Source organism: Monodon monoceros, unplaced genomic scaffold, assembly GCF_005190385.1.
Source record: "Monodon monoceros isolate NGI ecotype Baffin Bay Population unplaced genomic scaffold, NGI_Narwhal_1 Super_Scaffold_22, whole genome shotgun sequence".
NCBI lineage: Eukaryota > Metazoa > Chordata > Mammalia > Artiodactyla > Monodontidae > Monodon > Monodon monoceros.
In genome coordinates this window covers 72340571-72412659 of record NW_021703779.1, presented here as the reverse complement: position 1 = coordinate 72412659, position 72089 = coordinate 72340571, and positions in this window count along the sequence as shown.

Below are 72089 nucleotides of genomic sequence, written 5' to 3'. Positions count from 1 at the left end.
ATGTCACAGATGAATGGATAAACAAAGTGTGGTATATATATATAAAATAGAAGGAAATTCCTATAGCTGTTATAATAAGGATAAATCTTGAAATCATTATAGGTGAAATAACCTCAACACGGTCAAATATTGTATGTGTCCAGTCATATGGGGTATTTAGAATAATCAAATTCACACAGACACAACATAGATTACAGGTTACCAGGGGCTAGGGAAGGGTGAAAGGGGACTTACTGTTTAATGGTACAGAATTTTAGTTGGGAAGATGAAAAAGTTATGGAGACGGATAATGGTGATGGTCATACAACAGTATGAATGCACTTAGTGCCACTGAATTATACTATTAAAATGATTAAAATGGTATCTTTTATGTTATGTATATTTTACCACAATAAAAAGCAAGAAGTAAAATTTTGAGGGCAAAAATATTTTTATTTTAAAAATTTAAATGATAGCTTGTGAGTTACCAGAAGATATGGTGAATTGATTCAGCTTGGGAAGTGGTATAAGACTGGTACAAGCTAGGAGATGTAGAGAGCAGGATGGAGGCAAGAGGCAAATGAGAGATGACCTAGGAACCTAGCCCTCCTATGGTGATTGAAGTACAGAAAGATGTAGGCAGCTCTAAGTAGTGAGGTGATCTGGGGGAGGGGTGATCTCCTTGCAAAGGCCTTACAATATCTGCTTTTTATTGAATCATGATAGTCCAATAAAGGCAATATAGAAAAAATTTTATCATCATGGAATTTCGCTTCTCACAAAACTAGATTTGAATCATGTTTCTGCTACTTACCATCTGTGCAGTACCTCGGGTAAAGTTTTGAAACTCAGTTTTTTCAACTATAAAATAACAACGATAAGACCTACCTGAAAGAATTGTATGGGTCCAAAAACAACTATGTAGCTAAAGTGCTTAATACATTATCAGCACTAGATAAAATTGTAATTTTGCTTTGATTGTTATTATAATTATTGTTGCATTCATCAACATTATCATGATCATCATACTTCTCTTTTACAGAAGAAATACAACACAATAGTGTAGAAGACCTCGGAATCTTGAAGGGAAGGAAAAGGGCATAGGAAAAATGTTGCTGGAGGTTAAACTAAATCCACTTCCCCATTTAGATTTCAGCTGGCTTAGCTCATGTAATTGATGGAGAAAGCATGTTCAGGAGAAGGTTTAGAGATATTAATGGAAGAAATATGAAAGTTGAAGGTTTGTGGTGCCATGCAATTGAAGACTCGTGTGAAAATAATTTTAAAAGTGTTTTTGTTTATTAATATAAATTTTAATGCATCTGAGTATTCTAAAATTTTTGATTGTATCATAAGAACTGAATTTTCACTATTGAAATCTATACATTTCAAGAAAGCAGAAAGACAAAAAATAAGAAAGACACATAATCCTAAAACCCAGAGATAACCACTATTTACATTTTGATGCATAGCCTTCTGGGTTTTTTCAACTCATATGTAAACCTTTTAATAAAAATAATATCCAACTTCATATTCTGATTTAAACTTGAATTTTTCACTTAATGCAAAATTTTGAACATTTTCTCATGTCAATAAATATAGGATTACATTATTACTTTTAAGGTATATAGTACTCCATTATATGAAAGTACCATAATTCATTTAACCTTCTCATTGTTGTACATTTAGTATATTTTCATTAACAAAGACAACTCTGTGCTGAACATCTTCTTAAGTAAATCTTTCTATCCATCCTGTTATTACCTTTATATAAATTGTTAGAGAAAGACTCCTGAATCAAAAGCTGTGCAGTATGTTATGGTCTATACATATGTTGAAATATATGTTAAATATTTTAAATGTATATATTCTTAGGTATAAACTACCATACATACTACAATGCAAGTGGTCTTAGAAGTATCAGTGAGTCCCGTTCACAATTGTAAATTACACTAATAAAGGCAACACACAATGAATGAGCTCAGTTATATGCAAAAATCACAAAAGAAGGAGTCTCTTTCAGGCCAAAAGGTAGAAGTGAGTACTAGATTGCAGCCTAATCAATGATATTGACTAGCCTAAAGATTCTGATGATAGAAGGGGAGTGGTCAATTCTGAAATAGCATTATTGGGAAAGATTATTATAGAGACACAATGCAGGAGAAAAAGTCCTGGCGAACTGACATCAATGTTTGCTCAACAGGTTGACCCCTCTTGTGACGATGGATGCATTACTCTCCCAGATGGATGACAGTAGCCATGAAAATCATCCAGCTCACTCTCCAGGTTTATTTAATCATCGTCTGATTATAATCTGATTACTATCCCATGTAAACTTTCCAATAGAGAAGAGAATGCACTGACTGAATCTGAGTATTCCAGCCCATGAAACAGTTATATTTTAAAAATAAATACTTAAATTGGTATTATGTTTTATATCTCAGATTTGGGGTATTTTTGTGAATTTGGGGAATATCAGCTATTCCCCAAGATCCTAATTATCTTCAAGGCAGAATCACTACTGAGCTTCTGGCCTTGCAAACCTGGACTGAGTAAAATCAACAAGTTACATATAAATACAGGCATCGTTTTTCCACCCCTTTACCCAAAATAATTTCTAAATCTTGGAAAGCCAAGGCAGACTGGGAGGAAATATGGCTTGGATTATCACCTATCTACTCTCCATCCACTGAGACGTATATTATTTTCTCTCATCCTTGGTTGTCAATCCTCACTGGTCATGCTGCTCTTTCCCTTGCTTCTTATGACAACATCTCTTTAGGTCTGGCTTTCCCTCAGATAACTTCTGCAGCCCTCTGGAATGTGCCAGGATTTGCTTTCTGCTTCTGTGTCACAGTAGGGTACAGACCAGGCTGTGAGACTCTCTACAGGTCTCTCTGACAAAATACATCACAGGCCATTTCCACTCTACTGCTTCTGTATCGTGTTAGGTGCAGGATAACTCTGCCAGTACATTATCTCATCTGTGCCAAGATGGGCTAGGTAGTTAGTTCTGCTCTATGCCTCCCATGTCATGCCTGAGGGAATTCTCCCTTGGAAAATGGCATGGGACTTAAATCACTCAAACCTATGTGGACATCTTATTATCCCTATTCCTTGGGACTTGGACCAGGGTTCAGGACAGAGGGCTTCTTCTCAGAAACCTACCAGTTTCTAACTCCCTTCTTCCCCTCTCTGAATCGCCTCTTCTGCCAGTCAAGGGACACCTTAACTCCTCTAAAATAGGACAAAATGGCTCTAACTTATCATGCAGTCTTCTGAAATTATTGTGTATGACATAAAATCCTATGCCCTTAGTTCTAGGCTTATAAAACCTCAAACCTTTTTATTTCAAACTATTTGTACCTGCCCTGAGTTTCAAAAGTCTATATTAAAACATAAAAGCCAATGGTTGCCTTTTTTTCCCTCTGGTTCTGTTGTAATAACGCTTTCTTGTTAGATCTATAATTCCAGAATTTTTCCAAATGAAGGACCTCGTATCCTGGAAAATGGCATTGGGTAGCATCTGAGAAGCTGAGTGTAGCACAGCTAAGAATAGAGGGAAATACTCTCTGTTTACCTCCAATATCGCCCCAGATCACTGAAAGCATTCCGTTTTTCATACAATACATGATGGCTTTGGTGACCTTTGTAGGACACCCTGATAATTCATTCACCTTGCACAATACTTTTTGTCCTCCCTTGTGTTTTATGTTGACCTCTCATTGATTGCACATTCCATAAGTGCCTTTCTATTGAGATAAAGATGGATAAACACCAGCCTCTTCCTATGGACCATGTGGACTTATTTGAAAGTTCTAGCACAGGAACACAACGATTTTGATACCTTTGATAGTTATCCTCTCTGGAAAAATCATACTCTTTGACTGAAAGCAACTTTGGGATCAGACAGGGCTGAGGGAGATAGGATTGATCTTACTGATCAATGGGATGATGAATGTAATAACAAACTTAACCTTCTATTCAAGCACAACGTCGCTAATAGAAAAAAATAGCTGAGATACAAACCCATTCACAGAGAGTCAATAATATCTTCTTCCTACTCAAAACAACAGGGCCCATCCTGGTATACATTTTTTCAGCTTTACTGAGGTATAAATGACAAATAAATTTGTAGTATATTTAAAGTGTACAATGTGATGATATATGTATAAATTGCAAAAGGATTCCCACAATGAAGTTAATTAACACAGTCATCATCTCACATAGTTATTATGGCTATTGTAAATAATGATGCAGTGAACATAGGGGTGCACATACCTTTGGAGTTAGTGTTTTCATTTTCTTTGCATAAATACCCAGAAGTGGAATTGCTGGATCATGTTATAATTCTATTCTTAATTTTTTGAGGAATCTCCATATTGTTTTCCATAATGACTGCACCAATTTACAGTTTCACCAACAGTGCACTATGGTTCCCTTTTCTCCACATCCTCTCCAAAATTTGTTATTTATTGTCTTTTTGAGAATAGCCTTTCTAACATGTGTGAAATGATATCTCACTCTGGTTTTTTTTGTGTGTGTGTGGGGGGGGGTTTTTGCGGTATGCGAGCCTCTCACTGTTGTGGCCTCTCCCGTTGTGGAGCACAGGCTCCGGACGTGCAGGCTCAGCTGCCATGGCTCACGGGCCCAGCCGCTCCGCGGCATGCGGGATCCTCCCGGACCAGGGCACGAACCCGTGTCCCCTGCATCGGCAGGCAGACTCCCAACCACTGCACCACCAGGGAAGCCCTCATTATGGTTTTGAATTGCATTTCCTTGATGAATAGTGAAGTTGAGAATCTTTTCATGTGTCTGTTGGCCATCTGTACATCTTCTTTGGAAAAAAATGTCTATTCAGGTCCTCTCCCCTTTTTTAAATCAAGTTGTTCATTTCTTTGATGTTGAGTTGTATGAGTTCTTTGTGTACTTTGGATATTAACCAATATTGGACATATAATTTGCAAATATCTTCTCCCATAGCGTAGGTTGTCTTTTCATTTTGTGGATGGTTTCCTTTGCTGTGCAGAAGCTTTTTAGTTTGATGTAGTCCCTCTTGTTTATTTTTGCTCTTGTTTCTCTTGCTTGAAGAGACAGTCCAGGAAGATACTGCCAAGACCAATGTCAAAGAGAATACTGCCTATGTTTTCTTCTAGGAGTTTTATGGTTTCAGGTCTTACATTCAAGTATTTATCTATTTTGAGTTGATTTTTATATATGGTGTGAGATAGTGCTCTAGTTTCAGCCATTTTGCATGTGGCTGTCCAGTTGTCCCAACATCACTTATTGAAAAGACTATCCTTTCTCCATTGTATGTTCATTGCTCCTTTGTCATAAATTAATTTTTCATATATGTGTAGTTTTATTTCTGGGCTCTCTATTCTATTCCACTGATCTGTGTGTTTGTTTTTCTGCCAATACCATACTTTTTTGATTACTATAACTTTGTAATATAATTTGAAATCAGGGAGCGTGATACCTCCAAGTTTGTTCTTTTGCTCAGAATTGCTTTAGCTATTCAGGGTCTTTTGTGGTTCAATATAAATTTTAGGATCCTCTGTTCTATTTCTCTGAAAAATGTCATTGGGATTTTGATAGGGATTGACTGCATTGAATCTGTAGGTTCCTTTATGTAATATGGACATTTTAACAATGTTAATTCTTCCAATCAATGAGCACAGAATATCTTTCCATTTCTTTGTGCCTTCTTCAATTTCTCTCATCAGTGTCATAGAGTTTTCAGAGTACAAGTCTTTCACCTCCTTAGTTAAATTTATTTCCAAATATTATTTTCTTTTTGTTGTGATTATAAATGGGATTGTTTTCTTAATTTCTCTTTCTGCTTGTTTGTTTTTAGTGTATAGAAATGCAATAGATTTTTGTATATTGATTTTTTACCCTAAAGATTTACTGTATTTTTAAATTTTTCTAATAGTTTTTTGATGAAGTCTTTAAAGTTTTTCCTATATAAAATCATGTCATCTGCAAATAGTGACAGTTTTACTTCTTTCTTTCCAATTTGGATTCCTTTTATTACTTTTTCTTGCCTAATTGCTCTGGCTAAGACTTCCAATCCTATGTTAAATAAGAGTGGTAAGAGTGGTCATCCTTGTTTTGTTCCTGATCTTAGATGGATAGCTTTCAGTTTTTCACCATTTTATATGTTAGCTGTGGGTTTGGCATATATGGCCTTTAGTATGTTGAGGCATGTTCCTTCTATATTCATTTTGTTGAGAGTTTTTTTTATCATAAATGAGTATTGAACCTTGTAAAATGTTTTTTCTGTGTCTATTGAGATGATCATATGATTTTTATCTTTCATTTTGTTAATGTGGTGTATCAAATTGATTGATTTGTGAATATTGAACCATCCTAATCTCTTTGCTAGTGATTGTTATATTCAGATTTTCTATTTCTTCATAATTCAGTCTTGCAAGGTTGTATGATTCTAAAATTTTCCAGTTTTTCTAGGTTGTCCAATTTGTTGGCATATAGCTGCTCATAATATTCTCTTATAATCCTTTGTGTTTCCATGGTATCCACTGTTATTTCTCCTCTTTTGTTTCTATGAGCAGCTTCTCTCTTTTCTTTCTGAGTCTAGCTAAAAGTTTGACAATTTTGTTTATCTTTTCAAAGAAGCAGCTCTTACTTTCATTGATCTTTTCTATTGCTTTTAGGTCTCTATTTCACTTACTTCTGCTCTGTTCTTTATTATAATTTCCTTCCTTTTACTGACTTTGGGCCTCATTTATTCTTCTTTTACTAGTTCTATTAGGTGTAAGGCTAGGTTGTTTACTTGAGATTTTTCTTGTTTCTTGAGTTAGACCTGTATTTCTATAAACTTCCCTCTTAGTATCACTTTTGCTGCAACCCATAGATTTTGGTATGTTATACTTTATTTTTATTTGTCTTCAGGTATTTTTAAATTTCTCTCTTGATTGACCCAATCATTGTTCAGAAGCATGTTGTTTAGTTTCCACATATTTGTGATTTTTTTCTACCTTTCTTCTTGTAGTTAATTTCTAGTTTCATACTATTGTGATCAGAAGAGATACTTGATATAATTTCAATCTTCTTAAATTCTAGGCTTGTTTTGTGTCCCAACAGATGGTCTATCCTTGAGAACGTTCCATGTGCTCTTGAGAAGAATGTGTATTCTGCTGCATTTGGATGGAACGTTTTGCATAAACCTACCAAAGTCCATCTAATTTAATGTTACATTGAAAGCTGCTGTTTCCTTGTTGACTTTCTATCTAGATGATCTATCCTTTGATGTAACTGGGGTGTTAAATTCTCCTACTATTATTGTGTTGCTTTCGATTTCCCTCTTTAGGTCTGTTATTAATTGCTTTATGTATGTTTGTGCTCCTATGTTAGGTGCATATGTATTAATAACTGTTATGTCTTCTCAATGAATTGTCCCCTTTACCATTGTATAATGTCCATCTTTGTCTCTTGTTACCTTTTTGGTTTGAAATCTATTTCGTCTGATATGAGTATGCCTATACCAACTTTATTTTCACTGCCATTTTATTAGAGTATCATTTTCTAATCCTTCACTTTGAGCCAGTGTTTTGTCTTTAGAGATGAGATGAGTTTCCTGGAGGTAGCATATAGTTGGGTCTTGTTTTTTTAATAAATCCAGCCACTCTGTGTTTTTTAATTGGTGAATTCAATCCATTTACATTTAGGGTGATAAATGAGGACTTAGTTCTGCCATTTTATCTTTTGTTTTCTGGTTGCTCTATATCTTCTTTATTCCTTTTTACTTTCATTTCTTTCTGCCATTTTAGTTTGGTGGTTTTCTATGATGTTTTTCTGTTTCCTCTTCTTTAATGTTTTTTGTCTCTGCTTTAGATTTATGCTATGTGGTTCCCATGAGGTTTATATAAAATGTCTCATAAATAAAATAGTCCTTTTCCTGTTGATAGGAAAAGGACTTATCTTAATTTCCTATACGAGTTTGGTCCTTTCTTCTTTGGTTGTGAGTTTCTTACCAAATTGAAGTAGCTATAGTTATTTTTACTGCTTTTTTTCTCTTTAACCTTTATGCTATAATTGTTTAAGAACCTATTCTGATATAGAATTGCAATTTTCTGATTCTTTCTATTTCTGTCTATTTGTAATCTTACTCAAAATTTTGTGTACTTTTGCTTTTTGATTCAGGTAAAAGAGCTCCTTTCAAGATTTACTGTGAACTAGGTCTAGTTTTGGTGAACTCCCTCAGCTTTTGTTTGTCTGTAAAATCCTTTATTTGTCTTTCATATCTGAATGATAACTTTGCTGGATATAATTTCTGCTGAGAAATCTGTTAATAGCCTAGTAGGGGGTCCTTTGTAGGTTACCATTATTTTTCTCCCTGGCTGCCTTTAAAATTCTTTCTTTGTCATTGACTTTTTTTTTAAACATCTTTATTGGAGTATAATTGCTTTACAATGGTGTGTTAGTTTCTGCTTTATAACAAAGTGAATCAGTTATACATATACATATATCCCCATATCTCTTCCCTCTTGCATCTCCTCCATCCCACCCACCCTATCCCACCCCTCTAGGTAGTCACAAAGCACCGAGCTGATCTCCCTGTGCTATGTGGCTGCTTCCCACGAGCTATCTATTTTACGATTGGTAGTGTATATATGTCCATGCCACTCTCTCACTTTGTCCCAGCTTACCCTTCCCTCTCCCCGTATTCTCAAGTCCATTCTCAAGTCCATTCTCTAGTCAGTCTGAGTCTTGCCCCTAGGTTCTTCAAGACCTTTTTTTTTTTTTTTTTAGATTCCATATATATGTGTTAGCATACAGTATTTGTTTTTCTCTTTCTGACTTACTTCACTCTGTATGTCATTGAATTTTGACAATGTTTTAATATGTGTCTTGCAGAAGGTCTTTTTGCATTGATGCAACTAGGTGTTTTCTTAGCTTCATGGACTTATATATTCAGCTTCTTCCCCAGGCTTGGGAAGTTCTCAGCTATTATTTCTGTCTTTAAATTTTTATTGGAGTATAGTTGCTTTACAATGTTGTGTTAGTTTCTACTGTACAGCAAAGTGAATAAGATATATCTATATATCTATATATCTATATCTATATCTATATCTATCTATCTATCTATATATATATATATATATCCTCTCTTTTCTGAATTCCTTCTCATTTAGGTCACCACAGAGCACTGAGTAGAGCTCCCTGCACTATACAGTAGGTTCTCATTAGTTATCTATGTTATACATAGTGTCAATAGTGAATATACGTCAATGTCAATCTCCCAGTTCATCCCACCTCCCTTTCCCCCTTGGTATCTATATGTTTGTTCTCTACGTCTGTGTTTCTATTTCTGCTTTGAAAGAAGATCATCTATACCATTTTTCTAAATTCCACATATATGCGTTAATATACGATATTTGTTTTTCTCTTTCTGACTTACTTCATTCTGTATGACAATCCCTAGGTCCATCCACATCTCTACAAATGACCCAATTTCGTTTTTTTATGGCTGAGTAGTATTCCATTGTATATATGTACCACACCTTCTTATCCATTCCTCTGTTGATGGACATTTATGTTGCTTCCATGTCCTGGCTATTAAATAGTTTAGCTATTATTTCTTTAAATAAGCTCTCTTCTCCCTTCTCCCTCTCTTCTCCTTCTATGATAACAATTACCCTAATGTTGCCCTTCCTAAAAGAGTCAGATAGCTCTCATAGAATTTCCTCATTTTAAAGATATCTTATTCCTCTTTCCTCTTCTACTTGTATCCTGCCTAGATTTCTACCTTTGAGCTCACTAATTCTCTCTTCCATATGGTCTGCTCTATTTCCAGTGCTTTCTAATGCCTTCTTCATCTCATTTGTTGAGATCTTCAGCTCCCAAATTTCTGTTTGGTTCTTTTTTAGAGTTTCAATCTCTTTGGTAAAGTCCTTCAGTTCATTATTTTTATTCCTGAGTTCATTGAACTGCATTTCTGAATTTTCTTGTAGTTCATTGAGCTTCTTCATAACAGCTATTTTGAATTCTCTATCATTTAGATTACAATATTCTGTGACTTTAAGTTTGGTTTCTGGAGAATTGCCAATTTCTTTTTGTGATACCATGTTACCATGGTTCTTCATGGTACTTGATGAGTTGTTCGTCTGCCAGTGCATTTGAAGTAGCAAGCACCTTTCTTTTTCAGGGAAAGCTTTTTTTTTTTTTTTTAATTTCATTCTAACAATTGAACAGATTCGTAATTAGAGATTTTTTCTTTTATATTCCAGTAGGTGGCACTATAGCACAAGTTTAGATTCTCTTACTTGAGCAGCCTCTGGTTATATTTGAGAATGGGCACTTTCCACCCTCCACCTCCTCTATTAGAGGTGTTGCCTTGTGTCCTTGATGTCACTGCTTGTGCCTCTGGGGATGGTGTCTTTCTGTAGCTGGTGTTGCTGTCATCACTGCTTGGGGCATCAGAATGGTGGGACGACATCTGGGGTCTCCTGGCTCTACTGCTGCAAGAGTAGGGAGTGGGGGAGGAGCCAGGTCACAGTGTCTCTTCTGCAACCAGTGTTGTCAGGTTCGTAGGTGCCACTATGGCAGGCAGTGGTGGGGGTGGTGCTGGCTGGAGTTATGAGTACCTCTGTGGTTGGAGGGACAAGATTGCAGACCCTGCTGCTGTCTGGTTCCCTGTCTGGTTCCAGAGCCACAGGCTCTGCTACAGCCAGGAAGCCAGAGTCATGTGCACTACCTCTCCTGATGCTACAGTGTTCTCTGGGGCTGTGGGCTCAGCCACCATGGCTGAGGGTGCAGGGCTGCTGGCACCACCTACTTTGTTCCCCCGGTTCTGGCTCCTCTTTGTGTTCCAGTCCACCTGCCTTTAGATGAAGAGATGAGTGGAATTCTTCAGTGCCCTGGTGTTGGGCTGAGGCACCTTTGTTGAGTTATAGATGTTTTACTGGTTGTAGATTGAAGGAGAGAAACAAAGGGAGACTCTCATGCCACTATGATGCTGATGTCACTCTGAAGCTTGCCTGATTTATTCTTGATATGTCCCTGTTGTTGAGGATGTGCCAAGACCAGTGTTCCAAGAGAAGGAATCTCATTTAGCACTTAGTTTCAGACTGATTGGATGCCAGATATTCAGGCAGCAGCTCTTCAAGTACACAGATACATATAGTCCTGTGGGGCCTCAATTGTATCCCTGTTGGCCTCCAGACCAGGAGATCTGGAGGTGTCCCCTGGGTGATAGTTGCAAAACACTGGGGCTACAAATGAGTGTAAAAGCCCTTTCTGGGGAGTTTTGTTGAGCTGAAGTGAGGGCAAGGGGGTGTGCAAGGATGGTGTCTCCTTGCTTGCCCCCTTAGCCTCTAGATGTGTGGGAAACCTGAAGTCTGTCCCCGAAGGTGCAGCTCCCGAATAGGTAAATAGGCCTTTTTCACTAGAAGACAGGGGCTATATTTCAGTCTGCTGTTTGTGCAGTACCCTGGTGGGGCTGCGGGTGACCTGTCAAGAACTGACTTTCATTTGTTACAGTCCCGTGGAGTTCTGGAATGATAGACCCCTGGCCACCAGTGACAGACAATCAAGGGATGTCCTCTGTGTGGACTGCATACCCCCACTGTCTTTAGGTAGGCAGCTGGAGAGGGTAGAAATGGGGCTTGTTCTCTTGTTTCAGGAAGACAGCAGGAAAATGACTTGACTGTGTGCCTCTGGGCTTCAGCAATGCAGCATGAGAGTGCCTTGTCTGTGCACGTGCATCAGCTTTAGGTCTGGAGTGGGAGACTGCTGAGACTGCTCTTGCTCTCCAATCCCAGTCAAGGAGGACGGGAGAGGTGAGTTGGCTTTAGGCTGAGAGAGGGATAAGACTGCTCATACTTGCCAGGCCCAGCCAGGGACTGAGGGAGTGCTGCGTTCGCTGAAGCTCTTCAGCTTCAGCACTGCGGTGGGATGGTGCCACAATTGCTCATCTCCAGTGAGCTCACACACCTATGCCAGCAGGTTATGTGGAGAGCACAACAATGGAATCTGCCAGCACCTCCATCTCTGGGGAGCATTTCAACCATCAATCACCAGTCCAGCTGATGCTTTCAGATCCATAAATGACTCTCCCTCACGAAAAGTCTCTTCACATAAAGCATTTTCCAAAATGCTATCATTTCACTGGATCTATTTTTAGTTTTTTAAGGAACCTCCATATTGTTCTCCATAGTGGCTCTATCACGTTACATTCCCACCAACAGTGCAAGAGGGTACCCTTTTCTCCACACCCTCTCCAGCATTTATTTTTTGTAGATATTTTGATGATGGCCATTCTGACCGGTGTGAGGGGATACCTCATTGTAGTTTTGATTTGCAATACTCTAATGATTAGTGATGTTGAGCATCCTTTCATGTGTTTGTTGGCAATCTGTATATCCTCTTTGGAGAAATGTCTATTTAGCTCTTCTGCCCATTTTTATATTAGGGTTTTTTTTTTTATGTTGAGCTGCATGAACTGCTTGTATATTTTGGAGATTAATCCTTTGTCAGTTGCTTCATTTGCAAATATTTTCTCCCATTCTGAGGGTTGGCTTTTGGTCTTGTTTATGGTTTCCTTTGCTGTGCAAAAGCTTTTATGTTTCATTAGGTCCCATTTGTTTGTTTTTGGTTTTATTTCCATTTCTCTGGGAGGTGGGTCAAAAAAGGACCTTGCTGTGATTTATGTCACAGAGTGTTCTGCCTATGTTTTCCACTGAGAGTTTTATAGTGCCTGGTCTTATATTTAGGTATTTAATCCATTTTGAGTTTATTTTTGTGTATGGTGTTACGGAGTGTTCTAATTTTATTCTTTTACAAGAAGCTTTCCAGTTTTCCCAACACCAGTTATTGAATAGGCTGTCTTTTCTCAATTGTATATCCTTGCCTCGTTTGTCATACATTAGTTGACCATAGATGAGTGGGCTTATCTCTGAACTTTCTATCCTGTTCCATTGATCTATATTTCTGTTTGGGGGGCCAGTACCATACTGTCTTGATAACTGTAGCTCTGTAGTATAGTGTGAAGTCAGAGGTCTTATTCCTGAGCTCTTATTTTCTTTCTCAAGATTGCTTTGGCTATTCAGGGTCTTTTGTGTTACCATACAAATTGTGAAATTTTTTGTTCTAGTTCTGTGAAAAATGCCATTGGTAGTTGGATAGGGATTTTACTGAATCTGTAGATTGCTTTGGGTATTGTAGTCATTTTCACAATGTTGATTCTTCCAATCCAAGAGCATGGTTTATCTCTCCATCTGTTTGTATCATCTTTAATTTCCTTCATCAGTGTCTTACAGTTTTCTGCATACAGGTCTTTTGTCTCCTTAGGTAGGTTATTCCTAGGTATTTTATTCATTTTGTTGCAATTGTAAATGGGAGTGTTTCCTTAATTTCTCTTTCAGGGTTTTCATCATTAGTCTATAGGAATGCAAGAGATTTCTGTGCATTAATTTTGTATCCTGCTACTTTATCAAATTCACTGATTAGCTCTAGTAGTTTTCTGGTAGAGTCTTTAGTATTCTCTATGTATAGTATCATGTCACATGCAAATAGTGACAGTTTTGCTTTTTCTTTTCCCATGTGGATTCCTTTTATTTCTTTTTCTTCTCTGATTGCTGTGGATAAAACTTCCAAAACTATGTTGAATAATAGACAGAGTGGGCAACCTTGTCTTGTTGCTGATCTTAGTGCAAAGGCTTTCAGATTTTCACCATTGAGGACCATGTTGGCTGTGGGTTTGTCATACATGGCCTTTATTATGTTGAGGTACATTCACTCTACGCCTACGTTCTGGAGAGTTTTTATCATAAATGGGTGTTGAATTTTATCAGAAGCTTTTTCTGCATCTAATGAGATGATCATATGGTTTTTATCCTTCAGTTTGTTAATGTGGTGTATCACATTGACTGATTTGCGTATATTGAAGAATGCTTGCATTCCTGGGGTAAACTCCATTTGATCATGGTGTACAATCCTTTTAATGTGCTGTTGGATTCTATTTGTTAGTATTTTGTTAAGGATTTTGGCATCTATGTTCATCAGTGTTATTGGCCTGTAGTTTTCATTATTTGTGAGATCTTTGGTTTTGGTATCAGGGTGATGATGGCCTCGTGGAATGAGTTTGGGCGTGTTCCTCCCTCTGCTATAGTTTGGAAGAGTTTGAGAAGGATAGGTGTTAGCTCTTTACTAAATGTTTGATAGAATTCGCCTGTGAAGCCATCTGGTCCTGGGCTTTTGTTTGTTGGAAGATTTCTAATCACAGTCTCAATTTCACTGCTTGTGACTGGTCAGATTATATTTTGTATTTCTTCCTGGTTCAGTCTCAGAAGGTTGTGTCCTTCTAAGAATTAGTCCATTTCTTCCAGGTTGTCCATTTTATTGGCATATAGTTGCTTGTAGTAATCTCTCATGATCCTTTGTATTTCTGCAATGTCAGTTTTTACTTCTCTTTCTTTCTTTCTTTCTCTTTCTTTCTTTCTTTCTTTCTTTCTTTCTTTCTTTCTTTCTTTCTTTCTTTCTTTTTGGTTGCTTTGGGTCTTTGGTGCCGCGCGGGGGCTATCTGTCATTGCAGTGAGCAGGGGCTACTCTTCATTGCAGTGCACGGGCTTCTCACTGAAGTGGCTTCTCTTGTTGCGGAGCACGGGCTCTATGCTTGCAGGCTACAGAAGTTGTGGCGCATGGGTTCAGTAGTGGTGGCTCGCGGGCTTAGTTGCTCCGAGGCATGTGGGATATTCCCAGAGCAGGAAGCAAACCCGTGTCCCCGGCATTGGCAGGCAGATTCTTGTTTTGTTTTTTTGTTTTTTGTTTTTTAACATATTTATTGGAGTATAATTGCTTTACAATGGTATGTTAGTTTCTGCTTTATAACAAAGTGAATCAGTTATACATACACATATGTTGCCATATCTCTTCCCTCTTGCATCTCCCTCCCTCCCACCCTCCCTATCCCACCCCTCTAGGTGATCACAAAGCACCGAGCTGATCTCCCTGTGCTAAGCAGCTGCTTTCCACTAGCTATCTATTTTACGATTGGTAGTGTATATATGTCCATGCCACTCTCTCACTTTGTCCTAGCTTACCCTTCCCCCTCCCCATATGCTCAAGTCCATTCTCTAGTAGGTCTGTGTCTTTATTCCTGTCTTACCCCTAGGTTCTTCATGACATTATTTTTTTTTATTCCATATATATGTGTTAGCATATGGTATTTGTCTTTCTCTTTCTGACTTACTTCACTCTGTATGACAGACTCTAGGTCTATCCACCTCATTACAAATAGCTCAATTTCGTTTCTTTTTATGGCTGAGTAATATTCCATTATATATATGTGCCACATCTTCTTTATCCATTCATCCGATGGTGGACACTTAGGTTGTTTCCATATCCGGGCTATTGTAACTAGAGCTGCAATGAACATTTTGGTACATGACTCTTTTTGAATTATGGTTTTCTCAGGGTATAAGCCCAGTAGTGGGATTGCTGGGTCATACGGTAGTTCTATTTGTAGTTTTTAAAGGAACCTCCATACTGTTCTCCATAGTGGCTGTACCAATTCACATTCCCACCAGCAGTGCAAGAGTGTTCCCTTTTCTCCAAACCCTCTCCAGCATTTATTAGTTCTAGATTTTTTGATGATGGCCATTCTACTGGTGTGATATGATATCTCATTGTAGTTTTGATTTGCATTTCTCTAATGATTAATGATGTTGAGCATTCTTTCATGTGTTTGTTGGCACTCTGTATATCTTCTTTGGAGAAATGTCTGTTTAGATCTTCTGCCCATTTTCGGATTGGGTTGTTTGTTTTTTTGTTATTGAGCTGCATGAGCTGCTTATAAATTTTGGAGATTAATCCTTTCTCAGTTGCTTCATTTGCAAATATTTTCTCCCATTCTGAGGGTTGTCTTTTGGTCTTGCTTATGGTTTCCTTTGCTGGCAAAAGCTTTGAAGTTTCATTAGGTCCCATTTGTTTATTTTTGTTTTTATTTCCTTTCTCTAGGAAGTGGGTCAAAAAGGATCTTGCTGTGATTTATGTCATAGAGTGTTCTGCTTATGTTTTCCTCTAAGAGTTTTATAGTTTCTGGCCTTACATTTAGGTCTTTAATCCATTTTGAACTTATTTTTGTGTATGGTGTTAGGGAGTGATCTAATCTCATACTTTTACATGTACCTGTCCAGTTTTCCCAGCACCACTTATTGAAGATTCTGTCCTTCCTCCACTGCACATTCCTGCCTCTGTTATCAAAAATAAGGTGACCATGTGTGCGTGGGTTTATCTCTGGGCTTTCTATCCTATTCTATTGATCTATCTTTCTGTTTTTGTGCCAGTACCATACTGTCTTGAATAGTGTAGATTTGTAGTATTGTCTGATGTCAGGGAGCCCGATACCTCCAGCTCCATTTTTCTTTCTCAAGATTGCTTTGTTTATCCGGGGTCTTTTGTGTTTCCATACAAATTGTGAAATTTTTTGTTCCAGTTCTGTGAAAAATGCCAGTGGTAGTTTCATAGGGATTGCATTGAATCTGTAGATTGCTTTGGGTAGTAAAGTCATTTTCACAATGCTGATTTTTCCAATCCAAGAACATGATATATCTCTCCATCTATTTGTATCATCTTTAATTTCTTTCATCAGTGTCTTATAATTTTCTGCATACAGGTCTTTTGTCTCCTTAGGTAGGTTTATTCTAGATATTTTATTCTTTTTGTTGCAATGGTAAATGGGAGTGTTTTCTTGATTTCACTTTCAGATTTTTCATCATTAGTGTATAGGAATGCCAGAGATTTCTGTGCATTAATTTTGTATCCTGCTACTTTACCAAATTAATTGATTAGTTCTAGTAGTTTCCTAGTAGCATATTTAGGATTCTCTATGTATAGTATCATGTCACCTTCAAACAGTGACAGCTTTACTTCTTCTTTTCCGATTTGGATTCCTTTTATTTCCTTTTCTTCTCTGATTGCTGTGGCTAAAACTTCCAAAACTATGTTGAAAAAGAGTGGTGAGAGTGGGCAACCTTGTCTTGTTCCTGATCTTAGTGGAAATGCTTTCAGTTTTTCACCATTGAGGACGATGTTGGCTGTAGGTTTGTCATATATGGCCTTTATTATGTTGGGGAAAGTTCCATATATGCCTACGTTCTGCAGGATTTTTATCATAAATGGGTGCTGAATTTTGTCAAAAGCTTTCTCTACATCTATTGAGATGATCATATGGTTTTTCTTCTTCAATTTGTTAATATGGTATATCACATTGATTGATTTACATATATTGAAGAATCTTTACATTTCTGGAATAAACCTCACTGGATCATGGTGTATGATCCTTTTAATGTGCTGTTGGATTCTGTTTGCTAGTATTTTGTTGAGGATTTTTGCATCTATATTCATCAGTGATATTGGCCTGTAGTTTTCTTTCTTTGTGACATCCTTGTCTGGTTTTGGTATCAGGCTGATGGTGGCCTCGTAGAATGAGTTTGAGGGTGTTCCTCTCTCTGCTATATTTTGGAAGAGTTTGAGAAGGATAGGTGTTAGCTCTTCTCTAAGTGTTTGATAGAATTCGCCTGTGAAGTCATCTGGTCCTCTGCTTTTGTTTGCTGGAAGATATTTAATCACAGTTTCAATTTCAGTGCTTGTGATTAGTCTGTTCATATTTTCTATTTCTTCCTGATTCAGGCTTGGCAGCTGTGCACTTCTAAGAATTTGTCCACTTCTTCCAGGTTGTCCATTTTATTTGCATAGACTTGCTTGTAGTAATCGCTTATGATCTTTTGTATTTCTGCAGTGTCAGTTGTTACTTCTCCTTTTTCATTTCTAATGCTATTGATTTGAGTTTTCTCCCTTTTTTTCTTGATGAGTCTGGCTAATGGTTTATCAATTTTTTTATCTTCTCAAAGAACCAGCTTTCATTTTTATTTATCTTTGCTATCGTTTCCTTCATTTCTTTTTCATTTACTTCTGATCTGATTTTTATGATTTCTTTCCTTCTGCTAACTTTGGGGTTTTTTTTTTGTTGTTGTTCTTCTTTCTCTAATTGCTTTAGGTGCAAGGTTAGGTTGTTTATTCGAGGTATTTCCAGTTTCTTAAGGTAGGATTGTATTGCTATAAGCTTCCCTCTTAGAAAAGCTTCTGCTGCATCCCATAGCTTTTGAGTTGTCATGCCTCCAGTGTCATTTGTTTCTAGGTACATTTTATTTCCTCTTTGACTTCTTCAGTGATCACTTCGTTATTAAGTAGTGCATTGTTTAGCCTCCATGTGTTTGTATTTTTTATAGATCTTTTCCTGTAATTGATATCTAGTCTCATAGAATTGTAGTCAGAAAATATCCTTGATACAATTTCAATTTTCTTAAATTTACCAGGCTTGATTTGTGACCCAAGATATGATCTATCCTGGAGAATGTACCATGAGCACGTGAGAAATATGTGTATTCTGTTGTTTTTGGATGGAATGTCCTATAAATATCAATTAAATATATTTTGTTTAGTGTATCATTTAAAGGTTGTGTTTCCTTACTTATTTTCATTTTGGATGGTCTATCCATTGGTGAAAGTGGGATATTAAAGTCCCCTACTATGTTTGTGTTACTGCTGATTTCCCCTTTTATGGCTGTTCGTATTTCCCTTATGTATTGAGGTACTCCTGTGTTGGATGCATAAGTAATTACAATTGTTATATCTTCTTCTTGGATCGATCCCTTGATCATTATGTACTGCCCTTCTTTGTCCCTCCTAAGAGTCTTTATTTTAAAATCTATTTTGCTTGATATGAGAATTGCTACTCCAGCTTTCTTTTGGTATCCATTTGCGTTGAATATCTTTTTCCATCCCCTTACTTTCAGTCTCTATGTGTCTCTAGATCTGAAGTGGTTCTCTTGTAGACAGCATATATATGGGTCTTGTTTTTGTATCCATTCAGCCAATCTGTCTTTTGGTGGGAGCATTTAGTCCATTTACATTTAAGGTAATTATCGTTATGTATGTTCCTATTCCCATTTTCTTAAGTGTTTTGGGTTTGTTATTGTAGGTCTTCTCCTTCTCTTGTGTTTCTTGCCTAGAGAAGTTCCTTTAGCATTTGTTGTAAAGCTCGTCTGGTGGTGCTGAACTCTTTCAGCTTTTGCTTGTCTGTAAAGGTTTTAATTTCTCCATTAAATCTGAATGAGATCCTTGCTGGGTAGAGCAGTCTTGGTTGCAGGATTTTCTCCTTCATCACTTTAAATATGTCCTGCCAGTCCCTTCTGGCTTGCAGAGATTCTGCTGAAAGATCAGGTGTTAACCTTATGGCGATTCCCTTGTGTGTTATTTGTTGTTTTTCCCTTGCTGCTTTTAATATGTTTTCTTTGTATTTAATTTTTGACAGTTTGATTTATATGTGTCTTGTCATATTTCTCCTTGGATTTATCCTCTATGGGACTCTCTGTGCTTCCTGGACTTGATTAACTATTTCCTTTCCCATATTATGGAAGTTTTCAGCTATAATCTCTTTAAATATTTTCTCAGTCCCTTTCTTTTTCTCTTCTTCTTCTGGGACCCCTATAATTCGAAAGTTGGTACATTTAACATTGTCCCAGAAGTCTCTGAGATTGTCCTCAGTTCTTTTCATTCTTTTTTCTTTATTCTGCTCTGCAGTAGTTATTTCCAGTATTTTATCTTCCAGGTCACTTATCCATTCTTCTGCCTCAGTTATTCTGCTATTGTTCCCATCTAGAGTATTTTTAATTTCATTTATTGTGTTGTTCATCGTTGCTTGTTTCATCTTTAGTTCTTCTAGGTCCTTGTTAAATGTTTCTTGCATTTTGTCTATTCTATTTCCAAGATTTTGGATCATCTTTACGCTCATTATTCTGAATTCTTTTTCAGGTAGACTGCCTATTTCCTCTTCATTTGTTAGGTCTGGTGGGTTTTTATCTTGCTCCTTCATCTGCTGTGTGTTTTTCTGTCTTCTCATTTTGCTTATCTTACTGTGTTTGAGGTCTCCTTTTTGCAGGCTGCAGGTTCGTAGTTCCCATTGTTTTGGTGTCTGGCCCCAGTGGCTAAAGTTGGTTCAGTGGGTTGTGTAGGCTTCCTGGTGGAGGGGACTAGTGCATCTGTTCTGGTGGATGAGGCTGGATCTTGCCTTTCTGTTGGGAAGGACCACGTCTTGTGGTGTGTTTTGGAATGTCTGTGAACTTATGATTTTAGGCAGCTTCTCTGCTAATGGGTGAAGGTTGTTTTCCTGTCTTGCTAGTTGTTTGGCATAGGGTGTCCAGCACTGTAGCTTGCTGGCCGTTGAGTGACACTTAGTGCTGGTGTTGAAATGGAGACCTCTGTGATATTTTCGCTGTTTGATATTATGTGGAGCTGGGAGGTCTCTTGTTGACCAGTGTCCTGAAGTTGGCTCTCCCACCTCAGAGGCACAGCACTGACTCCTGGCTGCAGCACGAAGAGCCTTTCATCCACACAGCTCAGATTAAAAGGGAGGAAAATAAGAAAGAAAGAAAGAAAGAAAGAAAGAAAGAAAGAAAGAAAGGGAGAAAGAAAGAAAGGGAGAAAGAAAGAAGAAAGGAAGGAAGGAAGAAGGGAGGGAGGGACGGCGGGAGGGAGGAAGGAAGGAAGGAAGAAAGGAGGGAAGGAAGGAAAGAAAGAAAGAAAGAAGATAAAATAAAAATAAAATAATTAAAATAAAAAATAATTATTAAGAAAAAAAAATCTTTTAAAGAAAAAAAAAAACGGACTGATAGAACCCTAGTACAAATGGTGGAAGCAAAGCTATACAGACAAAATCTCACACAGAATCATACACATACACACTCACCAAAAGAGGAAAAGGGGAAAAAAATCATAAAGCTTGCTCTCAAAGCTCACCTCCTCAATTTGGGATGATGCTTTGTCTATTCATGTATTCCACAGATGCAGGGTACATCAAGTTGATTGTGAAGCTTTAATCCGCTGCTTCTGAGGCTGCTGGGAGAGATTTCCCTTTCTCTTCTTTGTTTGCACAGCTCCCGGGGCTCAGCTTTGGATTTGGCCCCGCCTCTGCGTGTAGGTCGCCGGAGGGCGTCTCTTCTTTGCTCAGACAGGACGGGGTTAAAGGAGCAGCTGCTTTGGGGACTCTGGTTCACTCAGGCCGGGGGGAGGGAGGGGTACGGAGTTCAGGGCAAGCCTGCGGCTGCAGAGGCTGGTGTGACGTTGTACCAGTCTGAGGCGCACTGTGCTGTGTTCTTCCAGGGAAGTTGTCCCTGGATCCCGGGATTCTGGCAGTGGCGGGCTGCACAGGCTCCCCGGAAGGGGGGTGTGGATAGTGACCTGTGCTCGGACACAGACTTCTTGGTGGTGGTGGCAGCAGCCTTAGCATCTCATGCCCGTCTCTGCAGTCCGCCCTTTTAGCCGTGGCTGGCGCCCATCTCTAAAGCTCTTTTAAGCAGTGCTCTTAATCCCCTCTCCTCGCTCACCAGGAAACAAATAGGGAAGAAAAAGTCTCTTGCCTCTTTGGCAGGTCCAGACTTTTCCCCGGACTCCCTCCCGGCTAGCCATGGTGCACTAACCCCCTGCAGGCTGTGTTCACGCCACCAAATCCAGTCCTCTCCCTGCGCTGCGACTGAAGCCCGAGCCTCAGCTCCCAGCCCCGCCGCCCCGGCGGGTGAGAAGACAAGCCTATTGGGCTGGTGAGTGCTGGTCAGCACCGACCCTCTGTGCGGGAATCTTTCTGCTTTTCCCTCCACACCCCTGTGGCTGCGCTCTCCTCTGCGGCTCTGAAGCTTTCCCCCTCCGCCACCCACAGTCTCCGCCCATGAAGGGGCTTCCTAGTGTGTGGAAATCTTTCCCCCTTCACAGCTCCCTCCCACTATTGCAGGTCCCATCCCTATCCTTTTGTCTCTGTTTATTCTTTTTTCTTTTGCCTTACCCAAGTACTTGGGGACTTTCTTGCCTTTTGGGAGGTCTGACGTCTTCTGCCAGTGTTCAGTAGGTGTTCTTTAGGAGTTGCTCCACGTGTAGTTGTATTTCTGGTGTATCTGTGGGGAGGAAGGTGATCTCCGCGTCTTACTCTTCCGCCATCTTCCCCTTGTCTGTTACCTCTCCTTTTTCATTTCTAATTCTATTGATATGAGTCTTCTCCCTTTTTTTCTTGATGAGTCTGGCTAATGGTTTATCAATTTTGTTCATCTTCTAAAAGGACCAGCTTTTTGTTTTATTTATCTTTGCTCTCATTTCCCTCATTTCTTTTTCTTTATTTCTGAGTTGATGTTTATGATTTCTTTCCTTCTGCTAACTTTGGGGTTTCTTTGTTCTTCTTTCTCTAATTGCTTTAGGTTGAAGGTTAGGTTGCTTATTTGTGATGTTGCTTGTTTCTTGAGTTAGGTTGCTTATTTGTGATGTTTCTTGTTTCTTGAGGTAGGCTTGTATTGCTATAAACTTCCCTCTTAGAACTGCTTTTCCTGCATCCCATAGGTTTTGTGTCATCGTGTTTTCATTGTCATTTGTTTCTAGGTATTTTTTTTATTTCTTCAGTGATCTCTTGGTTAGTTAGTAGTGTATTGTTTTGCCTCCATGTGTTTGTATTTTTTACAGGTTTTTTTCCCCTATAATTGATATCTAGTCTCATAGCATTGTGGTTGGAAAAGATACTTGATATTATTTCAATATTCTTAAGTTTACAAAGGCTTGATTTTTGACCCAAGATATGATCTATCCTGGGGAATTTTCCTTGAGCACTTGAGAAGAAAGTGTATTCTGTTTTTTTTTTTTTTGATGGAATATCCTATAAATATCAATTAAGTCCATCTTGTTTAATTTGTCATTTGAAGCTTGTTATTCCTTATTTATTTTCATTTTGATTGATCTGTTCATTGGTGAAAGTGGGTTGTTTATGTCCCATAGTATGATTGTATTACTGTCGATTTTCCCTTTTATGGCTGTTAGAATTTGCCTTATGTATTGAGGTGCTCCTATTTTAGGTGCATATATACTTACTATTGTTATATCTTCTTCTTGGATTGATCCCTTGATCATTATGTAGTGTCCTTCTTTGTCTCTTGTAATAGTCTTTATTTTAAAGTCTATTTTTTCTAATATGAGAATTACTATTCCAGCTTTGTTTTGATTTTCCTTTGCATCGAATAGCTTTTTCCATCCCCTCACTTTCAGTATGTATGTGTCCCTAGGTCTGAAATGGGTCTCCTGTAGAGAGCATATATATGGGTCTTTTTTTGTATCCATTCAGCCAGTCTGTGTCTTTTGATTGGGGCATTTAATCCATTAGCATTTAAAGTAATTATTGATATGTATGTTCCTATTACCATTTTCTTAATTGTTTTGGGTTTGTTATTGTAGTTCTTTTCCTTCTCTTGTGTTTCCTGCTTAGAGAATTCCTTTAGTATTTGTTGTAAAGCTGGTTTGGTGGTGCTGAATTCTCTTAGTTTTTGCTTGTCTTTAAAGGTTTTAATTTCTCTGTTGCATCTGAATGAGATCCTTGCTGGGTAGAGTAATCGTGGTTGTAAGATTTTCCCTTTCATCACTTTCAATATGTCCTGCCACTCCCTTCTGGCTTGCAGAGCTTCTGATGAATGATCAGCTGTTAACCTTATGGGGATTCCCTTGTATGTTATATGTTGCTTTTCCCTTGCTGCTTTCAATATTTTTTATTTGTATTTAATTTTTGATAATTCGATCAATATATGTCTTAGTGTGTTTCTCCTTGGATTTATCCTGTATGGAACTCTTTTGCACTTCCTGGACTTGATTGACTATTTCCTTTCCCATATTAGGGAAGTTCTCAACTGTAATCTCTCAAATATTTTCTCAGTCCCTTTGTTTTTCTCTTCTTCTTCTGGGACCCCTGTAATTCGATTGTTGGTGTGTTTAATGTTGTCCCAGAGGTCTCTGAGACTGTCCTCAATTCTTTTCATTGTTTTCTCTTTATTCTGCTCTGCAGTAGTTATTTCCACTCTTTTATCTTCCAGGTCACTTATCTGTTCTTCTGCCTCAGCTATTCTGCTATTGATTCCTTCTAGAGAATTTTTAATGTCATGTATTGTGTTGTTCATCACTGTTTGTTTTCTCTGTAGTTCTTCTAGGTCCTTATTAAACTTTTCTTGTATTTCCTCCATTCCATTTCCAAGATTCTCGGTTATCTTTACTATCATTACTCTGAATTCTTTTCCAGGTAGACTGCTTATTTCCTCTTCATTTGTTTGGTCTGGTGGGTTTTTACATTGCCCCTTCATTGCTGTGTATTTATCTGTCTTCTCATTTTCTTAACTTACTGTGTTTGAGGTCTCCTTTTCTCAGGCTGCATGTTCGTAGTTCTTGTTGTTTTTGGTGTCTGCCCTCAGTGGGTAAGGTTGGTTCAGTGAGTTGTGTAGGCTTCCTGGTGGAGGGGACTGGTACCTGTGTTCTGGTGGATATGGCTGGATCTTGTCTTTCTGGTGGGCAGGACCATGTCTGGTGGTGTGTTTTGGAATGTCTGTGAATTTATGATTTTAGGCAGCCTCTCTGCTAGTGGGTGAAGGTTGTGTTCCTTTTTTGCTAGTTGCTTGGCATGGGGTGTCCAGCACTGGAGCTTGCTGGTCGTTGCATGGAGCTGGGTCTTAGTGTTGAGATGAAAGTCTCTGGGAGAACTCTCACTGATTGATATTATCTGGGGCCAGGAAGTCTCTGGTGGTCCAATGTCCTGAACTCGACTCTCCCTCCTCAGAGGCTCAGGCCCAACCACTCGCCTGAGCACCAAGACCCCAGGTATGTGGGGAGTTTCTTGCCTTTTGGGAAGTCTGAGTTCTTCCAGCATGCAGTAGGTGTTCTGAAGGAGGTGTTCCACATGTAGGTGTATTTTTGATGTGTTTGTGGTGAAGAAGTTAATCTCCATGTCTCAGTCCTCCACCATCTTGAAGGTCCATCCTGCATATACATGTTTGTTATAACTTTTTCTTTTCTTAACAGCTCTATTGAAATATAATTCATATGCCATAAAATTCACCCATGTAAAGTGCTCAATTCAATGACTTTCAGTGTGTCTACAGTGTTGTGTTACTAACCATCACCACATTTGATTTTACACTTTTCATCACGCTCCAAAAACCTCATAGCCATCAGCAGTCATTACCCCTCCCCTCCCGAAGTCCTTGACAACCATTACAGTCTCTTATAGATTTGTTTATTCTACATATTTAATGTATGATATCATGTCATATCTGGCCTCTGTGACTGGTTATTTTAATCTAGTGTGATGTTTCCATCATTTATTCCTTTTGTAGAATGTATCAGTGCTTCATTTGTTTTTATGGCTGAAAAATATTCCTTTGTATGGAATATATGTATGTATTTTGTTTACCCATTCATTAGTTGATGGGCATTTAGGTTCTTTTCACCTTTTGCCTATTATGAAAAAAACTGCAATGAACATTCACATGCCAGTCTGTGTGTGGATTTGTGTTTTTATTTCTCCTGGATATATACCTCAGTGTGAAATTTCTTGGTCATATGTGAACTCTATGTTTAACATTTGAGTAACTGCTAAACTGTTTTCCAAAGCAGCTGTACCATTTTACATTCCCATCAGCATTGTATGAATGTTGCAGTTTCTTCTCATCCTCTCTAACACCTATTATTGTCTGTCTTCTAGTTGATGTAAAGTGTTATCTCATTGTGATGTTTATTTCCCCACTGACTAATGATGTTGAGCATCTTTTTATTTGTGTATTGGTTTTCCTTGTATCTTTGGAGAAATGTCTTTTTAGACCTTTGCCCATTTTTAAATTAGGTTATCTTTTTATTATTGACTTGTAAGATTTCTTTATATATTCCAGATAAAAGTCCCATATCAGGTATATTATTTACAAATATGTTCTCCCATTCTGTGGGCTGTTTATGTGTTCTTAGTAGTATCATTTGCAGTATAAAAATTTATATTTTTATGAAGTCCAATTCATCTAGTTTTTCTTTATTAACTTGTGCTTTTGGTGTCCTATATAAGAAACATTTGCTTAACCTGAGGTCATGAAGATGCACTCCTATGTTTTCTTCTAATGTTATTTTAGTTTTAACTTTTATATTCAGTTTTATAATCTATTTTGAGTTATTGTGTTTGCCTATGGAGTGACATAGGGGTCCAACTTAAGTATTTTGCACATGGATATCCACTTTTCCTAGCATGATTCTTTGAAACGTATATTATTTCCCTATTGTATAGTCTTGAAACCTTTGTTGAAAATCAATTGACAATTGATATGTGAGTTTATTTCTGGACTCTCGGTTATATTCCATTGGTCTATACATATATTCTTATTCCAATACCACACTTTCTTGGTGATTGTTTCTTTGTAGTAAGTTTTGAAACCAGGAAACATGAGTCCTCCAACTTTGTTCTTCTTTTACAAGATTCTTTTGCCTATTCTAGCATATTCTTTAGTATCCATATAAATTTTAAGATCAGCTTGTCAATTCCTACAAAGAAGCCAGATAGGATTCTGATTGGGTTTGCACTGACTCTGTTGATGAATTTGGAGAGTATGATCATAAAATTATTAAGTCTATTGACTCATGAACATGGGATGTGTTCAATTTATTTAGATCCTCTTTAATTTTTTTTGACAATACTTTATAGTTTTCATTGTGCAAATTGTGTACTCCTTTTTCTAAATGTATTCCTAAGTATCTTACTCTTTTTGATGATATTGTGTGTTTCCTTAATTTCATTTTTAGACTGTTTATTGCAAGTATATGAAAATACAATTGATTTTTGTATATCGATCTTGTATCCTGCAAATTTTCTGAATTAATTCTTAGTTATATTATTATAATATTTTTGTATTGTAGATTTTTCAGTGGATGACTTAGGATTATCTGTGTACAAGATAATGTAGTCTGTGAAAAGAGATAGTTTTATTTCTTCCTTCCCAATCTATATTTCTTTTTCTTGCCTAGTACAATGTGGAATAGAAGTGACAAGAGTGTTCATTCTTCTCTTATTGCTGACATATTCCCTTTTAAACCACTTTATTTCTGTAAGGTCAATAGTGGTGTCCTCCCTTTCATTCCTAATATTAGTCAGTTGATTCTTCTCTTTATTTCCTAGTCAGTCTAGCTATTGGCTCATCAGTAATTGTGATCTCTTTAAAAAAAACAAGTTTTGCATCTGTTGATTTTTATCTATTGTTTTTCTAATTCCTATTTATTTTATTTACCCTCTAATCTTTTTATTTTCCTTTCTTACACTTGCTTTGGATTTAGTTCTTCTTTTCATAGTTTAATAAAGTGGAAGATGATTTGAGATATTTCTTCTTTCATTCAGGCAATTGTAGCCATATATATTTCCTCTAAGCTTTCCTTCAGCTGTATCATATAGGTTTAGTATATTGTATTTTGTTTTCATTAATGCTAAAGTATTTTCTAATTTACCTTGTGATTTCTTCCTTGACCAATTGATTATTTAGGAGTGTGTTGGTTACTTTTCACTTATTTTTCAATTCCCCAAATTTCCATCTGTTATTGATTTCTAATATGATTTATTTGTAGTCAGAGAACATACTTTTTGAATTCAATACTTTTAAATTTTATGGCCCAGAATATGGTCTATCCTGGAGAATGTTCCATGTGTACTTCAGAAAAGATGTGTATTCTGCTGTTGTTGGGTGGAGTGTTCTATAAATATGTTAGGTCAAGTTTGTTAGTAGTGTTACATAAGTCTTCTATATCCTTGTTGATCTTCTGCTTAGCTTTTCTATCCATTATTGAAAATGGTTGTACTGAGTTGAAGAGTGTTCCTCCAAAATTCATATCCATCCAAAACCTGTGAATATGTCTTTATTTGGAAATAACATCTTTGTAAATATAATCAAGTTAAGATGAGATCATACTGGATTAGTGTGGGTTCTAAATCCAATATGACTGATGTCCTTATAAGACAGACATTTGGACACAGAGACACAGGCACACAGAGGAGAAGATCATGTGAAGATGGAGGCAGAATTGGACAGATGCATCTACAAGCCCAAGAATGTCAAGGATTGCTGGCAATCACCAGAAGCAAGGAGAGAGGCAAGGAAGAGGTTCTCTCTCAAAGCCTCCAGAAGGACCCAAACCTATAAACACCTTGATTTCTAATTTCTAGTCTCCAAAACTGTGAGAGAATACATTTTCATTGTTCTAAGACACCAAGTTTGTGGTATTTTATTACAGCAGCTTTAGGAAACTAATACAATGGGTGCTGAAGCCCCAAGTATTATTGTTGATTTATCCATTTCTCTCTTCAATTCTGTCAGTTTTTGTTTCATGCATTTTGGAGCTCTATTATTACATGCATATGTTTATGATAGTAACAGCTGTTGCTTTAACATCTATTTGGTTTGATATTATTATAGCCACATCAGCTCTCTTATGGTTGCTGTTTTCGTGGTATATACTTTTCTATCTTTTTGCTTTCAATCTATTTATGTTTTTGAATATACAGTGTGTTTCCTGTAGACAACATATAGTAGGATCTTGGTGTTTTTTATCCTTGACAATCAATGCATTTTATTTGGAATGTTTAATCCATCCACATTTAAGGTTATTATTGATATGGTTGGATTCATTTCTACCATTTTACTTTTTGTTGTTTATATGTCTTGTGTCTTTGCACTTTAAATATGTCTTACTCTTTCTGGTCTCTATTGTTTCTGTTAAGGAGTCAGCTGTTAATCTTATTGGAGGTCCCTTGTGTGAAATGAGTTATTTTCCTCTTGTTCTTTTCAAGCTTTTTACTTTGTCTTTGTTTTAAAAAAAATCACGACTGTGTCTCTGGTTGAAGATCTTCTTGAATTTATCTTACTTCGGTTCATAAAAGTTTTAAGATATGTAGAATAATGTTTTCATCAATTTAGGAAGTTTTCCACCATTATTTCTTTAAAAAAATATAGGTACTTAATGGTATCCCACATATCTCTGTGTCCCTGTTCATTTTTCATTCCTTTTACTCTCTGTTCTTCAGATTTCATAATCTCTATTGATCTATCTTCAAGGCCACTGATTTTTTTGCCAGTTCAAGTCTACTCTCAAGGGCCTTTAGTGAATTTTTCATCTTGATTATTTTATGTTTCAAATTTCCATTTTATTCTGTTTTATAATCTTTAAATGATCTCTATCTGATATTCTCTATCATTGTCATCATACTTTCCTTTAATTATTTAAGCCTGGTTTCCTTTTTTATTTTACTGTTTTTATTTTTTATTGAAATATATTTGATTTACAATGTTGTGTTAGTTTCAGGTGCACAGCAAAGTGAAAAAGAATATATATATATATATATATATATAAAATATATATATATATATATATATATATATATATATATATAAAATGGACATTAGGTTTTTTTCCATGTCTTAGCTATTGTGAATATATATATATATATATATATATATATATATATATTCTTTTTAGATTCTTTTCCATTATAGGTTACCACAGGATATTGAGTAGAGTTCCCTGTGCTGTACAGAAGGTCCTTATTGGTTATCTATTTTATATATAGTAGTTTGTATCTGTTAATCCCAAACTCCTAATTTATCCCTCCGCCATTTCCCCTTGGTAACCATAAGTTTGTTTTCTATATCTACGAATAAATTTGTTTTGAAAATAAGTTCATTTGTATCAATTTCTTAGATTCCACATATAAGCGATATCATGTGATATTTGTTTTTCTCTGACTTACTTCACTTAGCATGATAATTCCTAGGTCCATCCATGTTGCTGCAAATGGCATTATTTCATTCTTTTTTACAGCTGAGTAGTATTCCATTGTATATATGTAACACATCTTTTTTATCCATTCATATGTCAGTGGACATTTAGGTTTTTTCCATGTCTTGGCTATTGTGAATAGTGCTGCTATGAACATTGGGGTTTGTGTATCTTTCCAAATTATGGTTTTCTCTAGATATATGCCCAGGAATGGGATTGCAGGATTATATGATAATTCTATTTTTAGATTTTTTAAGAAACTTCCATACCTCTCTCCATAGTGGCTGCACCAATTTACATTCCCACCAACAGTTTAGGAGAGTTGGTTTTTTCTCCACACCCTCTCCAGCATTATTATTTGTAGATTTTCTGATGGTGGCCATTCTGGCTGGGGTGAGGTGATACCTCATTGTGGTTTTGATTTACATCTCTCTAATAATTAGTAATTATTAGACCATGTGTATGTCTGTTGACCATGTGTATGTCTTCTTTGGAGAACTGGCTATGTCATGCCCATTTTTCAGTTGGGTTGTTTGTTTGTTTGATATTGAACTGTATGAGTTGTTTGTGTACTTTAAAATAATCCTTTGTCAGTCACATCATTGGCAAATATTTTCTCCCATTCTGTAGGTTGTCTTTTTATTTTGTTTATGGTTTTCTTTTCTGTGTAATAGCTTTTAGATTTAATTATGTCCCATTTGTTTATTTTTGTTTTTATTTCTATGACTCTAGGAGATGGATCCAAAAAAATATTGCTGCAACTTGTGTCAAAGAGGGTTCTACCTATGTTTTCCTCTAGGAGTTTTACAGTTTCTGGTCTTATCTACAGGTCTTGAATCTATTTTGGGGTTATTTTTGTATATGGTATTATAGAATGTTCTAATTTCATTCTTTTACATGTAGCTGTCCAGTTTTCCCAGAACCACCTGTTGAAGAGATTGTCTTTTCTCCATTGTATATTCTTGCCTCCTCTGTTGTAGATTAATTGACCATAAGTATATGGCTTTATTTTTGGACTCTATTCTGTTCCATTGATGTGTATTTCTGTTTATGTGCCAGTACCATATGGTCTTGATTACTGTAGCTTTTTAGTTTAGTCTGAAGTCATGGAGCCTGATTCCTCCAGCACCATTTTTCTTTCTCAAGATTACTTTAGTTATTCAGGGTCTTTTGTGTTTCCATATAAATGTAAAAAATTTTTGTTCTAGTTCTGTGAAAAATGCCATTGGTAATTTGATAGGGATTGCATTGAATTTATATGTGAACTTGGGTAGTACGGTCATTGTAACAATACTGATTCTTTCAATCCAAAAACATTGTATATCTTTCCATCTGTTTGTGTCATCTTCAATTTCTTTCATCAGTGTCTTTTGCCTCCTTAGGTAGGTTTTTCCTAGTTCTTTTATTCTTTTTTGATGTGATGGTAAATGGGATTGTTCCATTAATTTCTCTTTCTCCTATTTTGTAGAAATGCAGCAGACTTCTCTATATTAATTTTGAATCCTGCAACTTTACTGAATTCGTAGATGAGGTCTAGTAGTTTTCTGGTAGTGTCTTTAGGATTTTCTATGTATAGTATCATGTCCTCTGCAAACAGTGACAGTTTTACTTCTTCTTTTACAATTTGGATTTTTAAATTTCTTTTTATTCTCTGATTGCTGTGGTTAGGACTTCCAAAACTATGTTGAATAAAAGTGGTGAGAGTGGTCATCCTTGCCTTGTCCTTGATCTGAGAGGAAATGCTTTCAGTTTTTCACCATTGAGTATGATGTTAGCTGTGGGTTTGTCATATATGGCCTTTATTTTGTTGAGGTGTATCCCCTCTATGCCCACTTTTTGGAGAGTTTTTTTTTTATCATAAATGGATGTTGAATTTTTTCAAAAGCTTTCTCTGCATCTACTGAGATGAGCATACGATTTTTATTCTTCAATTTGTTAATGTGGTGTTTCACATTAATTCATTTGCAGATATTGAAAAATCTATGCATTCCTGGGATAAATCCCACTTGATCATGGTGTATGATCTTTTTCCGGATTACTGGATTCAGTTTGCTAGTATTTTGTTGAGGATTTTTGCATCTATGTTCATTGGTGATATTGGACTGTGATATCTTTTTTCTGGTTTTGATATCAGGGTGATGGTGGTCTCATAGAATGAGTATGGAAGTGTTCCTTCCTCTGCAATTTTTTGAATAATTTCAGAAGGATAAGTATTAGCTCTTCTCTAAATGTTTGGTACAATACACCTGTGAAGCCATCTGGTCCTGGACTTTTGTTTGTTGGGAATTTTTAAATTACTGATTTAATTTCAGTCCTGGTAATTGGTCTGTTAATATCTTCTATTTCTTTCTGTTTCAGTCTGGAACAAGGCAGTTAATATTGAATGCTTTTGTGTATGTTTAGATGAACATTTCCTATTTCTTTGCATGTCTAATAATTTTTTGTTAAAAACTGAACCCTTTAGATAATATATTGTATTGATTCTGTATACTGATCTCTCCCACAAGGGTTGTTGGTGTTGACTTGGCTGTTTGTTTATTTGTTTAGTGACTTGGCTGAACTAACTCTGAAAACTCTGGGGGAGATAGCAGCTGTTACTCACTTGACATGCCCACTGTAGCAGCTCTCCTATGACACAAAACTATGTGGGAAAGGGGGACTCATTCTTCACCAGGTGACCCACTGGGATCCTCCCTACGTGGTGGAAGTTGAAGGCGGGATGATAAGCACTGTGTGGATGCCACCACCTGCTGGATGTTGACCTTCTGTACCACAGAGCTGTGGAAAATGGAATCTTCTATTGTTCACCAGCTGTGAAAACTACCCAGAATATCTCTTACATCCCAGGAATCTGGGGGAGGTAGGAAGTTCTATTCTGTTGCCAAGCTCTCTTAAATAGCTCTTCTACAAGGTAGAACTGTGGAGGGACAGGTGAAGTCCCTAGCTCAAATGCCACTGCCTCCAACTCTTCCTGCAGTGTTCCAGAGATTTTGTTGATTTTGTGCTCCTCAATTTTTTGTAAGACTTTGGTCATTCTTCAGAGATTATAAATGATTGTCTTTACTAATTTTGACTGATTTAAGATACATCTCTTCAGGATATAGTTTTCCCCAAGCTTCTCATGCCACCATTCTTGAAGTCCCATCTCTGCATATATTTTTCAAAAGTAGAACATTATTGAAAACCTTCAGTGGGTAAAATAGGTCATTACCAGAGGAGTTAAAAGTAAGCTACATTACTCTTGGGTATATGAAAAGTGAATATAATCTGAGTTAAAGGGAGAAGATATGTCTGTTTGACTTATTTTCCCACCTCAAGTTTTGAACAGAAGTCCATGTCATATATTGAATAAATAACATGTTAGCAGAATGCCTCTAAACTTTCCAACATTTGGGATGTTGCTATATCTTTTAGTAGATATCAGACTCTTAGATGCAAGAATTCTTCATCATTTATGAGATTCTATCTACAAATTCCAAATATTTATCTTTTTTAAAAATTAAAATTGTATATATGTAAGGTGTACAATATAATGATTTGATATACATAGTGAAATAATTACTACAGTGAAGCTAGCTAACAAGGGTAGAAAAGTAGGGGAAATGGGGAGATGTTGGTCAAAGGTTAAAAAAAGTTACATTTATGTAGGATGAATAAATCTAGATACCTATTGCACAGCATGATGATTATAGTTAATACTGTATTGAATACTGGAAATTTGCTAAGAGAGTAGATTTAAGATGCTCTCACCACATAAATCTGTCAATAGTTACTTATCATATATTGCTTCAGGTGGCTGCTTCAGGTTTATTTATTGATAAACACTTGTTCACTAAGATGATTCTCAGGCTGATTGTTTTCACCTCAAATGTAGACCATCCCTTAATTTCCAACAAATACAAGGCTTTAGCTTTAACTAAAGGTTACTAGAAACTTGGAGGTAACAGAAGGATAATACTATATAGAAAAAGAGAACATAAAACTGAATGTCAAATATCAATAAACCCTTTCACAGAAGGCCTGCAGTCGGCCATCTGTTTTCTAGCTCTTTGTCAGCTGTCATGTGCCCTTTCACTAACAAGAGTCCCTTTTGACCAGTCTTCTCTCCTATGTCTTGAAACCCAAATTTCCCTAACTACAGAAAAAGATGGAGTTGTCTTTACAGTCCAAGGTCTATCTCATCTCCTTCCACAGGATGATTGAGAGTGGTAATATACATTTTCTTCAATGGTCCTCCCCTCTTTATCCAAGCAAATCTATAAAAAGAGTCAATTCTTAAATAATACTATGTACAAGATACAGACAGGTCAGATCTGACTGTGCAACACCAAACAGCCCAGTGCCTTTATAGAATTTTCTTCAACATCAGGTGAAAATAATAGATCTTTCACACTCCTTATGCCAGGATCAGGTCTGGTATTTCTATTTCTTATTAGCAAATAAATGGGGAAAATATATCCCACTTCCAAAGGAAAAAAATAAGTGGGATAAAAGATATCCCACTTCCTAAGGAAAAAATAACTCAAATATGCAGCCCTAGTTAAATATATATTTAGAAAAGAAAATATAAACTCTCCAAGGAGAACAGTCTCCTAAAAATAAAACCAATTTACAATACTAAATAGAATAGCCATCTGAGTGTCTGGATTTGGTTTCATTTCATAGTCCAGGGTTCCTCAAGAAAAATGAGAAGGCATTTGCCTTACATCTGTCTGACTAAAAACATTCAATAAAGGAATCCCCCTCCCAGCAGAAAGGATAATCCCAAATTCCCCAAAAAGTTCCAATTTCCCCCCAAATGCAGAAAACTTTTTTTTTTTGTGTGGTATGCAGGCCTCTCACTATTGTGGTCTCTCCCGTTGTGGAGCACAGCCTCCGGACGCGCAGGCTCAGCGACCTTGGCTCACGGGCCCAGCCATTCCGCGGCATGTGGGATCCTCCCAGACCGGGACACGAACCCGTGTCCCCTGCATCGACAGGCGGACTCTCAACCACCGCCACCAGGGAAGCCCAGAAAACATTTTTATTCACCCAAATTGGATACAACTCAACCAAGTGTTTGTCAACAAACAAATAAAGAAGATGTGATATATATAATGGAATAATACTCAGCCATAAAAAATTCTGAAATTCTGCTGTTTGCAGTAATGTGCATAGACCTAGAGATTATGATGCTTAGTGAAATAAGTCAGACATAGAAAGACAAATACTGTACAATATCAATTATATGTGGAATCTAAAATATAATACAAATGAATGTATATACAAAACAGAAACAGACACACAGATATAGAAAACAAACTCGTGGTTACCAAAGGGGAGAAGAAAGGGTGAGGGACAAATTAGGGGTATAGGTTTAACAGATAAAACTTCTATGTATAAAATAGATAAGCATCAAGGATATACTGTATACCATAGGAAATTAGAGCCATTATCTTGTAATAAGTCATGATGGAGTATAGTCTGCAAAAAATACTGAATCACTATGCTGTACACCTGAACCCAACATAACATTGTAAATCAACTATACTTCAATAAAAAAGAAACAAAATAAACCAAAAAACTTAAGAAACATATATGAGATGAATGACTTTATTTTGTCCAGTGGGAGGAAGGAACTTTAACTGGAGGAAGGAATTAAAGAGGAGGAAGTCATTCAGGTGATCTGATTCTTGCCAGTTCTGTATTTCTGGTCAGCTTTGGATACCTTTGAAAAAAAAAACAAACAGAAACTGGGTATCTTACACTCTAGAAATTTATAAACAAAAATTATATTTGTCTCATTACTACCCTTTAATTATGTTACAAAGGCTCCTTAAATTGCCTTCCCCTGCTTCCTGACTTTTTAAATAGTTTTGTGCTTTTAATCAAGAGTGAATCTTACTATAAGTATTTAACTAACACTGATAAATATGTGTACTTTGTTCACATATTTCTCTACCTACATTTTTATGTTATATCATAAATTTGGGAATTAAAACAAGTAAAAACTATTCTCAATATGATTTTATCTTCACCTAATTTTTCCTGCTTTCTAAGAGTCCCTAGTATAGTGTGTGCTTTTTGAATAGAAACGAATTAATAGAATTTATATTTGCTGTTGAAACAATAACCAAGACTTTCAAAAGATACTTCAGGCTAGGAGTTCCAGTGCTATTAAATAGGAGTGGTGAGAGTGGGCACTCTTGTCTTGTTCCTGATCTTAGAGGAAAAGCTTTCTATTTTTGACCACTGAGTATGATGTTATCTGTGCCTTTGTTATATATGGCCTTTATTGTATTGAGTTAGGTTCCTTCCACATTCAATTTGTTGAGAGTTTTTATTATGAAAAGATGTTGTATTTTGTTAAATGCTTTCCCCCCATCTATTGAAGTAATCATATTTTTGATTGTTTCATTCTATTAATATGGTATAACACATTTATTGATTTGCATATATTGAACCATCCTTGCATCTCAGAGATAAATCCCACTTGACCATGCCCTATGATCCTTTTATTGTCCTGTTCAATTCAGTTTGCTCGTGTTATGTTGAGAATTTTTCCATCTATATTCATCAGGGGTATTGGCCTGTTGTTTTCTTTTCTTGTAGTGTCCTTATGTGGCTTTGGTATCAGGGTAATACTTGCCTTGTAAAATGTGTTCGGGAGTACTCCCTCCTCTTTTATTTTGTGGAAGAGCTTGAGAAGTATTGACATTAATTAAAGAATTCTTCGTTATATGTTTTTTAGAATTCACCAGTGAAACCATCTTGTCCTAGGCTTTTCTGTGGTGGGAGTTTTGATAACTGATTCAGTCTCCTTACTTGTTACTGATCTGTTCAGATTTTCTATTTCTTCATGGTTTACTCTTGGTAAGTTGTATGTTTCTAGGGATTTGTACATTTCTTCTAAGTCATCCAACTTGTTGGTGTATAATTGTTCATAGAAGTCTCTTATGATATTTTATATTTCCAGAGTATCAGTTGTAATGTCTCATTCTTCATTCTGATTTTATTTACTTGAGTCTTCTCTCTTTGTTTCTTAATTAGCCTAGCTAAATGTTTGTCTATTTTATTTGTCTTTTCAACAATCAACTTTTAGTTTCATTTGTCTTTTCTAATGATTTCTGGTCTCTATTTCATTTTGTTCTGCTTTACTTTCTACTGCTAACTTTGGGTTTAGTTTTTTCTTTTTCTTTTCTAGTTTCTTGAAGTGTAAAGTTATGTTGTTTTTTTGAGACCTTTCTCTTTCTTTAATGTAGACATTCATCACTATTAACATCCCTCTTAGAACTCCTTTTGCTGCATTCCATAAGTTTTAATATGTTGTGTTATTAATTTTCATTTGTTTCAATATAATTTTTATTTGCTTTTTTTTTTATTTGCTTTTTGACTTCTTTGACCCACTAGTTGTTCAGGAGTGTGTAGTTAAATTTCCACATATTTGTGAATTTACTAGCTTTCCACCTATTATTGATTTCTAGTTTCCTACCATTGTGGTTAGAAAAGATATTTGATATGATTTAAATCTTTTTCAATTTGTTAAGACTTGTTTTGTGGATAATGCTCCGTGTGCACTTGAGGTGAATGTATATTCTGCTGCTGTTGGATCAAATATTCTGTGTATGTCTGTTAGATCCATTTGGTAAAGTATAGTTCAAGTCCAATGTTCCCTAACTGATTTTCTGTCTGGATGATCTATTCATTGTTGAAAGTGGGTATTGATGTCTCCTATTATTCTTGTACTGTTATCTATTTCTCCCTTCAAATCTCTTAGTATTTGCTTAATATATTTAGCTGCTCTACTGTTTGGGGTACATATACTTACAATTGTCATATCCTCTTGATGAATTGACCTCTTAATCATTATATAATGATTTTCTTTGTCTCTCATTACCATTTTTGGCTTAAAGTTTATTTTGTCTGGTATAATTATAGCTACTCCTGCTTTCTTTTGGTTTCCATTTGCATGAAATATCTTTTCCATCTCTTCACTTTGAGCTTTTATGTGTCCTTAATGCTGAAATCTCTTATATTCAGCATATAGTTGGGTCCTGGATTTTTTGTTTTTGATTTTTATCTATTTAGTCACTCTGTGCCTTTTGGCTGGATAATTTAATCTATCTCATTTAGAGTAATTATTGATAGGAAAGGAGTTACTAATGCTGTCTTATTAATTGTTTTCTGGCTGTTTTGTTGTTTCCTTGTCTTTTCTTCCTCTCTTGCTGGCTTCCTCTGTGAATGATGATTTTCCATAGTAGTATGCTTTAATTCTCTTCTTTTCATCTTTTGGGTATCTACCATAAGTTTTTGCTCTTTGTTTACCATGTGGCTTACATAAAGCATCTTTTCGGGATAACAATCTATTTTATATGTATTACAACTTTACTTCTATCACATATAACATCTTTACCATTTTACTCCCTCTCCTTTTTATGTTTTTGATATCTCAGTATACCTCTTTGTATATTGTATAATCATTAACAAATTATTGTGGCTATAGTTAATTTTTAAAATTTATTTATTTTTGGCATGTTGGGTCTTCATTGTTGCGCAATGGCTTTTTCTAGTTTCAGTGAGGGGGCTCTACTCTTTGTTGCAGTGTGCAGGTTTCTCATTGCAGCGGCTTCTCTTGTTGCAGAGCATGGGCTCTGGGTGCGTGCAGGCTTCAGTAGTTGTGGCACACAGGCTTAGTTGCTCTGTGGCACGTGGGATCTTCCTGGACCAGGGCTTGAACCCGTGTCCCCTGCATTGACAGGTGGATTCTTAGTCACTGCACCACCAGGGAAGCCTATAGTTAATTTTTAATGCTTCAGTTCTTTAACCTTTATAGTCATGTTAAGTGGTTAACACACCACTATATTCTAGTATTAATGTATTCTGGATATGTCTATATACTTAATTTTACCAGTGTTATATATTTGAATATGTCTTCATGTTAATAAACAGAAAACCTTTGTTTCAACTTGAATAATTCCTTTCAATTTTTTGCAATGTAGGTCAAGTGAGGTGAACTTCCTCAGCTTTTCTTTTTCTGGGAAAGTCTTTATCTTGCCTTTCCTCTCTGATGGACAACTTTGCTCAGTATAGTATTCTTGGCTGACCCTTTTTTTTCTTTCAGCACTTTTAATATATCATCCCACTTTCTCCTTGCCCACAAGTTTTCTGTTGAGGAATCTGCTCATAGCTTCATCAGGGTCCCCTTGTATGTGATTTATCTTTTTTCTTTTTTTAAAATTCTCTCTTTATCTTTGATTTTAAGTAGTTTTAATAGAATGTGTCAGATAATTTTGGATTAAAATTTTGGCATGACTTGCCATCTTCATGAACTTGAATGTCCAAATTGCTCCCCAGATTTGGGAAGTTCTCAGACATTATTTCTTTAAATAAACTTTCTGCCTTCTGCACCCTCTCTCTCTTCTCCTTCTGAGAATCAATTAATTTGAAGATTGTTTCTTTTTATGGTATCCCATAATTCACATAGGCTTTCTTCACTCTTTTTCATTCTTTTCTCTTTGTTCTCTTCTGGGTAATTTCACAGGTCCTGTCTTCTACTTCATAGATTCTTTCTTCAGCTTGATCCATTCTCAATGTTGATGCTAGTTATTGTATTTTTCATATCATTCATTATATTCTTTATCTCCGGAATTTCAGATTTTTAATGATTTATATCTCTTTCTGAAACTTCTTATTTTCTTCATGTATAGTTATTCTGATTTTTTGAATTGCCTTTCTCTATTTCTTGTAGCTCATTGAGCTTGCTTAGGAGAGCTATTTTAATTTTTTCATTGAGTAAATCATAAATCTCTATATCCTTGGTTTTTGTTAATACCAAATTATTGTGTTCTTTTGGTGGTATCATGTTTACTTGATTTTTTAATCTTCCTTGAGTTCTTTCCCTGCTGTCTTTGCATTTGAAGTAGCAGTCACCTCCTCCAGTCTTTACTGACTGACTTCAAGAGAGAAATACCTTTTATCAGCTCTGCTAGGGATTCTCAGGCTTTCTTAGACCTTTTCTATTTATACATTTGCTCCACACACTTTGCTCCCTCTTGCAGCAGAATTCTTAAGCTTGTATGTATCCTTTCGATCCTACAAAGCCAGCCAAAGTGCTCACAGCCTCCTTTTAGCTGTACTGAGGATGGTGCTAAATGCTCAAGCTTGTGGTCTCCCCCAGGCTCAGAATTTGGGCTGAATTTCTGCATGTACTCACTGCCCATCTACAAAAGCTCACTCTCACTGATGTGGGACCATGCACAGGGAGCTTGCCATGGTTGTAAAGTGTGTGGGTGAGACACATGTAACTCTGATGGTGTCAATGGGCCAGTTAGCAGGATCCACAAGTGAGGCATCCCCAAGTCGCTCATGGGATGACTCCCAAAGGAGTCCATGATGTGTTTAGTAAGAATCAGTGTCCCTTTGAAATGTTGCATTCTGAACCCTGACTGCTCTTCTCCCAACCACTCAATACCCCCAGTCATGCAGTCCATAACTTAGTATTTTGGATGGGGCATGAGAGGAATGGACTTTTTTGACAGGACTCCATACAGCTGGGGAAGCCAGGCACCCACTCACGTGCTCTCACATTTTCCTGCAGGAGAAATCATAGACTGAGAATGGCTTTCTTGGCACTGAGATGTATTGCCTTGGGGGAGAGGTAATATAAATAATATAACTGTTTCTCTTACCCTCTCCAATGCACCCTATCTCTGATTTTTTCATGCCTATGGTGTGTTTTAACTTCTGTGCTAGATTCCTGGACTTCCACAAAAGCTACAAAGCTACATAATATTGGCATCTGAGTGGGGTTCAGATTACCACATTTTCTAGTGTGAATCTCCCATGGATAATGGGTCAGACTAAAGCAAATATTTGTTCCCCTTGGAAGAAATACTGGGCAGTGACTAAACAAATGAGCAACTTGATTCAAAACCCTAAGGACCAGGTTTCAAGCTAGTCTATTAAAAATTTTATAACTTTCAATTCCCTACTCATATGAAGTTTTTTCAAGTGACACATAGTCACTTCAAGTGACACACATAGCACTGGACACATAGTCCAGTGCTCTATATGGTCCACTTTAAATGACCAAAAGCATGAAGTTGTTACCACTTCTAACAAGAGGCTAATAGATCTCCTGACTGGGGCATTATTCCTAATATCCATTCTAAATGTGTCTGACAGGAGAAAAAGACATGGTAAGTTTGAATAAGTGTAGCTATTTCCTTTTTAAGTCATAATGAATTTGCTTTAAAAATGTTATATTAGAAAGGATGGAAGCTGGATAGCAGTGGTTAAGAGCTGTAAGCAGCTCTTAGAATCTCAGCTCTGCCACTTACCAGTTGTGAAAACTTGGGCAAGTACCTTAACTTCTCTAAGCATCATTTTTCTCAACTGTAAGTGGAAACAACAACAGTAACAAACATGTCACATAGTTTGAAGACGTTCATTGTGAGAATTAAACAAGAAAACAGAAGTCATTACCAGTATAGTGCCTGGCATAAGCATTAAATAAATGGTAGTTATTTTTTTGTAGCAGGATCAAATTCTGAGATAACTAAGGTTTTGCTTTCCTGAATTTTTCTGCTTCTATGAGACCCTCCACCTACTGAATTGTTGGTTTTCAAAGCATCTGGAGACATGTTTCACCAAAAATAATGAGAATGCAAAGGAACCCAAAGAGAAAAAGTCATCTCAGTTTCTAAATAGATTTTTTTTAACTCTTCAAAGAGATAATAGCTTTTAAAGTCAAGGCACTTTTGAATCGCAAAAGCTAAGCTTTCTGAGAAGGAAGAGTTATTTATTTTGTTTGTTTTAGTTTCAAAAGCTTGATTTTGAATCAAGAACCTAAGGGCTTTTGCAGCCTAAAGGACTGCTGTAAAACTTTTTTCTAAAGTATGTGTTTATACAATAATATACTAAAGTATATAGCTATGGTTCTCACAGTGTGGTCCCTGGACCAGCAGTATCAGCATCACCTGGGGGCTTGTTAGAAGTACAAAACCTTGGGCCCCAACCCAGACCTACTGAATCAGAAACTCTGTGGTGAGACCCAGCACTGTGTTTTAAGAAGCCCTCCAAGTGATTCATATGCATGCTCAAGTTGGAGATACACTGGCATATAGTATTAACATAGATAAAGAAAGCCTACATGATGAATTTAGAACTAGCTTTCTCACTCAAAATGAACCAAAGCCAACTGGCAAGGAGTAAAGAGAGAATTGGGCTGCTGTAATAAATTACCACACACTGTGTGGCTTAAACAATAGAAATTCCTTTCCTCACAGTTCTAGAAGCTGGAAAGTCTAAAATCAAGGTTCCAGTAAGGTTTGGTTTCTAGTGAGGACTCTCTTCCTGATTTGTAGACAGCTGTGCTGTTCTCACATGGTCTTCCTCTAATTGCAAGGGAGGGGAGAGAGTGAGCTCTCTGGTATCTCTTCTTATAGGGAAAATAATTCTATTGGATCAGGGCCTCAGCATTATGCCTTCATTTAACCTTAATTGTCTCCATAAAAGTCCTATCTATCTCCAAATAAAATCACATTAAGGGTTAGGGCTTCAACAGATGAATTGGGGGTGGGGACACAAACATTCAGTCCATAACAGGAGATTAACAAACTTATGATTAACAAGTTAATCTTTGGTCTGGACAATAGGTTATCTGCCCTATGTTGCCCTTCTGTGTTGAAACCTGGCTGTGGGTGTTGGTGGAGGTACTGGAGTGAAAAGGAAACCAAAATACATTTAGGGGATCAGAGGACTCAGATCAGAGAAGACCTGTGTCTTTCTTCACAAGATGTAACCCAGGGGGACTTCAAGTCTTGTAGAGAGGTCTCAGGTCTAGTGTGGCTTTGGATCATTAGAGTAATGGTGATTGTAAAGTATCTACGTAGATGGGCCTAAAGACTATCAAATGACAAAAGTAAAACAACTTAGTAACGAGTTTGATGTCCTTTATTCAAGGGAAAACTGTCCATGGATTGGAGGAGTACAGTGCCTCACAAACAGTGGAGCACTGTTCCTGATGGATTGGGGGTAAGAGCAATTTTACAGAACAACAGGAGAGGAAACTTGGAAACAGGGCATGATTGGCTATGGGGCTGGCGATTTCCTTATAAGGCTAGCAGGTCCTAATATCTAGGGTAAGCTAGTTAAAGCTGAATTAGATGATTGTGATTGGTGTATGTTCCTTGACAAGTGTTTCCCATAGTGTAGGCTGACTAGGATTTATATTTGTGATGTGGGCCAGGCCACTGGGGGAGCCTCCATTTTGCAGGTCTCAATATACAAATCAACTTTATCAGGACAAAGTCCTTTTTCCTCCCGCAAGCAGAGAGAAACTGAGAGTTCATATGTCCTTTCCATCCAACACATATACACAAGGTATACATGAGACCAAAGAGGATGCCATTGAACTTGAAGGGGCCTCACAATTGGGAAGAGAAGGATGCAGAGTAAAGGGCCTGCCAGCAAGAGAAACTAAAGAGGACTAACCCCTTAAATTTCTCAATGGAAGCCAGAATTGCAGAGACATCCACAGAGAACCAGACACTCTCCCCCAAATGATATGTAAGTTCTACCACCTCTAGAACTTATAATATCTCAAGGAAAATTGGATAAGGAGGAGGGATAGAATCTTTAACTGACCACACTTAAATCAAAAGAGCTGGGTAATAACTAGGTTCATTTTATTTATTTATTTAGCTAATAAGAAGGAGAGCTCAGAGTCATAAAAATGAGTTGTAGCAAACAAAAGAGGGTATACTTTTTACACACCTGAATTTATGGCTGAAAATCATCAACTGGTGGATTATTATTATTGCTACTAATAGTACTAGCAGCAGCAAGAGTAGTCCCCTCAACATAAAGGTGAAAATTACTGGGCTTCACATGAAACTGAAATAGATGCCACATGAATATACAATGGCATATCATTGCTAAATTTTGTGAAGAGAATAACACAATTTGAACGTGCAATTACAAAAATTTTCTCTCAGTTTTGCTTCCATTTAGGATGTTATCAGGAATTTCAGTTTTACACTTCATTTTTTAGGTTGTCAGGTACTACCAGATGCATGTACCTGACATTACAAACACATTTATGATTAGCTATTCATATTTGTGTATGTATACATACACATATAAACAAGTTATGTAAGTTAATAAAAAAGTCATATAGTACAACAATTTCTAAGCAATGTCTTGTCGTTAATAACAATAAGTGAGTTTTCCAACAATATTATAAAATCCATCTACATTCTTTAGTCTTGTCCAGTCTCCTTCCAAGGCCTTCTGAAACTTACCAAGCCTTTGCAACTTTGCAAATGAAATCATCTTGGACCTCACCTTAGGCCACAGTTCCAAGCCACTACAGACTGGATTGGCCTCTACCATCTATACCTTATTGGCAAACCAACCACCAAAATGGAAGGGGAAATTCTATTTGCATACTGGACTTTCGTATTAGGAACCAATTCTTTTTTTTTTTTTTTTTTTTTTTGCGGTACGCAGGCCTCTCACTGTTGTGGCCTCTCCCGTTGCGGAGCACAGGCTCCGGACGCGCAGGCTCAGCAGCCATGGCTCACGGGTCCAGCCGCTCCGCGGCATGTGGGATCTTCCCGGACTGGGGCACGAACCCGGGTCCCCTGCATCGGTAGGTGGACTCTCAACCACTGCGCCACCAGGGAAGCCTTTGGAACCAATTCCTAATAATTTTTATTTGGGAATTAATTCATACTTAAAGGTAAGCAAAGAATAAAACAAAGAACACCTGGACACTCTTTACTCAGATGTATCTATTGTTAATATTTTACCCCTTTTGCTTTGTATTTGTGTTCTCTCTCAATAGACAGAGAGAGCGAGAGAGAGAGAGAGACAGAGACAGAGACAGAGAGAGAATAGATAGATATTGATATACATATAGATAATTTCATAATATTTTAAAAACTATTCAGGGGTAAGTTATATTCGTCATGGTTCTAAAAATATAATTACATACATCTATCTAATGTATCTTTCATATTCCAATGTTGTCAATTGACCCAAAAGTATCCTTTATAGCATTGCTCTCCTCCAACCGAGGATCTAGTCTAGCATGTGGTATCACATACAGTTGTCATATCTTGTTAGGCTTCTTTAATCTGGAATGGTTCCACAGCCTTTCTTTGACCTTTGCTCATCGAGTTAAGTAAGGTGTTGCCTGATTTCTCCCTGGTATAATTACTGGGTTTTTTTCTCCTTTGCAACTAGTAAGCAGTCTGTGAGGAGTCACTTTAAGATCATGCAAATATCCTACTCCTCATCGTAATTTCTGTCAAGATCCAGCCTCCATTGATGATTCTTGCATAATCCAAACTTCACTATGATTGATGTAAAATGATTTTTCAACTGCAGTACTCCCTCTTACACTTACCAGCTAACCCTCAGAATTCTAGTTTAAGAAAGAGCCCTTATCCCATATTAATTTATATATTTATCTATTTTTATCAGTGTAGACTCATGAATTTTTATTTTTATTAATGGTTTACTTAATTATTTTGGTGCTCATATTGTCTCAGATTTGGCCAGTGGAAGCCTTTTCAAGCATCCTTGCAACGTACACCCAATAAAATAAAAATATCAATATTATATTTTTGGTATAACAAGATGTTCCAGGTTTATCTTGTGTCTACCCTATCCTAGCCTTGGAATTAGGCATTTCTCCAAATATCTTTGAGAAACAGTTTTTTGTTGCTGTAGTTGTTGTATTACATGTTTTGAGAAAGTTAATGTCTCAGGATTTAGTGATTATATTGTCAATCTGTTTTTCTCCCATCTTTTCACATTTTAATGACATTCCAGTAAGAAAGAGTTGCTCCCACTGGGTGGGAAGACATTAACTTGGAAGTTCCCCATTAAGAACTCTTCTTACTACATTACATAGACCTGAATTAGCACCATCTCTAATTTGTGGGTGCAAGGTCGTGTGTCTCAAAAGAGACAAAGTGTATCTATTCCATTTTTAAGTTTGAGTACCTGTAAAGTTTTGAGTGTGAATACCTACTGAATATATTTAAGCATATATATTCACCAACATATAATGCAAGAATACAGAAGCTACATTAAGCTGTTTCCTGTTTCCTCCAAATTGTGTGGGATGAGTTTTATTTAAATCTTTAGGAGGAAAGACAAGATGAAAGTAAGTGAGAGAGTGTAACTTTCAATGTTTAAAAATCTTTTTTGGTGCAATCTTACACAGAGAGAGAAATGAAAACCTGGATGTTTTGTTGTGTTGGCTGGGGCTCCAGGTGTGTTGTGCATCACCATACTGGAAGAGAAAGACTCATTACAAGCCAAAGTTCTAGACAAGTAAAGATTCTGTATGAAACAATTTAGTTATAGCAAATTCTTTTTCCTGAAGCAATCTAAGGAGGTAAGGATGGCTGCATATCACTTATGGGAAGGCAGAACAACTGTGATTTGGTTGATGAAGTGCCCTAACCATAGCATTTCTGGCTCCAGGAATAGTCTATGCTAGCAATAACTATCTTTTCTGAAGCTATGAGAGGCTAAGAAAATGCATATGAGCTCTTTGCGGCATAAAGATGAGGAAGCTCCATTTCCAGGGAATCATTTTTCTCTGTCTTGGAAGAGAATAGCCAGGCTATTCAGAAAGCAATGAAAAAGGGGAGGTTTGGAAGTTGCATGCACACTGGCGTGCGCACTGGCTACAGCCAGCCCTCTCTAATCTTGGGGAGGAGTGCACTGTCATTCACAGGAAATTAAAATTTCAAAGGATGAATTTAGCTATGTAGTAGCAAATGTGCTTCAGTCAAAAGGCTATTGCCATGTGGCTGAGAATATTTTCATTATTAATTCTCCACCTCCCCCCGCCTTTTTTGTTGGTTCAGGACTTGTGTAAAACAATGCAAGATGAAATTCATAGGAAAAAAATGCAACATTTGATAGTGTTATTTCTCCTGGTCCCAGCAACTACCTTTGACCAATGAGAGACAGCAATGTGTCTCAAAACAACTTCAAACCTAAGAAATTATACCTTATGCAAACCAAACCTAAGAAATAACTTCAGCATTAGCTAGAAGGTCACATTGTGGCATTTAACCTACTACAGCGTCCCCAGATAATCATGGAAATGTAGTAGCTCGCTCTCTGCAGTTCTGCATGAGAAATACGTTCGATGTTAATTTCCAGAATAAATCTTTTTTTTTTTTGAGGACAGCAAATCTTCGCCCTCATCATTTTCTTCCTCGGAGCATTAATTAAGCAACCATATCCTATCTTGGATTAGCTCCCAAATGGCCAGCGTCTATGCCACCAGGGTGAGTTTCAATTGCCTCCTGCCTCTCCAGGAGGCTCTCCAAAATCAGCAAGTGGGTCTGATCCAGGCGCCTTTCAAATTACTGTTTCTGCCCTGGATCTCACAGTGTGTGAGATTTTGTGTGCACCCTTTAAGAGTGGAGTCTTGAAAGATGGTGGTGTGGGAAGACGCAGTTAGCATCTCCCCACAACTAAGGTGCCTGCCGGACACTGGTGGGGGACCCTGACACCAAAGGATAAGGGAGGAACCACCAAGTAAACCATTAAGACATGGGGGGACTAAGAGGGGAGCAGAAGTGGAGGCCAGACTGGATTGGCACCCCTGAGTCCTGAGAGATCAGGAGAGGCAGGCATGAGAGGCCCTCTGGGAGGAGTGGGAGAAGAGCAGAGGGTGACTGCCCCTCCCACTCGGGCCCAGGGAACCTGCTGAGTTCCCAAGCCAGCCCCCTGCCCTCCAAGGCCCCCCTCAACCCCCGGCCATATTGGTCCTGGGGGCATAGGATGGAGGCTGAGGGGAGAACAGGAGAGACAGGCAGAAGGGGCCTGCCAGACTTAAGGAGGAGTGGGAGAGGAGCAGAGGGCATTTGCCCTGTCCACTCTAGTCCAGGAAACCTGCTGGGCTCCCAGGTGAGGTCCCTCGTCCCCTGAGGCCAGGGGTGGGGGGCACGCCTGGGCACCTTCTGTTCCATTGAGCCTAAGCACCACCCCCCACAGCCCCCAGGACCCTTTCCAGACGTGTGGGTCCTAAGAATAAGCCCCTCCCACTGCCCAAAACTCGCCCTTGATTCAGCCCTGCCCTCCACAGCCGAGGCCTTTTCCCCAATTTTTTTTTCTTTTTCCTCCTCTTCATTTTTACTATTGTGATACTGTTGCATCTTCCAGTTGTTCATTCATCTATATTTTTATTTTTATATTCTTTCTAACATATCTGTTAGTTTCCTAGTCTAATTTTATTTTTTACTTCCTTATTGTTCTCTCTTTTTTTTTCCACCGCACGTGGCTTGCAGATCTTGGTTCATGAACTGGGGGTCAGGCTGAAGCTCCTGGAATTGGAGCTCAGAGTCCAAACGACTGGATTAACAGAGAACCTCAGACCCCAGGGAATATTCATTGGAGTGAAGTCTCATGGAGGTCCTCATCTCAGCACCAAGATCCAGCTCTACCCAACAGCATACAAACTCCAGTGTTGGAAGCCTCAGGCCAAATAACCAGTAAGACAGGAACACAATCCCACTCATACAAAAAAAAATGAGAGCAAAAAATTATGTCACACATGAAGGAACAAGGTAAAAATCTATGAGACCAAATAAATGAAGAGGAAATAAGCAATCAACCTGAAAAAAAATTCAGAGTAATGATAATAAAGATGATCCAGAATCTTGGAAATAGTAAGAAGGCACAGACTGAGAAAATACAAGAAATGTCTAACAAAGATCTAGAAGAACTAAAGAACAAAAAAACAGAGACGGGGGAAGGATTCAAGATGGCAGAAGAGTAAGATGCGGAGATCACCTTCCTCCCCACAAATACATAAGAAATGCATCTACGTGTGGAACAACTCCTACAAAACACCTACTGAACGCTGGCAGAAGACCTCAGACTTCCCAAAAGGCAAGAAACTTCCCACGTACCTGGGTAGGGCAAAAGAAGAAGAAAAAACAGAGACAAAAGAATAGGGAAGGGACCTGCACCAGTGGGAGGGAGCCGTGAAGGAGGAAAGGTTTCCACACACTAGGAAGGCCCTTCACGGACAAAGACTGTGGGTGGCGGAAGGGGGGAGCTTCGGAGCCATGGAGGAGAGTGCAGCCACAGGGGTGTGGAGGGCAAAGAGGAGGGATTCCCACACAGAGGATCAGTGCCGACCAGCACTGACCAGCCCAAGAGGCTTGTCTGCTCACGCACCAGGGCGGGTGAGGGCTGGGAGCTGAGGCTCGGACTTCAGAGGTCAGACCCCAGGGAGAGGACTGGGGTTGGCTGTATGAACACAGCCTGAAGGGGGCTAGTGCACCACAGCTAGCCAGTAAGGAGTCTGGAAAAAGTCGGGACCTGCAGAAGAGGCAAGAGACTTTTTCTTGCCTCTGTTTCCTGGTGCGCAAGGAGAGGGGATTAAGAGCACTGCTTCAAGGAGCTCCAGAGATGGACGTGAGCCGCGGGTATCAGTGTGGACCGCAGAGATGAGCATGAGATGCTAAGGCTGCTACTACTGCCACAAAGAAGCCTGTGTGCAAGCACAGGTCACTATCCACACCTCCCCTCCTGGAAGCCTGTGCAGCCCGTTGCTGCCAGGGTCCCATGATCCAGGGACAACTTCCCGGGGAGAACACACAGCATGCCTCAGGCTGGTGCAACATCACACCAGCCTCTGCCGCGGCAGGCTCGCACTGCACTCCGTACTGCTCTGTCCCCCTGGCCTGAGTGAGCCAGAGCCCCCAAATCAGCTGCTCCTTTAACCCCATCCTATCTGAGCGAAGACCAAACGCCCTCAGGCGACCTACACACAGAGGTGGGTGCAAATCCAAAGCTGAAACCAGGAGCTGTGCAAACAAAGAAGTGAAAGGGGAAATCTCTCTCAGCAGCCTCAGGAGCAGTGGATTAAATCTCCACAATCAACTTGATGTACCCTGCATCTGTGGAATACCTGAATAGACAAGAGTTATCCCAAATTCAGGAGGTGGACTTGGAAGCAACTATATATATACATATATTTCCCCCCTTTTTCTCTTTACCTGAGTGTGTATGCTTCTGTGTGTGATTTTGTCTATATAGCTTTGCTTTTACCAATTGTCCTAAGGTTCTCTCTGTCCGTTTTTTGTTGTTGTTGTTTTAGTTAAAAAATTTTATTCTTAATAATTATTTTTTATTTTAATAACTTTATTTTATTTTACATTATTTTATTTTATTTTTTCTTCTTCTTTCTTTCTTTCTTTCTTTTTTCCTCCCTTTTATTTTGAGCCGAGTGGAGGACAGGCTCTTGGTGCTCCAGCCAGGTGTCAGGGCTGTGCCACTGAGGTGGGAGAGCCAAGTTCAGGACACTGGTCAAAAAGAGACATTCCAGCTCCACATAAAATCAAATGGTGAAAATCTCCCAGAGATCTCCATCTCAATGCCAAGACCTAGCTCCACTCAATGACAAGCAAGCTACAGTGCTGCACATCCTATGCCAAGCAACTAGCAAGACAGGAACAAAACCACATCCATTAGCACAGAGGTTGCCTAAAACCATAATAAGGCCACAGAAACCCCAAAACACACCACCAGACATGGACCTGCCAACCAGAAACACAAGCTGCAGCCTCATCCACCAGAACACAGGCACTACTCCCCTCCACCAGGAAGCCTACACAACTCACTGAACCAACCTTAGCCACAGACATCAAAAAATGGAAACTACGAACCTGCAGACTGCAAAAAGGAGACCCCAAACAGACTAAGTTAAGCAAAATGAGAAGACAGAGAAACACACAGCAGATGAAGGAGCAAGGCAAAAACCGAGCAGACCTAACAAATGAAGAGGAAATAGGCAGTCTACCTAAAAAAGAATTCAGAATAATGATAGTAAAGATGATCCAAAATCTTGGAAAAAGAATGGAGAAAATACAAGAAACGTTTAACAAGGGCCTAGAAGAACTAAAGATGAAACAAGCAACGATGAACAACACAATAAATGAAATTAAAAATTCTCCAGAAGGGATCAATAGCAGAATAACTGAGGCAGAGGAACGGATAAGTGACCTGAAAGATAAAATAGTGGAAATAACTACTGCAGAGCAGAATAAAGGAAAAAGAATGAAAAGAATTGAGGACAGTCTCAGAGACCTCTGGGACAACATTAAATGCACCAATATTCGAATTATAGGGGTCCCAGAAGAAGAAAAGAAAAAGAAAGGGACTGAGAAAATATTTGAAGAGATTATAGTTGAAAACTTCCCTAATATGGGAAAGGAAATAATTAATCAATTCCAGGAAGCACGGAGAGTCCCATACAGGATAAATCCAAGGAGAAACACACCAAGATATATATTAATCAAACTATCAAAAATCACATAAAAAGAAAAAATATTGAAAGCAGCAAGGGAAAAGCAACATATAACAAACAAGGGAATCCCCATAAGGTTAACAGCTGATCTCCCAGCAGAAACTCTGCAAGCCAGAAGGGAGCGGCAGGACATAGTTAAAGTGATGAAGGAGAAAAACCTACAACCAAGATTACTCTAACCAGCAAGGATCTCATTCAGATTTGACAGAGAAATTAAAAAGTTTACAGACAAGCAAAAAATTAGAGAATTCAGCACCACCAAACCAGCTTTACAACAAATGCTAAAGGAACTTCTCTAGGCAGGAAACACAAGAGAAGGAAAAGACCTACAATAATAAACCCAAAAAGTAAGAAAATGGGAATAGGAACATACATATTGGTAATTACCTTAAATGTAAATGGACTAAATGCTCCAACCAAAAGACATGGATTGGCTGAATGGATACAAAAACAAGATCCGTATATATGCTGTCTACAATACACCCACTTCAGATCTAGGGACACATACAGACTGAAAGTGAGGGGATGGAAAAACATATTCCATGCAAATGGAAATCAAAAGAAAGCTGGAGTAGTAATTCTCATATCAGACAAAATGGACTTTAAAACAAAGAAGAGACAAAGAGACAAAGAAGGACACTACATAAAGATCAAGGGATCAATCCTAGAAGAAGATATAACAACTGTAAATATTTATGCAACCCAACATAGGAGCACATCAATATATAAGGCAAAAACTAACAGCCATAAAAGGGGAAGTCAGCAGTAACACAATCATAGTAGGGGACTTTAACACCCCACTTTCACCAATGGACAGATCATCCAAAATGAAAATAAGTAAGGAAACACAACCTTTAAATGATATATTAAACAAAATAGACTTAATTGATATTTATAGAACATTCCATCCAAAAACAACAGAATACACATTCTCAAGTGCTCATGAAATATTCTCCAGTATAGAGCATATCTTAGGTCACAAATCAAGCCTTGGTAAGCTTAAGAAAATTGAAATCATATCAGGTATCTTTTCCAACCAAAATGCTCTGAGACTAGATATCAATTACAATAAAATAAACTGTAAAAAAATGCAATCACATGGAGGCTAAACAATACACTACTTAATAACCAAGAGATCACTAAAGAAACCAAAGAGGAAATCAAAAAAATACCTAGAAACAAATGACAATAAAAACATGATGACCCAAAACTTATGGGATGCAGGAAAAGCAGTTCTAAGAGGGAAGTTTATAGCAATACAATCCTACCTTAAAAAACAAGAAACATCTCAAATAAAAAACCTAACCTTACACCCAAAGCAATTCGAGAAAGAAGAACAAAAAAACCCCAAGGTTAGCAGAAGGAAAGAAATCATAAAGATCAGATCAGCAATAAATGAAAAAGAAATAAAGGAAACGATAGCAAAGATCAATAAAAGTAAAAGCTGGTACTTTGAGAAAATAAACAAAACTGATAAACCATTAGCAAGACTTATCAAGAAAAAAAGGGAGAATATTCAATTCAATAGAATTAGAAATGAAAAAGGAGAAATAATAACTGACACTGCAGAAATACTAAGGATCATGAGAGATTACTACAAGTAACTCTACACCAATAAAAAGGACAACCTGGAAGAAGTGGACAAATTCTTAGAAAGGCACAACCTTCTGAGGCTGAACCAGGAAGAAATAGAAAATATGAACAGACCAATCAGAAGAACTGAAATTGAAACTGTGATTAAAAATCTTCCAACAAACAAAAGCCCAGGACCAGATGGCTTCACAGGGGAATTCTATCAAACATTTAGAGAGGAGCTAACACCTATCCTTCACAAACTCTTCCAAAATATAGCAGAGAGAGGAACACTCCCAAACTCATTCTACAAGGCCGCCATCACTCTGATACCAAAACCAGAGAAAGATGTTACAAAGAAATAAAACTACAGGCCAATGCCACTGATGAACATAGATGCAAAAATCCTCAACAAATTACTAGCAAAGAGAATCCAAAAGCACATTAAAAGGATCATACACTATGACCAAGCGGGGTTTATCCCAGGAATGCAAGGATTCTTCAATATATGCAAATCAATCAATGCGATACACCATATTAACAAATTGAAGGAGAAAGACCATATGATCATCTCAATAGATGCAGAGAAAGCTTTCAACATAATTCAACACCCATTTATGATAAAAACCCTCCAGAAAGTAGGCATAGAGGGAACCTTCCTCAACATATCAAAGGTTATAAATGACAAACCCACACCCAACATCGTCCTCAGTAGTGAAAAAATTAACCATTTCCACTAAGATCAGGAACAAGACAAGGTGGCCCACTCTAACCACTATTATTCAACATAGTTTTGGAAGTTTTAGCCACAGCAACCAGAGAAGAAAAAGAAATAAAAGGAATCCAAATTGGAAAAGAAGAAGTAATGCTGTCACTGTTTGCAGATGACATGATACTATACATAGAGAATCCTAAACATGCTACCAGAGAAATACTAGAGTTAATCAATGAATTTGGTAAAGTAGCAGGATACAAAGTTAATGTACAGAAATCTCTGGCATTCCTATACACTCATGATGAAAAATCTAAAAGTGAAATTAAGAAAACACTCCCATGTACCATGGCAACAAAAAGAATAAAATATCTAGGGATAAATCTACCTAAGGAGACAAAAGACCTGTATGCAGAAAATTATAAGACACTGATGAAAGGCATTAAAGATGATACAAATAGATGGAGAGATATACCATGTTCTCTGATTGGAAGAATCCACTTTGTGAAAATGACTCTATGACCCAAAGAAAGCTACAGATTCAATGCAATCCTTATCAAATTACCACTGGCATTTTTCTCAGAAGTAGAACAAAAAATTTCACAATTTGTATGGATACACAAAAGACCCTGAATGGACAAAGCAATCTTTTTTTTTTTTCAGTATGCTGGCTCCCCACTGTTGTGGCCTCTCCTGTTGCAGAGCACAGGCTCTGGAAACACAGGCTCAGTGGCCATGGCTCACAGGTCCAGCTGCTCCACGGCATGGGGGATCTTCCCGGACCAGGGCACAAACCTGTGTCCCCTGCATCGGCAGGTGGACTCTCAAACACTGTGCCACCAGGGAAGCCCGACAAAGCAATCCTGAGAAAGAAAAACGGAGCAGGAGGAATCAGGTGCCCTGACTTCAGACTATACTACAAAGCTACAGTAATCAAGACAGTATGGTACTGGCACAGAAACAGAAATATAGATCAATGGAACAGGATAGAAAGCCCAGAGATAAACCCACGCACATATAGTAACCATATCTTTGATAAAGGAGGCAAGAATGTACAGTGGAGAAAAGACAGCCTCTTCAATAAGTGGTCCTGGGAAAGCTGGACAGGTACATGTAAAAGTATGAATTTAGAACACTGCCTAATGCCATACACAAAAATAAACTCAAAATGGTTTAAAGACCTAAATGTAAGGCCAGACATCATCAAACTCTTAGAGGAAAACATAGGCAGAACACTCTATGACATAAATCACAGCAAGATCCTTTTTGACCCACTTCCTGGAGAAATGGAAATAAAAACAACAAAAATAATGGGACCTAATGTAACTTAAAAGCTTTTGCACAACAAAGGAAACCGTAAACAAGATGAAAGGGCAACCCTCGGAATGGGAACAAATATTTTCAAATGAAGCAACTGACAAAGGATTAATCTCCAAGATTTACATGCATCTCAATATCAAAAAAGCAAACAACCCAATCCAAAAATGGGCAGAAGACCTAAATAGACATTTCTCCAAATAAGCTATACAGATTGCCAACATACGCATGAAAGGATGCTCAACATCATTAATCATTAAAGAAATGCAAATCAAAACTACAATGAGATATCACCTCACACCAGTTAGATTGGCCATCATCAAAAATCTACAAACAATAAATGCTGGAGAGGGTGTGGAGAAAAGGGTACCTTCTTGCACTGCTGGTGGGAAAGTAAATTGATACAGCCACTATGGAGAACAGTATGGACATTCCTTGAAAATCTAAAAATATTCATTGCAGCTCTATTTACAACAGCCGGGACATAGAAGCAATCTAAGTGTCCATTAACAGATGAATGGATAAAGAAGACATGGCACATGTATACAATGGAATGTCACTCAGCCATAAAAAGAAACGAAACTGAGTTATTTGTAGTGAGGTGGATGGACCTAGAGTCTGTCATACAGAGTGAAGTAAGTCAGAAAGGGAAAAACAAATACCATGTGCTAACACCTATGTATGGAATCTAAAAAAAGAAAAAAATGGTCATGAAGAACTTAGGCGCAAGAAAGGAATAAAGATGCAATCCTACTAGAGAATGGACTTGAGGATACGGGTAGGGGGAAGCGTAAGCTGGGACAAAGTGAGAGAGTGGCATGGGCATATATACACTACCATACGTACAATAGATAGGTAGTGGGAAGCAGCCGCATAACAAGGGAGATCAGCTTGGCTCTTTGTGACCACCTAGAGGGGTAGGATAAGGAGGGTGCGAGGGACGGAGATGCAAGAGGGAAGAGATATGGGGACATATGTATATGTATAACTGATTCCCTTTCTTGTAAAGTAGAAACTAACACACCACTGTAAAGCAATCATACTCCAATAAAGATGTTTAAAAAAAGACACAGAGGAACAACACAATAACTGAAATGAAAAATACATTAGAAGGAATCATTAACGGAATAAGTGAGGCAGAAGAACGAATAAGTGAGCTGGAAGACAAAATGGTGGAAATTACTGCTGAGGAACAGAATAAAGAAAAAAGATTGAAAAGAATTGAAGACAATCTCAGAGACTTCTGGGACAACACTAAATGCACCAATATTTGAATTATAGCATCCGAGAAAAAGAAGAGAAAAAGAAGGGTCTGAAAAAATATTTGAAATGATTATAGTCGAAACCTTCCCTAATAGGGGAAAGGAAATATTCACCCAATTCCAGGAAGTGCAGAGATTCCCATACAGGATAAACCCTAGGAAAAGCACATAAAGACACATATTAACCAAAGTAACAAAAATTCAATTCAAAGAAAACATATTAAAAGCAGCACGGGAAAAACAAATAATGACATACAACGAATCCCCATAAGGTTAACAGCTGATTTTTCAGTCTGCAGGCCAGAAAGCAGTGGCAGGATATCCTTAAAGTGGTGAAAGACAAAAACCTACTACGAAGATTACCCAGCAATGATCTCATTCAGATTTGACAGAGAAATCAGAAGCTGTTCAGACAAGCAAAAGCTAAGAGAATTCAGGACCACCAAATCAGCTTTACAACAAATGCTAATGAAACTTCTCTAGGTGGGAAACACAAGAGAAGAAAAAGACCCACATAAACGAACCCAAAACAATTAAGAAAATGGTAATAGGAACATACATATCGATAATAACCTTTAATTTAAATGGATTAGATGCTCCCACCAAAAGACACAGACTTGCTGAATGGATATAAAAACAAGACCCATATATATACTGTCTACAAGAGACTCACTTCAGAGCTAGGGACACATACGGCTGAAAGTGAAAGGATGGAAAAAGATATTCCATGCAAATGGAAATCAAAAGAAAGCTGGAGTAGCAATATCCATATCAGATAAAGTAGACGTTAAAATACTGTTACAAGAGACAAGGATGGACACTACATAATGATCAAAGGATCAATCCAAGAAGAAGATATAACAATTATAAATATTTATGCACCCAACATAGAGCACCTCAATACATAAGGCAAATGCTAATAACCATGAAAGGAGAAGTCAACAGTAACACAATAATAGTAGGGGACTTTAACACCCCACTTACACCAAAGGACAGATCACCCAAACAGAAAATAAATAAGGAAACACAAGTTTTAAATGACACAATAGACCATATAGATTTAATTGATATTTATAGAACATTCCACCCAAAATTGGCAGAATACACTTTCTTCTCAAGTGCACATGGAATATTCTCCAGGATAGATCACATCTTGGGTCACAAATCAAGTCTTGGAAAATTTAAGAAAATTGAAATCATATCAAGCATCTTTTCTGACTACAGCACTATGAGACTGGAAATCAATTACAGAAAAAAAAAACTGTAAAAAACACAAATACATGGAGGCTAAACAGTGCACTACTAAATAACCAAGAGGTCACTGAAGAAATCAAAGAAGAAATAAATAATACATGGAAACAAATGACAATGAAAACATGATGACCCAAAACCTATGGGACACAGCAAAAGCAGTTCTAAGAGGGAAGTTTATAGCAATTCAATCTCACCCCAAGAAACAAGAAAAATCTCAAATAAACAATCTAACCCTCTACTTAAAACAACTACAGAAAGAACAAAGAAATGCCAAAGTCAGTAGAAGGAAAGAAATCATAAAGATCAGAGCAGAAATAAGTGAAATAGAAGAGAAGAAAACAATAACAAAGATCAATAAAACTAACATTTGGTTCTTTGAGAAGATAAACAAAATCGATAAACCCTTACCAAGACTCATCAAGAAAAAAAGGGAGAGGAAGCAAAACAATAAAATAAGAAATGAAAAAGGAGAAATCACAACTGACACTGCAGAAATACAAAGGCATTAAAAGACTACTGCAAACAACTATATGTCAATAAAATGCACAACCACAAAGAAATGGACAAATTCTTGGAAAGGTACAATTTTCCAAGACTGAATCAGGAAGAATTAGAAAATATAAACAGACTTATCACAAGTAGTGAAATTGAAACTGTAATTAAAAATCTTCCAAGAAACAAAAGTCCAGGACCAGATTGCTTCACAGGCAAATTCTATCAAACATTAAGAGAAAAGCTGACACTGATCCTTCTCAAACTCTTCAAAAAAATTGCAGAGGGAGAAGCACTCCCAAATTCGTTCTACGAAGCCACCGTCACCCAAATACCAAAACCAGAAAAAGATATCACAAAGAAAATTATAGACCAATATCACTGATGAACATAGATGCAAAAATCCTCAACAATATACTAGCAAACAGAATCCAACAACACATTAAATGGATCATACACTATGATCAAGTGGGATTTATCCCAGAGATGCAAGGATTCTCCATTATATGCAAATCAGTCAATGTGATACACCACATTAACAAATTAATGTATAAAAACCACATGATCATCTCAATAGATGCAGAAAACGTTTTTGACAAAATCAACACCCACTTACGATAAAAACTCTCCAGAAAATGGGCAATAGAGGGAAGCTACCTCAACATAATAGAGCTCATATAGGACCAACCCACAGCAAGCATCATTCTCAATGGTGAAAAACTGAAAGCATTTCCACTAAGATCAGGAACAACACAAGGATGTCCACTCTCACCAACTAGTAGAACTAATCAATGAATTTGGTAAGGTTGCAGGATACAAAATTAATGCACAGAAATCACTGGCATTCCTATACACCAACAATGAAAACTCAAAAAGAGAAATTAAGGAAACAATCCCATTTACCATCACAACTAAAACAATAAAATACCTAAAACAATAAAATAAACCTGCCTAAGTAGGGGAAAGACTGGCACTCAGAAAGCTGTAAAACGCTGATGATAGAAATCAAAGATGACATAAACAGATGGAGAAATATACCATGTTCTTGGATTGGAAGAATAAACATTGTGAAAATGACTATACCACCCAAAACAATCTACAGATTCTATGCAATCCTTATCAAACTACCAATGGCATTCTTCACAGAATTAGAACGAAAAATTTTACAATTCGTATAGAAACACAAAAGACCCCAAATAACAAAAGCAATCTTGAGAAAGAAAACCAGAGCTGGGGGAATCAGGCTCCCCAACTTCAAACTATACCACAAAGCTACAGTAATCAAGATGGTATGGTACTGGCACAAAAACAGAAATATAGATCAATAGTACAGGATAGAAAGCCCAGAGATAAACCCATGCACATATGGTCACCTAGTTTATGACAAAGGAGGCAAGAACATACAATGCAGAAAAGATATCCTATTCAATAAGTGGTGCTGGGAAAACTGGACAGCTACATGTAAAAGAATGAAATTAGAACACTTCCTAACACCATACACAAAAATAAACTCAAAATGGATTGAAGACCTAAATGTAAGAGCAGACACTATAAAACTCTTAGAGGAAAACATAAGAGAAACACTCTTTGACATAAACCACAACAAGATCTTTTTTGACCCACCTCCTAGAATAACAGAAATAAAAGCAAAAATAAACAAATGGGACTTAATTAAACTTAAAAGCTTTTGAATAGCAAAGGAAACCATAAACAAGACAAAAAGGCAGCCCACAGAATGGGAGAAAATATTTGCAAATGAAACAACAGACAAAGGATTAATCTCGAAAATATACAAACAGCTCATGGAGCTCAACATCAGAAAAAACAATCCAATTAAAAAATGGGCAGAAGACCTAAATAGGCATTTCACCAAAGAAGACATACAGATGGTCAAGAGGCACATGAATGGATGCTAAACATCACTAATTATTAGAGAAATGCAAATCAAAACTACAATGAGGTATCATCTCACACCAATCAGAATGGCTATTACCAAAAAAATCTAGAAATAATAAATGCTGGAAAGGGTGTGGTGAAAGGGAACCCTCTTGCACTGTTGGTGGGAATGTAAGTTGATGCAACCACTATGGAAAACAGTGTGGAGGTTCCTTAAAAACAAAAAATAGAACTACCGTATGACTCAGCAATCCTACTACTGGGCATATACCCTGAGCAAACCATAATTCAAAAAGAGTCATGTACCACAATTTTCACTTCAGCACTATTTACAATAGCCAGGACATGGAAGCAACCTAAATGTCCATCAACAGAGGAATGGATAAAGGAGGTGTTGCACATATATACAATGGAATATTACTCAGCCATAAAACGGAATGAAATTGAGTTATTTGTAGTGAGGTGGATGGAGTCTGTCATACAGAGTGAAGTAAGTCAGAAAGAGAAAAACAAATACTATATGATAACACATATATACGGAATCTAAAAAAAAATGGTCCTGATGAATGTAGTTGCAGGGCAGGGATAAAGATGTAGACATAGAGAATGGACTTGAGGGCACAGGGTGGGAGGGGGAAGCTGGGACAAAGTGAGAGTAACATCAACATATATACACTACCGAATGTAAAACAGTTAGCTAGTGGGAAGTAGCAACATAGCACAGGGAGATCAGATCGGTGCTTTGCGATGGCCTAGAGTGGTGGGATAAGGAGGATGGGAGTGAGGCTCAAGAGGGAGGGGATATGGGGACATATGTATGCATATGGCTGATTCACTTTGGTGTACAAGAGAAACTAACACAGTATTGTTAAGCAATTATACTCCAATAAAGATCTATTTTTTTAAAAAAAGAGTGGAGTCTCTTTCCCACAGCCCTCTGTCTGTCCTGAAAGTAAGCCTCATTGGTCTTCAATGCCAAATATCTGGGGGTTTGTCTTCCCAGTGCAGGACCCCCAGGCTTGGGAGCTCGATGTGGGGCTCAGACTCCTCACTCTTTAAGAGAACCTCAGCAATTGGGTCGCCTACCCAGGGGTATTGGTCTTGACCATATTATGTTTCCACCTCATCGTGGTTCCTTCTTTATCTTTAGCTGTAGAAATTCTTTTCTTCTAGTCTTCAGGTCACTGTCATGGATAATTGCTCTGCATATAGTTGCAATTTTGGTGTGGTTGTGGGAAGAGGTGAGTTCAGGATGTTCCTACTCTACCATTGTGGTCACTTTCCCAAGAGCTAGTGTTTTAGTTTTAGTCTGAAGGCAGGAAAAAAACGCTGTCCCAAATCAAAGGGAGTCAGGCAGGAGGAGTTCCCCCTTTCTCAGCCTTTTTGTTCTATTCAAGTCTTCAACTGATTGGGTGAGTCCCACCCATATTAGAGGGGGCAATCTACTCTACTCAAACAGTTCAAAATATTAATTTCATCCACAAATACCCTCACAAATATACCCAGAATAATGTTTGACAAAATATCTGGGCACCCTATGGCCCAGTCAGGTTGACACATAAAATTAACCTTCATACTACTGAAAGCAATCTATAGATTCAATGCAATTCCTGTTAAATCTCAATGTCATTTTCTGCAGAAATATAAAAAAATTCTACAATTCATATGGAATCTCAAAGGATTCCAGACAGCCAAAACAATCTTGAAGAAGAAAGTTTGAGGACTCACAATTCTTGATTTCAAAACTCACTATAAAGCTACAGTAATCAAAACAGTGTCATATCGTCATAAAATCAGACATATATACCAATGAAGCAAAATAAAGAGTCAAAAAATTAATCCTCATATATATAGTCAAATGGTCTTTCACAAGGGTACCAATATACAATGGGCTCCCAACAAATGGTGTTGGGAAAACTAGATATCTACATCTGAAAGAAAGAAGTTGTACACTTACCTTACATCATATGCAAAAATTAACTCAAAATGGCTTAAAGACCTAAACATAAGGCCTAAAAGTATAAAACTCTTACAAGAAAACATAGGAGAAAAACTTTATGACATTGGATTTGGAAATGATTTCTTGGATATGACACCAAAAACATAGGCAACAGCATCAACAAAAAATAGACAAATGGAACTACATCAAACTTAAAAGCTGCTTATCAAAGGAAATAACAGAATGAAAAGGCAAACTATGAAATGGGAGAACATATTTGCAAATCATATATCTGATAAGGGGTTAATATCTAGAATATAAAAAGAACTCATGTGACTCAACAACAAAAAAATAACCCCATTAAAATATAGGTTACAAAGAAGATATACAAATGGCCAACAACAAGCATATGTAAAGATGTTCAACATCACTAACCATTAGAGATATGCAAATCAAAACCACAGTGAGATAGTGCCTTATTAGGATAGCCACTATCAAAGACTGACAAACAAACAGAAAATAACAAGTGTTGGCAAGAATGTGGAGAAATTGGAACCCTTGTGCACTGTTAATGGTATATAAAATGGTGCATCTGCTATGAAAACAGAACAAACATTCCTCAAAAAATTAAAACTAGAACTACCATACGATCCAGCAATCCCATGTATGGGTATTTAACCAAAATAATTGAAAGCAGGATCTCAACAAGATATTTGCATACCCATGTTCATTGTAGCATTATTCACAATAGCCAAGAGGTGGAAGCAACCCAAATGTCTACTGACAGATGAATATATAAAGAAAATGTATTATATATATGCAATGGAATATTATCCAGCCTTACAAAAGAAGGAAATCTTGTCACATATACAAGATGGATGAATCTTGAGAACATTATGTTATGTGAAATAATCTAGTCACAAAAAGACAAATACAGTATGATTCCACTTATATGGGATAAAGTAGTCAAATTCATAGAGATTGAATGTAAACAGAAGGGCCCTGGTGATTTCTAGGGTCTGGGAGAGGGGGAAAGGGGGAGTTGTTTTTTAATGTGCGTAGAGTTTCAGTTTTGCAAGGTGAAAAAGGTATGGAGACTTGTTTTATAACAATATACTTAACATTACTGAACTATACACTTAAAATGGTTAAGATGGTAAATTTCATGTTCCATTTTATTACAATTTAAATAAAAATTTTTAGGGAACTTATATTGTTCTATGAAGAGTCACTATGGAGGTGCAGGGGGTCTTGACACCCCCAAAGGAGCCCAGACCTAATTGGCAGATTGTACAAGTTATATTGCTGGGGGGTGGCCTTTAGGGTAGAGAGGGATAGTAAAACTTTAATCCTGGTGGAGTTTTAATTTTAGTTTTGTTATTCATGGGTAATATAGAATTAATGTGTTATGAAAAATAAAGCTCAAACCCCTTTAGAATTTATTATTAGAGGATCATGTTTCACCTTTGCTTTCAATCTAGCCTCATTTTTAATGGGATGGGACAAGATTGAAACAGTGGAAATTTTATTGTGTCCTTTATTCAAGAGCCTAACATTTTGTATTTTGTCAGAAGGTAGGTTGAAATATGAATCATTTTTCACTGTGTATTAGGAAGAGACAGTACATTTTATAATGCTGTTTTTATAGGAGACTAACCCATTAGCACAGCTCACGAGTCAGTAAAAGGTGTGGACAAGGACCATGGATACCCAAAGCATTTTCTGGTACTAAAACAATAGCTTGTAGTTCAGCTAATTGAGCTGACTCTTGGTTCCATACTTGGTCAGGGATGTCCCCATGAAGGGATAGAAAACAGCTGTCTCCAGTGGGCTCTATCACTTGTGATAGTGACTCTACCATATTTAAATTTACAAACTTCTTTTCTTGTTCCCCAACATGTCCCAGCCCTGCAAGTGGCTGATGGCTCCAGGAGAAGGGTGACCTCCTCTAGCATCATAGTCTTGGTCAAGGCACTGAAGACAAGAAGAAATCATTTTCTCCTACAAATAAAAATGCCAGATGGCTCAGATCTGGCTTTACCCTAAATATGTCTTTTTTTTTTTTTTTTTTTTTTTTGCGCTACGCAGGCCTCTCACTGTTGTGGCCTCTCCCGTTGCGGAGCACAGGCTGCGGACGTGCAGGCCCAGCGGCCACGGCTCACAGACCCAGCCGCTCCGCGGCATGTGGGATCCTCCCAGACCGGGGTATGAACCCGTGTCCCCTGCATCGGCAGGCGGACTCCCAACCACTGCACCACCAGGGAAGTCCTAAATATGTTATTTTAATTTTAGCCAGGAGGCTTCTGTGGCTGTGCCAAGCTGGTGGGGCACTGCCATCATGACCCAAGTCATGATGGGCAACTGCATCTAAAGTGTTACTGGTTTAGGACCAATGAGCTTCATGTCCAATAAGGTCTAATATACAGCTAGCAATTGTTTTATTAAAGTATATCTAGGAGCTGATATAGTCCAGAGGTTCTGGGAAGCATGAGTAAGTGTGGCTAAGGCTTTATCTAGAAAAGAGTGGCCTGGAAACATTAAAGGAAGTGCTTGTTGCATAGCACAGCCTCTAGGACTTGTTGGTGAGGCAGGCCCCATTTATAATGAGGAGACACACAAGTAATGAAATTTGTAAATGAGAATATGTCCAGCTCAAAAATCTAGTTAAGCCCAAGAAATGTTATTACAAAGCTCTTTAATGAGTATTTGTATGTCTACATAGAATGTTATTAATGAAATTTCATACCTGGATTCTGGGAGGCAACTGGATATGATTGAGGGCTTGTATGCATCATCTATGTGTGAGGGCTGGACCTTTCAGGTATCATGGAGCACCAAGTAAGGCTGTATTGTGTTCCTTTGAAGAGGAATGGAAATTGAGGCTGGAAAGCTGTTGAAAGAGGCACTGCAAGATGGGAATAAAGACACAGACCTACTAGAGAATGGACTTGAGGATACGGGGAGGGGGAAGGGTAAGCTGGGACAAAGTTAGAGAGTGGCATGGACATATATACACTACCAAACTTAAAATAGGTAGGTAGTGGAAAGCAGCTGCATAGCACAGGGAGATCAGCTCCATGCTTTGTGACCACCTAGAGGGGTGGAATAGGGAGGGTGGGAGGGAGGGAGATGCAAGAAGGAAGAGATATGGGGACATATGTATATGTATAACTGATTCACTTTGTTATAAAGCAGAAACTAACAAACACACCATTGTAAAGCAATTATACTCCAATAAAGATGTTAAAAAATAATAATAATAAAAATTTTAAAATATAGAAAGAAAAATCTTTTTTTAAAAAAAGGAGGCACTGAATAGAACATGTTAGCCAAATCTACCATAACAGAGTATTTTTCAATAGCCTACCGAATAGAATTTGTATTTTCAATGTTTGGAATTGGAATTTTATAGGTAACACTGTGATAAGAAGTATTATAAATCATAATCAGGCTCCATTCAACTTTACTTTATCTTAATATAGGTCAAATGGTACTTGCCAAAGGAAAAAAAACATTGGAATAATTATATCCTCCTTCAAAAGTCTGGTCTCTAATTTGGTAACTCTTATTATAGTTGAAATTGTTGAGTCCTATGGCAAATATATAGTGTGTCATTTAGTGAGATTGACAATTAGGGCTAAAGATTGAATTGTAGATAATTTATTATATCTGGTCTGGACTATAGACATAAAATCAATTATGCTCCCTTTCATTTATTATGGAATCTTATAATAAACTTTGAATTTTAGTCTAAGGACTTTTATTTAGCAGAACAAATTTTGTGTCATTATTACAATGATTTCTTTCTTTACTCAGTAATTTCTTCTTTTCCTTTTGTAATTTAGGATATTTGGGGGGTATTTTAATTTAATTTAATTTAAATGTTTTCTTCTCTGAGGAATCCCAATGTATATCAGAATATTGCAACAGAATTGAGTACAGCTACTGAAACATAAGTACATTTGACCTTGTAGGGCTCTAATGAACCATCTGCCATTGGAGGCATGGAGTCCTGAAAGCCACATAGAAACTCTTCCTCATAAAAGTAACCACCCGGAGGATTCTTAGCCCCTTTATAGGCAGTGTTCTGGAAATGCAGAGGTCAATGCCTGGCCAAGATAAAGTCATGTGGATCTTTTCTCTCCAGTGAATGGGCCTGGTACCTCCTAGGGTGTGGTCATGGGTCAGGCTCCTCAGCTTCTATTCCATTTTATGCTCCTCCAACCCTATCTAGTGTCAGGGTCCTCAGTCCTGTTTCCTCACTTGTAATGTCAGGCTTAGACCTACTAAATTTGAGGCAAATGCTTGGTAGAACCCAGCAGACAGAAGCTGCAGTCCTCAAGGTGCTAAAACAGCATTACACTTCCTTCAGTCCTAAGTGAATCAGGGCCATGCTAGGTCCTGCTTAGAATTGGGAATATTCCTCTCTCTACAATTTGAGTTGCACATTATTGCCTAATCACTGAGGTAGCTCTACTTAAGCTCTATATCTCAAAAAACTTCTTTCACCTTGATGCTAGATCTTCACTCTCTCTAGGGCTTAAACATAGTATATGAATCCAGACTGGAGAATAAATGTCAGGCATTCCCCTCCATGTTCTTCTCCTCTTCCATCCACTCAGCAAGTCCTTCAAGCAGACCTCCTTTTCCTAGGCTCTTTCCACATGCAAAAAGATGATTAGTGCATCAGTGAGCCCAGACACTATCATTTAGGCTCAGCCAGGGCCCCTAACGACAGTCAAGAGTAATTCATTTTCTGTCGCTGATGAAGTGCCATATGAGTGACAAAAATAAATAGTACTATTACTGCTGGTACAGTTTAGTTACCCAATTCTGATAGCACAAACCAAACCAAACCAAAACATTCTATGAGCATATGATCAATGCACGAACTGGACATTGTTTGGACTTGATTAGGTGAATTTTTTCTTGGTCTTGTTGGTACTAAAATCTATTAGTGATATTCATTTACCAGGTTTCAGGTTATAGTCTCACAGTGAAGAGAGAGTATGTGGGCTCTATCCATAACTGAAATGAGTATAACCCTTTCTTTATGTTTTGGGACATTTAGAATATGGTCCTGCTCATTAGCAGATCAAATAGACTTGGAGTTCAGAGAAAGGTACAAAACATTAATTTTGGAGGTTTTCTTTCAGTTCATTCAAAGTCATTGCATATGGATATCTGTGAATTCCCTTTCATTTTGATTTCTCTCCCTCCTCATTTTTTATACCTCTTCCTCCCCCCACAGTTCCAACTCTAGTGTCATGGTCACAGGAATAGTCATTCCTGACTCCATCTTGGGGGTGTTTTGATAGCTATTCATAGGCTTATGTATGGAGAAGTTTAGGCTGTTCAGCTTCTTTTAGGAATGAGCTAGGTGTATAAATAAATAAAATAAAAACATACCTATTTACGCAGATTTTAAAATGCTTTTTCTTTTGCTTCAAGTATGAGTGCTTTCCAAATATAATCGAGGCTTTGTTTTTATATTTATGAGATGATTTGATGTTTAGCTTCTGTTTCTTATTTCTCATTTAAAAATAAATCTTGTAGCCAGCTTTTTAAAAAAGCAGAGCTCTGCAAAAACATTATCATTAGCTAGAGACTGGCGTTAAGGGTCTCAAGGGATTGCCAATGGAATAGAGTGCTTTTGCTTCTATAGTTACTGCTTAACTTCATCCAGTTGAACATCCCCACCATTCGATGGTGAGCATGTAGAGCCCTGTAGGTAATTGCCAATATTACTATCTAACTAGTGCTACTGAGTAATTTTCTTGGAGACTCCAAGGACCATTTTCAATACCAGAGGAGACAAAGACCTCTTCATTAACTAATCCAATTCCCTTGGCTCAGGCCTCCCTACTCTAATTAACTGCTGGAAACATCTACAATTCAGAAGTGCTAAATGAATAACCCATTGTTTGCTATGAAAACTAACAAGTGGCTAAATGGGGTGCTTAATATTTTCTGAAATGAGGCCTTAATGTAGATATAAAATTTCCAGAAATATTGAAATAAAAAAATGTAAATACTTTTCAGGAGAGTGGAAGAAACATAGGAACATATACATAAAATTGTATATTTTATAGCATTCTTTATAAGTGAAGCCACTCAGTACAGGAACCTAGAAATATTGTATGCATTATTTACTTTGTCCATAAATGTATCATGTTTGATTTATTTAGAGATTTGAAGACCCAGGAAAATGTATCAGGGTATTTGTGGAAAAGATTTCTCCTAACTTTTATTTTTCTTTTTGAAATTTCAATGCTCTTGGATTTGGGGGCAGTGAATAAAGGAGGTGATACTTTTCATCAGAAATATTTTTAGTTGTCTTGAAGTATTCACAACATATTCTGATTTTTGAGTTGGAATGAATTGGGTTTGGAAGAAATAGTCAATGTAATAAATTGCTGAGGTGGATCAGGAAGGAGAAAAACTTAATGTGGGTTGAGTACCTACTATGTGCTAGCAATTTCCTAAATACTTACCTCACTTAGTTCTTTGCATAACCATGCAATATAGATGTTATTTTCAATTTTCAGGTGAGGAAATAGCCTCAAAGGGGATGAGAGCCTTGTCATGGTCGCACATAAAGTAAGAAGGAACATTTTCCCCTAAGCTTGTGGGTCTCAGATCATAATGTGCATAAGAACCACCTGGGAGGGCATGTTAAATACAGATTCCTATGAAAATATTAAGATATTCTGAATAAATACATTTGGGGCATGGCCCAGGAATCTGAACTTTTACAAAATAATCTCATAACTCTGATGTAGGAACTCCTGTAACACAGTTTGAGAAACACTGCCCTAATCTATATTTCAACAGACAAAAGATAGTTTTAAGCGGGGCAGCCTGACCTATATACATGTTTCACTTATTTGAAAGAGTACTCTTGAACTTTAAAAGCCAGGGCATATTTCTGACTCTGGTGTACTGATTTTTCTTCAGTATTATTAGTGTGTCCTTTTTTATTGCAGTATAGTTGATTTATAATATTATGTTAGTTTCAGGTCTACAACATAGTGATTCACTATTTTTGCCGACTATACTCCATTATTGCTTATTACAAGATAATGGCTCTAATTCTCTATGCTATACAGTACATATTTCTTGCTTGTATATTTTATACATAGTAGTTTGTATCTGTTAATCCCATACCCCTAATTTGTTCCCTCCTTCCCTTTCTCTTTTGGGAAACACAGGTTTGTTTTCTATATCTGTGAGTCTGTTTCTGTTTTGCATATACATTCACTTATTTTACTTTTTAGATTCCACATATAAGTGATATCATAAAGTATTTGTCTTTCTCTGTCTGATGTATTTCACTTAACATAATATTCTCTAGGTCCATCCACATTGCTGCAAATGGCAGAATTTCATTCTTTTTTATAGCTGAGTAATATTCTATCATGTGTATGTGTGCGTGTGTGTGTACATACATACCACATCTTCTTAATCCATTTGTCTGTTGATGGGCACTTGTGTTGCTTCCATATCTTGGCTATTGCAAAATAGTGCTGCTATAAACATTGGGGTGTATGTAATCTTTTGAATTAGTGTTTTAATTCTGCATATATACATGCTCAGGGGTATGAAATCTCTGGATGATATGTTAGTTTAATTTTTAGATTTTTTAGCAACCTCCATACCGTTTTCCACAGTTGCTGCACCAATTTACATTCTCACAGACAGTGTATAAGTGTTCCCTTTCTCCACATCCTTGCCAACATTTGTTATTTGTAGGCTCTTTGATGATAGCAATTCTGACAGGAGTGAGGTGATATTTCATTGTTGCTTTGATTTACATTTCTGTAGTAATTAGCAATGTTGAGCATCTTTTCATGTGCCTGTTAGCCATCTACATGGCTTCTTTGGAAAAAAATGACTATTCAGGTCTTCTGTCCATTTTTTCATTAGGTTGTTTCTTTTTTGATATTGAGTTGTATGTGCTGTTTGTATATTTTGTATATTAACCCCTTGTTGGTCACATGATTTGCAAATATTTTCTCCCATTCCATAGATTGATTTTTTGTTTTGTTGATGGTTTCCTTTGCTGTGCAAAACTTTTAAAGTTTAATTAGGTCCCATTTGTTTATTTTTGCTTTTGTTTCTTTTGGCTTAGGAGACTGATCCCCAAAAATATTGCTATGATTTGTCAAAGGGTCCTGCCCATGTTCTCTTCCAGGAGTTTTTATGGTTTATGTTCTTCTATTTAGGTCTTTAAACCATTTTGAGTTTATTCATGTATATGGTATGAGGAAATGTTCTAATCTCATTGTTTTACATGTGGCTGTCCAGTTTTCCTAGCACCACTTGTTGAAGAGACTGTCCTTTCTCCAGTGTATATTCTTGCATCCTTTGTTTATAGATTAATTGAACATAGTGTGTGGGTTTATTTCTAGGCTCTCTATTCTGCTCTACTGATCTATGTGTCTGTTTTTATGCCAGTACCATACTCTTTTGATTACTGTAGCTTTGCAGTAAAGTCTGAAGTCAGGGAGCATGATAACTGCAGCTTTCTTCATTTTTTTAAGATTGCTTTTGCAATTCAAGGTCTTCTGTGGTCTACGTAAATTTTAGGATTATTTGTTCTAGTTCTGTGCAGAATGTCATGGGTGAAGGGTTGGAAAAAGATATTTCATACAAACTGAAACAAAAATAAGGCAGCGGTAGTAATACTCATATCACACAAAATAGACTTTAAAACAAAGGCTGTAACAAAAGACAAAGAAGGACTTAACATAATGATAAAGAGATCAGTACAAGAAGGGGATATTAAATTGATAACATATATGCACCCAATACAGGAGCACCTAAATATCTAAAGCAAATACTGACAGACATAAAGGGAGAAACTGACAATAACACAATAATAGTAGGAGACTTTCACACCCCACTGACATCAATGAAGAGATCATCCAGACAGAAAAATCAGTAAGGCAACAGTAGTCTTAAGTGACACAATAGACCCACTGGACTTAATAAATATCTATGGGACATTACATGTAAAAGCAGCAGAATACACATTCTTTTCAAGTGCACATGAAACATTCTTCAGGATAGATCATATACTAAGTCATAAAACAAGCATCAACAGATTTTAGATGATAAAAATCTATAAGTGCTTTTTGCATCAAAGAGGAACTCTCAGTCCAGACTGAGGCAGATAGTATATGGAAATGACCTGGAAGACAGAAAGATTGCGTTTTACCAAAGCTTCCTACATCAACTGCCACATACTCCTGCCTGGCTTGTTTGCTTGAAATGAGATGTCTAACCCCAAACAGGTCCAGGTGCTGATGAAAGCCAAGCCCCAGTAATGATTCTAAAATTTCTCCTCTATGCTCACTAACCTTACCCCCAAAATAGGCTACATACAAAAAATTTATAATCAAATTAGTATCAGAGTTTTCAGTAGCAAAACTGAAAGCTAGAAAACAATAGAGCAATAACTATAGTAATAATAATCAGAGTGAAAATGTTTTTCAACCTGGAATTTTATAAATGGGCTCAATCAAATATGAAGGTATTTTAAAAAGATATTTTCAGACATTCAAGGACTCAAAAAACTATCTCTCATTGTTTCTTCTCTAGGAACCCACTAGAGGATCTATTCCAGCAGTCACCAAGCTTTTTGTTACCAGGGACTGGTTTCATGGAAGACAAATTTTCCACAGACCGGGTGTGGGGGTGATGGTTCAGGCACTAATGCGAGTGATGGGGAATGATGGGGAGGAGCAGATGAAGCTTTGCTCGCTCGCCCACCGCTCACCTCCTGCTGTGTGGCCTGGTTCCTAACAGGCGGCAGACTGGTACTGGCCCATGGTTGGGGGCTGGGGACCCCTGATCTATTCCACACACAAAAAAATAAAAGAACAAACCAAGAAATTTATTTTTCCTTCAATGTAGGATGTAGGATTTTTCCTTCAATATAGGTCATAGTAGACCAGCGCTAAGAGCAAATCAAGGCAACAACCCAAGAAAAGAAGATAAACTTTCAAACCATGCTTTTAAACATAGTAGAGAGCATACGTTGGTGAACTAGTGATTCATGGCTTTTGCCATTATGAGCTTATAATTTGGAAGGTTTTTTCCCCGTATTCCTGAATAACAGCTGTTGAGTCATTTTCTCTAGGTCCCCACCCACTGAAACACCAGGATCAGCCTTTCCTTTTTATCCTGTCTCCTTTGAATTCTGAGATATATCAACACCATAGGTTTAGGTGAAGAAATAAGCACAGGATGTGAGCTTAGTAAAAAGTGGACCTCTGTGATATGAGCCCTAGTTATTTAAATAAAACTTTTTCAAAGGCTAGAATAAGTACAATCATAGAATTCTATGTTAACATATTGATAACGCCTGGAATGTGCCCTGAAAGAACGAACATGGTAACCTATTGGAGTGATGGGATTCTGGGTAAATCATTTCTTTTAATAAAATATTATTTGCATAGTAATAAGACATGGAGGAGGAATGTGAGCAGCAAGGATAAGAAATTCTAGAGAGGGAAGAGCTTTTCCTAAGAGAGTTGATGATCACCAGCCACTTCTGGGTGTGGGATGAGGGTTGAGCTTGGCCATGGCAAAGGGAATTTATTGGACAAAGAGAAACTAGAAGATCTTATAGTGCTTGTGCAATATTGGCACGTGAAT